Source organism: Mesoplodon mirus (assembly GCF_964341445.2).
Source record: "Mesoplodon mirus genome assembly, chromosome: 10".
NCBI classification, from domain to species: Eukaryota; Metazoa; Chordata; class Mammalia; order Artiodactyla; family Ziphiidae; genus Mesoplodon; species Mesoplodon mirus.
Genome location: NC_138986.1, coordinates 48,576,275 through 48,643,018, shown reverse-complemented (window position 1 = coordinate 48,643,018; position 66,744 = coordinate 48,576,275). Strand labels below are relative to the sequence as shown.

Below are 66,744 nucleotides of genomic sequence, written 5' to 3'. Positions count from 1 at the left end.
TAACACTTTTATACAAAAGAAAAAATACACACTTTCTTGTGTATGCATGACTTATCTGTAAAAGGACCACAAGAAACCGTTTGCTCAGGGAAGGAAAACTGTGCTTGAGAATCGGAGGTAGGAGGGAGAATTTGTACTGTATACCTTTCTGAATTCTGATCCATGAAATACTGCCTTTTCAAAAGGTAAGTAAATAAAATTTAAATGAAAAAAAATAGAAACTTGGCAAAAAAGGAAGGAGAAAGATAGATAGGACTGTAGCTACCATGGTCAAGGGAGGTTCAGAGTTTTGTTATTAGTTTGTGTTTAATAAGGGGAAGGAACTTTTCATATATTTTTATTGGAATATATTTGCTTTACAGTGTTGTGTTCGTTTCTGCTGTACAGCAAAGTGAATCAACTATATGTATACATATATCCCCTCTTTTTTGGATTTTCTTCCCATATAGGTCACCACAGAGCACTGAGGAGAGTTCCCTGTGCTATTCAGTCGGTTCTCATTAGTTAGCTATTTTATACATAGTTGTGTATATATGTCAATCCCAATCTCCCAATCCATACCACCCCCCCTTCCCCCCTTGGTATCCATACGTTTGTTCTCTACATCTGTGTCTCTATTTCCACTTTGCAAATAAGTTCATCTATACCATTTTTCTAGATTCCACATATAAGCGTTAATATACGATATTTGTTTTTCTCTTTCTGACTTACTTCACTCTGTATAACAGTCTCTAGGTCCATCCACCTCTCTGCAAATGGCACAATTTCATTCCTTTTTATGGCTGAGTAATATTCCATTGTATATATGTACCACATCTTCTTTATCCATTCCTCCGTTGTGGGCATTAAGGTTGCTTCCATGTCCTGGCTATTGTAAATAGCTGCAATGAACATTGTGGTGCATGCATCTTTTTGAATTATGGTTTTCTCCAGGTATATGCCCAGGAGTGGGATTGCTGGATCATATGGTAGTTCTATTTTTAGTTTTTTAAGGAATCTTCATACTGTTCTCCATAGTGGCTGTATCAATTTACATTCCCACCAACAGTGCAAGAGGGTTCCCTTTTCTCCACACCCTCTCCAGCATTTATTGTTTGTAGATTTTTTGATGATGGCCATTCTGACCAGTGTGAGGTGATACTCATTATAGGAACTTTTCATATATTGAAGGAAAAGAGCTGGTGGAAAAAGAAAAGGTGAAACCAATACTCTTCAGTACAGTGTTCAATAAATTACATGAGATATTGAACACTTTGTTAAAATAGGCTTTGCATTAGATGATTTTGCCCAACTCTAGGCAAGTGTAAGTGTTCTGAGCATACTTAAGGTAGGCCAGGCTAAGCTATGATGTTCAGTAGGATAGGTGTATTAAATGCATTTTCAACTTAACAATATTTTCCATTTAGCGATGGGCTTAACGGGATATAACCCCATCGTAAATCAAGGAAGATCCGTAATAACTTTTCATTTCTCTATGACGTGGGAAGCATGATCAAATGCAGAGAAAAAAAAAGCGGTGGGAGTAAGGGCAGGGGGCTTGAAGAAGGAATGATGATTTTGGCAAGTAAGCGGAGTGAGAATGAGAGCTAACATTTACTGAATCCTAGGCATTTTATATAAGCTAGCTAATATATAATCCTTACAACCACCATGGGAGGAAGGTATGCATTATCTCCATTTTACAGATAAAAATACTGAGGCTCCAGGAGGATAGTTTGTGTAGTCAGTCAATGATAGGATTTAATCCCCAGTCTCTAAGACAATAGAGAACAAAGACTGCACTGCCAAGTATCAGTGTCATTTATCAAGATCAAATTATCCCAATGAGACATTTATCCTCTTTGTTGCACTCTATTTTATATGTTAAAATTACCGCCTCTGCTTTTTTTCCCTTCATATTTGGTTGATATCAGTCACTAGTTCCCCCATCTCAGTGCATGGAAGAGTCATAGAGCTTATGAAATACAGAAAATTTATAGTTGCCACTACCACTGAGATGTTCATTGTCTCAGTATGTATAAGAGGCCTTCCTTGCCTTTGCTCTTTCCACTCAACCAGCAACAGTTCTCTGGCCAATCAGATTTTACATATAAATACCTGTTATGCTTCTGGGAGGCATATTCATTTTACTTAAACATTGATTTAAAGTCTGAGAACAAAGCTCCTTTTAATAAGGATGGTCTAAACTTAAAGGCTGTTGGGGAAACAGATTCTGGTCTCTTCAGTACAGAGTCAATGTCAGGGAATCTGAGGAAGAGGAATGGGAGGCAATGGGATTAAGAATCAGACCTCTCTCCCTACTGGATGAGGATGCAGGCCAGACTAAGGGAGGGATACCCACCTGCTGATGATGGGGTGTAGGAAGAGGTTGATGCCTATGTCAGTTTCCTAGTGCTGTTGTAACAAATTACCATAAACTGAGTGTCTTAAAATAAAAGAAATTTATTCTCTCACAGTTCTGGAGGCCAGAAGTCTGAAATCAAGATGTACAGAGGGTTGGTTTCTTCTAGGGGCCCAAAGGGAAAATCTGTTCCATGCCTCTCCATTAGATTCTGGTGGTTGCTGGTAAGCCTTGACATTCCTTGGCTTGTGGCAGCATAACTCCAATATCTGGCTCTATCTTCACATGGCCTTCTTTCATCTGTGTCTGTGTCCAAATCCCCCTCTTCCTAAAAGGACATCAGTCATATTGGATTTAGGCCCCAACCTAATCCAGTACGTCCTTGTTGTAACTTGTATGCATCTACAAAGACCTTATTTCCAAATAAGATCACACTCAGATTCCAGGTGGACATGAATTTGGGGGGGATGCTATTCAACCCAGGATAGTGCCTGAGCTTTGACTCTGTCTCTGAATGAGGGGCCATCCTGAAAAAGGGAAGAACATGGTCCTTGACTTAACTCATACCACATTCAGTGGAAGAGGGAATCTTTGGGATCCCCAGACTGGGCTTTCTTTTTTGTTTTGTTTTTTGTTTTTTTTAATAAATTTTATGCTACATATATTTTCTTTTTAAATAATTTGATTTTTTAAATTTATTTATTTAGGCTGCGTTGGGTCTTCATTGCTGCAGGCGGGCTTTCTCTAGTTGCATCGAGCGGGGGCTACTCTTTGTTGTGGTGCGCGAACTTCTCACTGCGGTGGCTTCTCTTGTTGTGGAGCACGGGCTCTAGGCGCGCGGGCTTCAGTAGTTGTGGCTCATGGGCTCTAGAGCTCAGGCTCAGTACTTGCGGCACACGAGCTTAGTTACTTTGCAACATGTGGGATCTCCCCGGACCAGGGCTCGAACCCGTGTCCCCTGCATTGGCAGGCGGATTCTTAACCACTGTGCCACCAGGGAAGTCCCTATCCTTTCATTCTTTAAACTTCTTAGCCCCACGACAGCATGAATTGTTCCCTGACACCAGAATGCAGCCTGCCCTAGGTGTTAAACAAAAAAACAAATAAATGATAACCACCCAGAAATTAATGAGGCCTAATCACATGCCAGTAAGGAATTTGAAAAGTTTGATCTAAACATTTAAAAAATGAGTTTAGGGCTTCCCTGGTGGCGCAGTGGTTGAGAGTCCACCTGCCGATGTAGGGGACACGGGTTCGTGTCCCGGTCCAGGAAGATCCCACATGCCGCGGAGCGGCTGGGCCCGTGAGCCATGGCCGCTGAGTCTGCGCGTCCGGAGCCTGTGCTCCGCAACGGGAAAGGCCACAACGGGAGAGGCCGCAACGGTGAGAGGCCCACGTACCACCAAAAAAAAAAAAAAGAGTTTATTTGACATAGGTAGAGAATAAAGTGATGGTTTCAACAGTTTGTTCAAGTCAAAAGGAAAGGTTGGATTTCCCTGGTGGTGCAGTGGTTAAGAATCCGCCTGCCAATGCAGGGGACACGGGTTCAAGCCCTGGTCCGGGAAGATCCCACGTGCCGTGGAACAACTAAACCCGTGCGCCACAACGACTGAGCCTGTGTTCTAGGGACCACGAGCCACAACTACTGAGCCCGCGTGCTGCAACTACTGAAGCCCTCGCACCTAGAGCCCGTGCTCCGCAACAAGAGAAGCCACTGCAATGAGAAGCCCCCGCACCACAACAAAGAGTAGCCCCCTCTCGACGCAACCAGAGAAAACCCGCGCGCAACAACGAAGAAGACCCAATGCAGCCAAAAATAAATAAATAAATAAATAAATATTTTAAAAAAGGAAAGGTCGGTGCGCCCAGCTTCCAATGGGTTAGTTGTGAGGAGAACTAAGCTGCAAATCTTGCATATCAGGTTCACTGCATATGTGATGGAATTAGTAAGCAAAGTCATGAATTTTTTAATGCTTATGCCCTTAGTCATGACCAGTTTATAAGCTATGCGGAAGTCAAATGTGAATATGGATAAAATTTCTCTTAACAGTCGTACTTAAGTCAAGGAAATTTATTGAAGAGATTTACTAAGTTGTTTCCTCATGGTTTAAGGCTCAACTCAGGATCATCTCTTTCAGGAAGTCTTCTCTTCCCTCCCCCAGACTAGGTGGGGTGCCCCTCATCTGTACTGGTAACATCCTGTGAGACCTCTCTGCACTTTGCTTATCTTATGCATATCATGTGTATCTGTCTTTCTTCCCAGATAGTCTATGACCTCCTCACTGAGCAAGGATTAGATTGGTTGCTTTCCACATTCTTATATTTGATCATTTTTTTTGTCTGGGTGTACAGTTTCAAGTTAAAAATGAATTTTTCTCAGAACCATGAAGGCATTACCCCCACTACTTTCTAACATTCAGTGGTTCAGATGTGTTATAAGACTGTTTTACCCCTTTTTAAGTGTCCTATTTTTCCATAGAAATGTTTAGCATATGTTCTGTAATCTTGAAGATATAATCTTTCACAGGGATGTGTCTGGGTGTGGGTATTTTTCATTCATTTTGCTCTGTCATTTCCTCTGGTATTTTCCTTCCTCTTCTCCAATGCTGTCACGTCACTACCCCTTTTTGCACCCTTTGGCTGCAAACTGAATCACTGTGCTGTACACCTGAAACTAAGACAATATTTAAATCAACTATACTTCAATTTAAAAAAATCAGGCAAGGGCTTCCCTGGTGGCGCAGTGGTTGAGAGTCCGCCTGCCGATGCGGGGGACATGGGTTCGTGCCCCGGTCCGGGAGGATCCCACATGCCCCGGAGCGGCTGGGCCCGTGAGCCATGGCCGCTGAGCCTGCGCGTCCGGAGCCTGTGCTCCGCAATGGGAGAGGCCACAATAGTGAGATGCCTGCGTACCGCAAAAAAAAAAAAAAAAAAAAATCAGGCAAGCTAGTGTCTTTGGCAGGTGATTAATATATGTAAGCAATGATACTAATCAGTCTTAACACTTCTGAAATGTTAACTCTTTATTAGTTGAACCTAAAATAAATCAGTAAGAGTATTGAAACATAATAAGGATGAAATCCAAAATTTGTTGAACAGGAACAATATCAATGGTATGTCATATGTGAAGATTATTGTGTGTGATCATTTGGTTTTATGATTATGATATGTTTTAGTAAATGCACTAGTTATATCCTTGCTGATGTATTTTTGCTAATCTTTCATAAAGTGAAAGTTTTGTTGTAATGATACATATCAGACTGTATTCAGTGTTACAGAATCAGTATTCTACAGAGAATGAAGAAATAAAGCACTAACTTAACTGGAAAAAGAAAAGAATCAGGCAAGTGTGCAAAGTTATATGTACAAAGATGAATGTGACTATGGTTTTTATGATAAAAGTTAGAAACAGTTTAATTAATGGTTAAATAAATAATAGCATATCCCTTCAGTGGATTACACTGCAGCCATTTAAAAGAGTGGTATAGGGCTTCCCTGGTGGCGCAGTGGTTGAGAATCTGCCTGCTAATGCAGGGGACATGGGTTCAAGCCCTGGTCTGGGAAGATACCACATGCCGCGGAGCAACTGGGCCCGTGAGCCACAACTACTGAGCCTGAGCGTCTGGAGCCTGTGCTCCTCAACAAGAGAGGCCGCGACAGTGAGAGGCCCGCGCACCACGATGAAGAGTGGCCCCTGCTCACCGCAACTAGAGAAATCCCTTGCACAGAAACAGTGACCCAACACAGCCAAAATTAAATAAATTAATTAATAAAATTTTTTTTAAAAGGATGGTATAGATCTAATTTGTATTAATAAAAAGGGATATCCATTTATAGTGTGGAGTAAACAACAAACAAACAAAAAACCTCACAATAGTTTATAGATTATGGATAATTTGCCATAATATTTTTCATATAGGGTATCTCCCAAACATTTCTGATCATGCATTTTTGTTTTAAACCGTTAGGAAATTCATAGGAATTCTATGCTAATATTTTCATTTTAAAATCATAATAAAACATAAGATATCAACTGGCTTAAGTTGGGAGGTTTTAAATATCTATATACACCTTCATTTATTTTACTGAGAGTGAACCTCGTGGGAAGAGCAAGTTAATAATATTTATAAGCTGATGAAGGGTTGGTCCCTATTGGTAGGTACAAAAGAATATTTTCTTCCAGTTGTCTACATGCCTTCTATAGAGATTAGTAGAATTCTGGCTGAAGTTTTAGCATCCCCGTCTGTAACTGATACATAAAATATTCCTCTGATTGTGTAAATTAAGTCTTCCAAGAATTAGAGATAATCCATTTCTAAAGAGCTTATTAAGAATTTTTTTCAGCCTCTGCTGGGTTTTAGTAATTAAGGAAGAAGAAAAAATTCAGTCTATATTCCATCTGTATTTAGTCTGCAAGTATAAAGAACCATAGATCCCTTAAAAGTCACATTTTCATTTTCTTAACAACTACTTTCTAATTGCACCCTTGAAATATATCCCATTAAATTGTTTGATGTTCCTTGGAAAAGGACCTATGTTATGTGATACATTCATTTTTGGACCTTAATACCAAGGAAATTGTCTCTGGAATAATTCCCTTATGTAATTTACTGAGTTTTCCTTTTTGACTTGGTGATTAGGAAGCTCAGTGTTAATATTGCAAACTCGCCTGTAGTAACTGCATTAGGCTATGTGGTAGGTGTTTTCCTATTCTACTTTCACTGATTCTAATTTGTTTTAATTTAAACTTTTCTGTATGTGTCTCATAAACTATTTCATTCTTTATGGAAACTTTTATAATTTATATCTTACCTATTCATGAACAACTGGTCATTATTTTAATACCTATCATTTCTCATGGATTTATAAAAATGGTGTCTCCTACACACTTGAGTGATACAGGGAAAAGTTATTTTATTCTCTCCAGGCAAGACATGAAAAAGGGGGCTTCCCTGGTGGCGCAGTGGTTGAGAGTCTGCCTGCCGATGCAGGGGACACGGGTTCGTGCCCCGGGCCGGGAAGATCCCACATGCCGCGGAGCGGCTGGGCCCGTGAGCCATGGCCACTGAGCCTGCGCGTCCGGAGCCTGTGCTCCGCAACGGGAGAGGCCACAACAGTGAGAGGCCCGCCTACCGCAAAAAAAAAAAAAAAAAAAAAAAAAAATCACTCACGTGCTGTCCAGACTTACCGAAGCTCAGGTTCTTTTATATATATATATATATATATATATTTTTTTTTTTTTTTTTTGGCTGTGTTGGGTCTTCATTGCTGTGCGCAGGCTTTCTCTAGTTGTGGCGAGCAGGGGCTACTCTTTGTTGGGGTGCACGTGCTTCTCTTTGCGGTGGCTTCTCTTGTTGCGGAGCATGGGCTCTAGGCACGTGGGTTTCAGTAGTTGTGGCACGTGGGCTCAGTAGTTGTGGCTCACGGGCTCTAGAGCGCAGGCTCAGTACTTGTGGTGCAGGGGCTTAGTTGCTCCACGGCATGTGCGATCTTCCTGGACCAGGGCTCGAACCCATGTCCCCTGCATTGGCAGGCGAATTCTTAACCGCTGCACCACCAGGGAAGTCCTGAAGCTCAGGTTCTTTATGTCTCAGCACAGAAGGAATTCAGTGAGAGGCAAAGTGACAGGCAAGTAGATTTATTAATATAGGACACTTGTGAGGGATACAAGCAGGCAGGCAAGGGGACTCTGCCCTGAGAACTAAGTGGGAAAGCAAGTTTATTCAGGGAGATACACACTCCATAGACAGAGTGTGGGTCATTTTTATGGGCTGGGTAATTTCATAGGCTAACAAGTGGGAGGATTATTCCAACTATTTTGGAGAAGGCACAGAGATTTCCAGGTATTGGGCCACCGCCCACTTTTTGGCCTTTTATGGTCGGCCTTGTAACTGTCCTGGCACCTGTGGGTGTGTCATTTAGCATGCTAATGTATTACAATGAGCATATAATGAGACTCAAGGTCTACTGAAAGTCGAACCTTCCGCCATCTTGGGCCGAATCAGTTCTAACCAGTTTATGTCTTATCCTCAATGACTGTGTCTTTCTTTTAAAGGTAGTGCCCTGCCCCCTTCCCTCCTGTTTCACAACTGTGTGCAGTGACTATATACAACTTAGAGAATCCTGAGGCTTTGCTTCCTGTGTATAACAGCCTTATGTGGGGTGGTATTATTCCCAAAGCAGACGATTCTTCAGATAACTAGAGGAAAAATCTAGTCAACTAAAAAAAACTCATTTCCTAATCATGTTGGTTAAGTATATTCTTTTCCAAGCCTGCCAGATTTCTGGATGAATCCAGCATTCATACAGATGATTCATGATACCCTAAGCTCCAATCTTTATTATCTTCCCTCCATTTCAGCCACCCTAGCAGTATGGGAGATTAGAGACACAGAATAACCCTCTCTCTCACTCACTCACACACACACACACACACACACACACACACACACACACACACACCTGCATAGAACATAAGAAACATCTGTTCAAATACATTACTGAGTTAGCAAAAAGTTAAGGAACACTCAGAGGCCAAAAGCCAAGTGAAAGCAGGAATTTGGAGAGGAAAACAAGCACAAAAGGAAGATTTTATGGGGGGTGGAGGATATCTTCTAAATTCTGGTGACCTTGAACTAGAGTTCTAATGGTCATGAAGGATATGGGAACAGGAAACAAGGCAAAGACCCCAGCCAAGGTAGGGAGTCTAATAGGAGATCCTCACAAACTAGGACACCTTACCTGTCTTGACCTTGGCTCTAGATAGAAGGGAAGGAAAAGCTACCCAAATAATTTGCAAATACAAGCAAAGATTCGTGGCCCAATTCAAACTACCTCTTGTTAGGAGATAATTCTTCATGACTCTGTCAAGTTTCTGCACATCTTGTGAGCAGAGGTACTGACTGTCTTTTCAACAGTTTATATAGTAAGCAGTCTTGGAGGATAATGATAGCACCTCCCTCTGGAGACAGATTTGCTTACAACCTTGGAAGAGAGCCATAATGTCTACCTCTGGGATAAAAGGCAGGCATGCTTACTGCCCATTATAAAATATCCATGTTCTGTAAGTTCTGTGTTCCTTTCCTGTAGTGAGACCTACTGCATGTATAGATGTCACCTAGCCTGCTTTGTGTGCCCTGTGGGAATTGGGACTTGGGGAACCAACACAAATGCTGACACTCTGTTATTGGTTTGAGTAATAACCTGCCCTTAGTCTCCGTCACAAGAGTAGCATGTCTTCTGCCAAAAATCCATGCAACTATGGCAGGCTAACTGTGGCAGGTAAAATCTCAGACCTTTCACAGTTCTTAATGTCTAGGTGGCCCCAAACACTTTATGCTGAAATTTTATTTTAAATTGGTCCTAGGTTGGTAGTACCCATAGACAGCTAGTATAAGCAAAAGAAAATCCTCTCTAGAAAACACCCTTCAACTCAGGCCTCAAACATTTCCCACAGATAATGTAAAGGAACCATGAGCTTTTAGTCAATTTATAAAACACACAAGAAAAAAAGATATTATGAATCAGAAGCAATTTCAGAAAAGCTTCAGATATTAGAATTATTATAGAATATAAAATAAATATGTTTAACATCTTTAAAGAAATAAAAGACAAGGTTGAAAATTTGAGTAAGAAACAAGAAGTTGTTAAAAAATGACCAGTCAATTTGCAAAGGAACCAAATAAGACCTCTAGAAATGAAATATATAATTGTTGAAGTGAAAATTTTAATGAACGGGTTAAACATCATTAGAAATGTAGCTGAAAAGAGAATTAGTACACTGGAAAATAGATCTAAAGAAATTACCCAGAATGTAATAGAGAGCAAATATGAAAGCAAGATTACAAGCCATGAAAGATAGAGTAAAAAGGTTGATATATGTTGAATCAGAGTTCCAAAGAAAAGAATGAAGAGGCAATATTAAAGTGATAATGGCTGAAAATTTTCCAGAATTGGTGAAAGAAACTGTTACTTTCCTACCACAATGTAACAAATTACCATAACTTAATGGCTTAAGACAACACAAATTTATTAGCTTACAATTCTGTACGTGAAAAGTCCAATTCAAGTCTCATTGGGCTAAAATCAAGATGTTGGCATGTCTGTGTTCCTTTTTGGAGTCTCTAGTAGAACATCTGTTTCCTTGACCTTTGCAGCTTCTAGAAGCTGCCTATATTCCTTGGTTCCTGGCCCTCTTCCTCCATCTTCAAAACCAGCAACAGCAGGTCAAGTTTTTCTCATATCACATCATTTCTGACCCTTCCTTTTCTGCCTCCCTTTTCCATAATGAAGGACCTTTGTGATTATATTGGGCCCACCTGGATAATGCAAGATCATCTCTCTATTTTAAAGTCATCTAATTAGCAATCTTATTTTCATCTGCAACCTTAATCCATCTTTGTCAGGTAACCTAACATATTCATAGGTTCTGAAGATTAGGACATGGACATCTTTGAGGGTTTATTAATCTGCCTACCATAGACATTAATCTACATGTCTAAGAATCCCAATAAATTTTAAGTAGAATAAAAAGAATCTATGCCTAGTCAAAATCCACACTTAGTCATGTCATAATGAAACTTCAGAATGCCAAAGACAAAGAATATACGAAAACATCCAGGGAGAAGAGAGATTTCCTACAAGTGGACAATAATTATACTAATAGTTGACCTAACGCAACAACTCAAGTCAAAGACAAAAGAATATCTTTATTCTTTTAAGAACAAATAATAGTCAACTTACACTTATTTACCCACAAATTGTATTTTAAGAACAAGTGATGGGGGGGATAAATTGGGAGATTGGGATTGACATATATACACCAATATGTATAAAGTAGATAAGTAATAAGAACCTGCTGTAGGGCTTCCCTGGTGGCACAGTGGTTGAGAGTCCGCCTGCCAGTGCAGGGGACGCGGGTTCATGCCCTGGTCCGGGAGGATCCCACATGCCGCGGAGCAGCTGGGCCCGTGAGCCATGGCCGCTGAGCCTGCGCATCCGGAGCCTGCGCACCCAGAGCCTGTGCTCTGCAACGGGAGAGGCCACAGCAGTGAGAGGCCCGCGTACTGCAAAAAAAAAAAAAAAAAAACCAAAAAACCCTGCTGTATAAAAAATAAATAAAATTCAAAAAACAAAAACCCTTTGGGTGACTTTGATTGTTTGCTGATTTTCAGAAGTGTTTTGTGTGCGTTTTATGGCGGAAAGAGAAGGAACTCTTAAATAAATCTAAAAAAAAAAAAGAACACGTGATAAACAATTTTGTAACCAAGTGTAAACTCAGCATTTTCCACTCAAAGACACTCAAGATCTTCTAAAGGGCACACTAGGCTGAAATTAAGCACACATGGATCTGAGATGCAAGAAAGAATGATGAAAAAAGAAATTGCAGAATATGCATTAGCCAGACTTTTACTACAATGTGCTGCATATTAAACCACACCATAAATTTACCAACAATAAGCATTTATTCTCATGCTTACTGGTCTGCAGGCCCACTATGGTATAGCTGATCTAGGTTGCCTCAGCTCTGCATCAAGCTTCAGGCTGCAGGTTGGGCTCAGGCTTGCTCTTCTTGTCTCATTCTGGGTGCAAGGGCTGAAGGGGAAGTAACTACTGTTGACGAGTGTGTGTATCTCCCACTAGATTTCAAGTACTTTGGGGAATGGCGAGGAGCATACTTTATTCACTATGGAATTCCTGGTAGCTTGTACTTTGCCTAATACCAAGAGGGAATACAAGAAGTTTTTGCTAAAGAGATGCATAAATCAACCATAATTGCCATTATGAATTGTAAGTATGTTACAGTTATGGATTGCATTCATAATTGCCAAAGAGCCCAGCAAGTGTTAGTACTTAGTACATGTCCAATAATATAGTTCAGCACTTTAAAGGAAAGAGAGAGGCACTTCCCTGGTGTTCCAGTGGCTAAGACTCTGCGCTCCCAATGCAGGGGGCCTGGGTTCGATCCCTAGTCAGGGAACTAGATCCCACGCACTGCAGCAAAAAAGATCCCACGTGCCGCAACTAAGACCCAGCGCAGCCAAATAAGTAAGTATTTAAAAAAAAAAAAAAAAGGAAGGAGAGAGGGAGAGAAGAAAGGAGGAAAAAAGAAAGGAGAGAATTTGATAGATTTTTAAAGTAAATGTATCTAAAATGACCTGTACTTACCTACTAAACCTTTCAATTCACTTGGCCTGTTGATAACAAAATAATTTTCTATTGTTAACATGGCCTTTTGAAGATAGGTCTCCAAAATACAGAGACAATTTTTAAGTTGAAGTATAGTTGATTTACAATGTTGTGTTAATTTCTGCATTACAGCAAAGTAATTCAGTTATACATATATATACATATTCTTTTCCATTATGGCTTATTACAGGATATTGAATATAGTTCCCTGTGCTATACAGTAGGTCTGTATCTGCTTTATATATAGCAGTTTATATCTGTTAATTCCGAACTCCTAATTTATCCCTCTTCCATCCCCTTTCCCCTTTGGCAACCGTAAGTTTATTTTCTATATCTTTGAGTCTGTTTCTGATTTGTAAATAAGTTCATTTATGTAATATTTTACATCCCACATGTAAGTGATATCATATGGCATTTGTCTTTCTCTTTCTGATTTACTTCACTTAGTATGACAATCTCTAGGTCCATTCATGTTGCTGCAAATGGCATTATTTCATACTTTTATATGGCTGAGTAGTATTCCATTGTGTATATATATCACATCTTTTTTTTTTTTAAACCACTTCATTCACTTTATTTTTCTCATATAAAACTATGTGGTGGCTACAGCTGGAGCCTGGGTCCTCTGCAGGGAAACTCTGGTGTGGGTTTTTACAAGATGGTCAGTGAATTCCTGATACGGAGACTTGGTGAACACCGTCGCTTTCCAGAGATCAGGAGTGAGATAATTGTAGGTCTCGGAATGGCATCAAAAGTGGCCTTGGGGGCTTCCCTGGTGGTTCAGTGGTTGGGAATCTGCCTGCCAATGCAGGGGACATGGGTTCGAGCCCTGGTCTGGGAAGATCTCACATGCCGTGGAGCAACTAGGCCCGTGTGCCACAACTACTGAGCCTGCACTCTAGAGCCCATGAGCCACAACTACTGAGCCCACATGCTACAACTGCTGGAGCCCTCGCACCTGGGGCCTGTGCTCTGCAGCAGGAGAAGCCACCACAATGAGAGGCCTGTGCACCACAATGAAGGGTGGCCCCCACTCGACACAACTAGAGAAGGCCCACACGCAGCAGCAAAGACCCAATGCAGCCAAAAATAAATAAATTAAGTAAATAAATTTTTTTTAATTAAAAAAAAAAGTGGCCTTGGTGAAGTTGCCTAGTGTGGTGGTGCAGCTCCTGGCAGAGGTATAGCAGTCATTAATTCTGGCCATCGTCAGTAGCTCCTTGGGCACAGGGACTGAGATGATGCCAGTGCCCCTGGGAGCAGGGATGAGGCACACCAGCACAGAGCCACAGTGGCCAGTCACCCTGCAAGGGACGGTATGGGGCTTGGCTGATCTTGTTCCCTCAGTAGCATCGCCACACATGGACGATGGAGAGCTTGGCCAGAATGATGGCCTCATGGGTGGCAGTGGCTACCTCCTTACAGCACTTGACACCCAAACCAACATGTCCATTATAATTCCCAATGGTGACAAATGCCTTGAATCTGGTCCACTAGCCAGCACGGGTGTGATTTTACACAGGCATAATCTTCAAAACCTTGTCCTTGAGGGATGCCCCCAAGAAAAAGTCAATGATCTCAGATTCCTTGATGGACAGAGAGAAGAGATAGATCTTCAGGGACTTGATCTTCATGTCCTTGACCAGGAAGCCCAGCTTGGTGATGGGGAGCCACTCCTTGTGGCTCCTTGTCCTCAGCCTTGCCTCCGTGAGCTCTGCTGTCTCTGCCCCCACCGAGATGCGGGCCACAACCCCGGGCCCGGGCCCAGTCCCTGCTACCAAAGCCTCTGCAGAAGACACTAGGGCCTCCCATTCCAGGGCCCTGGGGCCTCTGGGCCCTCCCGCAGCACTGCCGTCATCCACCACTTGGTGTTTTTACAGCAAAGAAGCTATACCACATCTTTATCCATTCATCTGTTGATGGACATTTAGGTTACTTCCATGTGTTAGCTATTGCAAATAGTGCTACTATGAACATTGGGGTGCATGTATCTTTTCAAATTAGAGTTTTCTCCAGATACATGCCCAGGGGTGGGATTGCATGGTCATATGGCAACTCTGTTTTTAGACTTTTAAGGAACTTCCATAATATTTTCCATAGTGGCTGCACCAATTTACATCCCCACCAACAGTTTAGGAGGGTTCCCTTTTCTCCACACCCTCTCCAGCATATTTTATTTGTAGACTTTTTTGTTGTTGTTGTTGTTCAGTACGCGGGCCTCTCACTGTTGTGGCCTCTCCCGTTGCAGAGCACAGGCTCCGGACACGCAGGCTCAGCAGCCATGGCTCACGGGCCCAGCCGCTCTGCGGCATGTGGGATCTTCCCGGACCAGGGAATGAACCCGTGTCCCCTGCATCGGCAGGCGGACTCTCAACCACTGCGCCACCAGGGAAGCCCTATTTGTAGACTTTTTAATGATGGCCATTCTGACCAGTGTGAGATGGTACCTCATTGTAGTTCTGATATGCATTTCTCTAATTATTAGTGATATTGAGCATCTTTTCATGTGCCTTGTGGCCATCTGTATGTCTTCTTTGGACAAATGTCTTTTTAGTTCTTCTGCCCATTTTTTGATTGGGTTGTTTTTTTGTTGCTGTTATTGAGTTGTATGATCTGTTTGTATATTTTGGAAATTAAACCCTTGTCAGTTGCATCATTTGCAAATATTTTCTCCTAGTCCGAAGGTTATCTTTTCATTTTTGTTTATGGTTTCCTTTGCTGTGCAAAAGCCTATAAGTTTGATTAGGTCCCAATTTGTTTATTTTTGCTTTCATTTCTGTTGCCTTGGGAGACTGACCTAAGAAAACATTGGTACAATTCATGTCAGAGAATGTTTTGCCTATGTCCTTTTCGAGGAGATTTATGGTGTCATGTCTTATACTTAAGTCTTTAAGCCATTTTGAGTTTATTTTTGTGTATGGTGTGAGGGTGTGTTCTAACTTCTTTGATTTACATCAGCTGTCCAGCTTTCCCAATACTACTTGCTGAAAAGACTGTCTTTTCTCCATTGTATATTCTTGCAGAGGTATTTTTTTAATTCATAAGTTATCTATCTGCTTTTATATTTGAACTTAAAATGTTTTTTAAAGTTTTATGAGAAGTTCTGAAATGAATTTTATAAATTTACATTGAAACATGACTATTTATATCTGAAAGTTCTTTTGAAATTAAAAGATTAGAAAACCTTATTTTAATTTTCTTTAATTAAAGGTTTTTTTAAACTTAGTTTAATATTTTTATAATATCTAGATTAAGGCTACTTGATTTCTAAAGGAATCACTGGGTCTGAAGGTTTTCCCTGTCTACTCCTGTTCCCCCTCCTTTTATCTTTCATAGACATTGCTCTCAATAAATCTATTGTGCTCCTAATTCCTTCTTGACATCTATTTCCTACAAGACCCAGTCTTCACAAACACTGACCATATATTCCTTTTTCAGTAAACAGACTCTCAAGAAGAGAATTTGGGGATTAGATTGCTTACCTAGCATAGCATAAATGAAGTGAAATTGGAACACTAGTAAAACATGCAGGGCTGCTTCATGGGCCTCTGGGCCTCACTCTCAGAAAGGCCTCATACTTAATTTTATCTTTGAACTTGTGTTTTGTAAGTGAAGTTCAACAGGACAATAAAGTAGTCCTTTGGGTAAGGGAGATACACGTGGGGAGAAAGGAGGCAGCACATGTAGACACAGGTTCAGACCTGTGGGCATAGCAGACAGCCTGGGTGTTGAGCAATTGGTCTGACAACCCAGCACACTTGCCTATGCCTGGGCCAGGGTCTGGGTCCAGACTGGTATTGGTGATGGTGGTAGCGGCAGCACAGAAAGCAGAGGTGGCACCCCCTTCTGCATATAAAAGCCTTTCATTTTGTACAGCTCTTCGGAGGGAGCTCCTTTCTATTTGCTAGATGGAATGCAGCCCAATTCATGAATCCTTGAATAAAGTCAGTTAGATCTTTAAATTTACTTAGTTGAATTTTGTTTTTTAACAATTCCAAGAGTTTACAAATAAAAACTGAATTTAAACATTGTCACATTTAACAGAAAAGAATACTGTTTTCATACAAAGCTTCAGGTGAACAAATTATTAAGAATGAAGACAATTTTAAATTAATTTTTCCTTTTAATTGAAGACAATTATAGAATGCATAGACAGCCATCTTGAATTTATACAAATCAGAAAACCACTTTCAATTTCTTTTTTTTGTGTGGTACGCGGGCCTCTCACTGCTGCGGCCTCTCCCATTGTGGAGCACAGGCTCCAGACACGCAGGCCCAGCAGCCATGGCTCATGGGCCCAGCCGCTCCGCTGCACGTGGGATCCTCCCGGACCGGGTCACGAACCCGCGTCCCCTGCATCGGCAGGCGGACTCCCAACCACTGCGACACCAGGGAAGCCCCACTTTCAATTTCTTATATGACTGTTACAATTACAGGAAATGTCAGAGGAAACATTAAAATTCCATTGCATAAATTTTCATTTACAATGAAATTCAGGCTTAAATGAAACTGATGTATATGCAGAGTTGTCTTTTTAGAAAAATTATTCCATCTGAATTATTAACTTTATACAAATTAAAAGATATATTTAAAAATAATTTATCAGAAACTTAGCCCAATGTTATCATAGTCTGTATAATGCCTTTTTTTCTATAATATACTCTTAACAGCTCCAGTAACAGTTGCATCAGCAGAAAAGTCCTTTTCAAATTTTAAAATTATCAAAAATTATTTGCCATCTGGCATTTACCAAGACCACCTGGTGTAGCTTTCAATTACACTGATTGAAAATGAAGTTGCTGAAAGTATCATGATGGCCTACCATAATGAATTTGCAGACAAGCAAGCCAGAAAAATCTTGTGATCAATCAAGATATCACATTTATAAAGTATTATTTATTAAACATTATGACACAAAAATCAGTTTTTAGTAAGTTTATGTTGTGACTCACCTCTGTATGTTTTATAAATAATAAAAAATTTTTAAAGGATAAAGTTTTATATTTTAGTACCTTTATTGTGCTTGTTTCCAGCTTTTTGAACAAGGGTTCTCATGTTTTCATTTTGTACTGGGCCAAGCAAATTATGTAGCTGGCGCTGAATCCATGGCATGTGTATCAGTCAGGGTTCTACCAGACAAACAGAACCCATCATATATATAACATATACATATATGTACTGTTTCTCTCATACATATATATATATATATATATATATATATATATATATGTATATTGCAAAGAACTGTTACCTTAAGCAATCTTGGAGGCTGGCTAGGCAAGACTGAAGTCTGTAGGGCAGGCCCTCAAGCTAGGAACTCAGGCAGAAACTGAAGCTACTGCCCATTAGATGGAATGTCTTCCTTAGGTGTTTTCTTAAGGCCATTGAATTGACTGGATGAGTAATCATCTAATTAATAACAATAATAGAGGATAATCTCCTTAAAGTCAAAGACAACAGAAATTAATCCCATCCCACCTACAAAATTCCTAATAGCAACATCTGGGTTAGTGTTTGATTGAATAACTAGGTGCTATAACCTAGCCAAATTAACACATAAAACTAAGCATTACAGGATGGGACAACGACATGATTCCTTAAAATGTAATCTGTTTGGGAGGAAGTGTCCAAAAAACGCAAGGCTTTGAGAATTCAAGTATGGCCTAGCCTAGTATAGTAATAAAGATGACCACAAGGTGAGATTTCTTTTAGTTGTACTGGAGAATAAAAAAATATTCAGGACTTCCCTGGTGGTGCAGTGGTTAAGAATGCAGGGGACACGGGTTCTATCCCTGGTCCAGGAAGATCCCATATGCCGCAGGGCAACTAAGCCCTGTGCCACAGCTACTGAGCCTGCGCTCTAGAGCCCGTGAGCCACAACTACTGAGCCCGCGTGCTGCAACCACTGAAGCCAATGTGCCTAGAGCCTGTGTTTTGCAACCAGAGAAGCCACCACAATAAGAAGGCCGAGCACCGCAATGAAGAGTAGGCCCTCTCGCCGCATCTAAAGAAAGCCCGCGTGCAGCAACGAAGACCCAACGCAGCAAAAAATAAAAAAGAATATTCAGTAAGAATATGAAAATGTCAGGGTGTTGAGCTCTGAGCTCAAGGAACAGGTAGAGAACCATAGAGAAATTCTATGATAATCTTAAAAGAATCGATCTCGCAACTGCCTGGCAGACAAGGCTCCAAATTTAATTTTGCAGATAGAATTACAACAGAATACACAACCTCACCAAGTCTTTTATGTTAAGGTTAGGATATTAGTTGGCAAAGATGGACATTCTTGAGACTTGAGTTGGGGATATTTGGATGGACTCAGACAAAACTGGGAATCTTGTACCTTCAAAATTTCCCTGCACCTGCCTTGCTGGTGAAGACAGAACCTCCTTCCCTGCCTGAGTTTAAGGATCTACCAAACCTTGCCTTAAGGCAGTAATCTTGCTCTAGGGCAGCCATCCCCAACCATTTTGGCACCAGGGACTGGTTTCGTGGAAGACAGTTTTTCCATGGACGGGGTCGGGGTGGGGGGGGTGGTTTCAGGATGATTCAAGTGCATTACATTTATTGAGCACTTTATTTCTATTATTATTACATTGTAATATATAATGAAACAATTATACAACTCACCATAATGCTGACAGGAGGCAGAGCTCAGAAGGTAATGAGAGCTATGGGGAGCAGCTGTAAATACAGATGAAGCTTTCATCGCTAGCCCGCCACTCACCTCCTGCTGTGCAGCCCAGTTCCTAACAGGCCACGGACTGCTACGGGTCGTGGCCCGCGGGTTGGGGCCCCCTGCTCTAGGGGATGCCTAATCTCCTGAAGACCCACCCCCACCTTCCTTTCGGCCTCCAGAAGCCAGTTAGCTCCCAGGATGCCCTAAGGGGGAAAGCGCACTGTTCCAAAGAGATATGCAAATGTGTGTTAATAGGAAACTGGGAAACTTGTGAGAAGGGATTCTGAGAGTTTTAGAGCAAGGAAGATGGAACATAACACCAAGTTGGGCAAAATTTATCAATATAAAGGTTCTGACTTGTGAGTCTGAATTCAACATTCAAACTGGAGCAGCTGAGACTAGTTTGCTTGATTAGCAACTAACAGCTTGCTTGATTAGTTGACTGAAACCTAGACTGAGCAGTGATTATTTGAAAAGAAGACATCTGGTTTAAGTTCTATTTGTGATTGATTTTTTAAATATTCAAAGTAGTTTTTGAAATGCAGAAGAAACATATGATTATTGTAAAACCATTTATCTAGTAAAAAGCTATATAATATAAAAATTAGTACCCAAACTGGAGATTTCATTCCCCAGAAGTAACCACTGTTAACTGTTTGCTGTGTATCTTCCAAATCTTTTTTTTAATGTGTATGTAAATATGTTTATTCTTTTTTTATATTGTATGTGAATATAAAGACATACTTTATAAGGACTGAGAGTAGGAATAAATCACATTACTACCAGGAATGCAGGAAAGAATGCAAGGAATGTTGAAACACCGCAACTCAGATAGGGACTTGAACCTGGTCTTTTAATTGAGATCACACACCTCATCTCAGGACTTAATGAAGCTCAGGTTCTTGATGTCCTGTCTCAGAGAGAATTCAGTGAGAGACAAAGTGATAGGTAAGAAGTTGGATTTATTTAGAGAGAAACACACTTCACAGAGTTTGGGCCATCTCAGAAGGAGAGAGGCCCTGAAATATGGTGTGGTTAGTTTTTATGGGCTGGGTAATTTCATAGGCTAATGAGTGGGAGGATTATTCCAACTATTGGGGGGAAGGGGCAGATATTTCCAGGAATTGGGCCACCACCCACTTTTTGGCCTTTTATGGTTAGCCTTGGAACTGTCATGGCGCTGGCGGGTGTGTCATTGACATGCTAATGTATTATAATGAGCATATGATGAGTCTCAGGGTGCACTGGAAGTCGAATATTCCGCCATCTTGGACCTAGTTCTAAGCAGTTTTTTTTTTTTGCGGTACGCGGGCCTCTCACTGTTGCGGCCTCTCCCGTTGCGGAGCACAGGCTCCGGATGCGCAGGCTCAGCGGCCATGGCTCACGGGCCCAGCCGCTCCGCGGCATGTGGGATCTTCCCGGACCAGGGCACGAACCAGTGTCCCCTGCATCGGCAGGCGGACTCTCAACCACTGCGCCACCAGGGAAGCCCTGTAACCAGTTTTTGTCATGTCTTATGGCTATGTCATTCTTTTTTTTTTTTTTTCTTTTTGCGGTATGCGGGCCTCTCACTGTTGTGGCCTCTCCCGTTGCGGAGCACAGGCTCCGGACGCGCAGGCCCAGCGGCCACGGCTCACGGGCCCAGCCGCTCCGCGGCATATGGGATCCTCCCAGACCGGGGCACGAACCCGTATCCCCTGCATCGGCAGGCGGACTCTCAACCACTGCGCCACCAGGGAGGCCCTATGTCATTCTTTTAAAGGTTGTGCCCTGCCCCTTTCCCTCCTGTTTCAGTGTCATCACTACAAGGACTCTACATCCTAAATTTTCTAAGCTGAAACTGATTTCAATATTCTACCCCCTTATTGGACTATCAATCAAATCAAATGTCTCAAGCTTAGATTTGGAGAATATGGTTATCATAATTAGGACTCAGAAACTAGATACATAATGATCTGACTATGCAGAGGGAGTAGATAAATGTGTATCAGATGAGTAATGTTAGGTAAGAAAAGGCAAGGCAATGAAATTACAGGCTCAAAGGAGTTTGTACTTGATTTATTTTTGATTTGGAGTTGGAACAGTTACAGATCTGACAAAGGATGTATCCTGCAAACAGTTATGAAATATTCCCTGTGTCCTGGCCCTCATATGATAAACAGATCCACCTCATGAAATCCTGCAAATTCAGCCTTCTAATTAGGGCTCAACTAATACATTGTGAAGTCTCTTTCTTTTTTTTTTTTTTTTGGCCACGGGATCTTATTTCCTCAACCAGGGATCAAACCCATGCCCCCTGCATTGGGAGAGCAGAGTCTTAACCACTGGACCACCAGGGAAAACTTCCCCACTGTGAAGTTTTGAGTAAATTTTTCACCTCTCTAAGCCTCAATTTCCTCCTTAATAAAAAAGGGCTAATAACACCTACCTCACAGGATTAATGGAAGGAGCAAATGAAAGGATATTTATATGAAGATGGATTTAAAACATAAATCATCATAGAAATAAAGGTCATTATTATCTCAATATTACTTTGTGTAATAATACCTTACAATGTGCAGGCACTCTTCTAAGGGCTTTACGTGTATTAACTATTTCTATTAATTAAAACAAGGTTTAATAAGATGCACAACAAATAATTATTCATTTTATATACTGTGAAGTCTTTAATTATTTCATTTAATCTTCAAAACGACTCTGTAGGAAGTTACTACTAACAATCTCCATTTTGCTGATGAGGAAGCTGAGGAATACAGAGCTTAAGTAACTCGCATGAGGTCATTTACCTGGAAAGTGGCAGTGCTGGGATTTGAATTCAAATGCTACAGTACCTATCATTTTGTGCGCAAATTATGTGAGCCAGAAATCTTGATAGTTTTTTTCTTTATTTTATATTGTGCTTAATTTTGTAATATTTCTCTTAAGTAATCTATTTGGAAGTATTAGGAAAACAAGCCCAAATTTCTTTTTCTTTTTTTTGGCCATGCCATGCAGGGATTTTAGTTCCCTGACCAGGAATCAAACCCAAGCCCTGGTAATGAGAGTGCAGAGTCCTAACCACTGGACTGCCAGGGAACTTCCCAAGCCCAAATTTATTTATTGGATGTCATAATACGAAGCTAAATTTCATCCTAAATTTTCATGCACAGCTATAATAAAACACGTTTTCTTCATTTCTGGTGAAAGACAGTGTTTTTCCAAGTTCCCCAAATGGTGAGGCATATCAAAGACATTATTAGCAACAGATTCCTGGGCCCCAGTCAAGACTCAATGAATCAGGATGTTCAGGGTAGAGACCTGATAATCTGCAAATATGACAAGTGGCCCAGATTCTAGGGATGTTTGGGAAACTAAAGTATAGAGGAAATGGGCTCCTGAATCCTAATCGCCCTTAGCTTTGCTTATGATTTTTTTGACTATCCCTTTCATAGAAATATGTAATCTTATCACTCCTTAGAAATTTAAAAAATTATTTCACGATTTTATTATGGTCTGTGATGAAGAGCTGATTTTAAATATAAAATACTTTAGAACTATTATTAAAAATAATGTCAGTTCATTTTAATATGTTGTTTAATAATATCGATCACACACATGTTTGTGTCTGAGGGAACCCAGTAAGCATTATCCCTCTTCCCCACCTGCGATCTCAACTAATTGAGAGATAAGACAGAGTAGGTATGTGAAGAACCAAGTTATCCTCTTTATTAATAATAAAAGCAGATATTAGAGAATATGGCTTACATCTGTGGGCATGAGGGCTTCCTAACTCTGAACTCCAATGTAGACATATTTGCCTGTCTTGTCACAGGTAATGCTGAAAAACCACAGGCTACACTTGAAGAGACCAGCCCCTTTCCCCATATGACATTAGTCAGGATACACCTAGAGGCTGCCAGCTCTCAGGAGAATGGAACTGAGTGGGATACACAAACCTGGTTTCTTCCCCCAAATTCATTAATCAAATTACTTACCTTAGCTAAGAGGCATAGGGGAAAGTAGATTGGATTGTTAGGCTAGCGAATCCCTCTTCACAGAAAAGAAAACATTTCCCATTTCACAAGAGAAATATGCTGTTTAATTTACTTTAAATTCATCGTGTTAAAAAAAAGCATAGTTTGTTGATTTTTAAAAATCTTTGGCATGTTCTTGTGTTTAAGACAAAATGCGTGGGCTTCCCCGGTGGTGCAGCGATTAGGAATCTGCCTGCCAATACAGGGGACACAGGTTCGATCCCTGGTGGGGGAAGATCCCACATGCCGTGGAGCAACTAAGCCCATGTGCCACAACTACTGAGCCTGCACTCTAGAGCCCGCAAGCCACAGCTACTGTGCCTGCGCACCACAACTACTGAGGCTGCATGTCTCAACTCCCTAAGCCCGCGTGCCTAGAGCCCATGCTCCGCAACAAGAGAAGCCACGACAATGAGAAGCCCGCGCACCGCAATGAAGAGTAGCCCCCACCCACCCACCGCAACCAGAGAAAGCCCACGTGTAGCAAAAAACACCCAACGCAGCCAAAAATAAATAAATAAAATAAATTTTTAAAAATGTTTTTTAAAAGACAAAATGTGTATAAAATGTAGGCTGAAACTAAACTTCATGTTATAGCTTCAAGGGCAAATAAATACAAACGAACATACTTGCTTTTATGTCCTGATATATGAATTCATGAATTTTGCCCTTAAAAAGTAATGTAGTTTATTTTTATAAATTTTGGTGCTTTGTTTCATAATGCTATAAGAGAAAAGGTTTTAGGCTGCTATTTTTAAGCACTTCTCTGTGATTAACACATTGTGGATACAGGTGGATTTTATTCTCAATAAATGAGAAGTCAAACTACATTTACTAAACTATAGGTCTCTAGTTCAACACTTTTAAGTGTTAGAAATATCTTGATGTACAGTATGAATTTTTTTTTTCTTTTTTAGCTGCATTGGGTCTTCGTTGCTGCACGCGGGCTTTCTCTAGTTGCAGAGAGCCCCCTCTTTGTTACGGTGCAGAGCTTCTCACTGCGGTGGCTTCTCTTGTTGCAGAGCACGGGCCCTAGAGCATGCGGGCTTCAGTAGTTGCTGCGCGTGGGCTCTAGGGTGCACTTGGGCTTCAGTAGCTGTGGTTCACAGGCTCTAGAGCACAGGCTCAGTAGTTGTGGAGCACAGGCTTAGTTGCTCCGTGGCATGTGGGTACTTCCCGGACCAGGGATCAAACCCATGTCCCCTGCATTGGCAGGTGGATTCTTAACCACTGCGCCACCAGGGAAGTCCCTACCATATGAAATTTTGATCAGGAAATGCAATGAAGCTCATGGGGAGTTGTATAGCATAGTGATTAATGGGGAGGGTTCTGGAGACAGACTGCTCAGATTTGATTCTGTAGTTCAAGCTGTATGACTTTGGGCAGCTTACTTAACCTTACTTTTACTATCTGTGAAGTGGTAATAATGAAAGTATCTACTTAGAATGTAAAGGAGATGAAGCATGCAGAATTAACATCTCTCCAACTTGTATAAATTAGGTGCTCAATATTAGCAGTGTTTATATATTTTAGGCATATTAAGTTTGCCAGAAAAAAAAGGAAAGTTATCCTAGACATAGAATAGGGGATGAATATGCAAAAGTAAATAACAAGCACAGGTCACTTTAGACAACAATATGTTTTTATTTAAAAATGTGTGTAAACTGGATTAAAGTCAAACCAAGAATTTTTTGTTTAAAAGGGAACTCTGGTAAATTCTTCTGTAACAATATATTTTCCAATGTGTATTATGTAGCTATTGATGTTTGGATTTCCTCTCCACCTTCCATAATAATTGGGAAATATCTGTTTTGTAACCCATAGCCATATCAAATAAAAGCATATATTCTAGCCTTATCTTAAAAATAAATAATAAATATTATTGCAACGATCATAAATATTTCAAGGAATTGCTGATTTTGATCTTTATGCTTTTTCATTTTGATAACAAACTTCTGATGGAAACCTCATGATATCAATATATGAGTCTCAGTTTTAGTACTTAAGATGTAACACTGCCGTAATAGGTACTCGATGGATAGCTGTTGAATGAATAAATGATTGAACTAATTCATAAGTTCATGAATACAAAAAGATGATACCTAACCCTAAAAGTGTCCGGGGCAAAACAAGACTAACAAGAAAAATAAGACTAACAAGAAAAATTCAAAGGTATAAGTAACCATATCATTCTTAAACTACCTGATCTTTTAGAACCAACAATTGAGGTTAGGAATTCTCTATTTTGCCTCTCTGTATCTATATAATATTGCAGCTCTTTTATTATATTGTGGAAAGATTGTGAACCAGCAGAAGGCTCAAGCTTGTGTCATCTGATAGGCCCACTACAGAACTGTACCCCGTGTGTTACTTAGCAACATTTCCCTGCCCCTCCTCTCTCATCTCCTGTTGGGAAACCTGCTCAGAGGCTGTGGAACTTGGCAGGGATGAAGGAAAATCCAATGACTGATATAGACGACTTTTGGTTTTTGGATGGTGTTTTTTCTTTTTTCTTTCTAGCTTTTTCCCTTTATTTAAGGATTAGAACATATATATCAGAGAGTTTACTGCACAGTGGAAAATGAGGAACAGGAACATGTTTGACTGGAATTGGGTTATTTAGTACCGGTGGTGCCACGCCTTAATTGCTAAAGACGTTGTTGTTGGGAAACGCTGACACTCCCCTTCTCACACTTCGGGTTACAGCCCTGTTGAGTTAAGCAATACCCTGCTTCACACTGGAGACTTGAATTGAAATAAGTGACAACTAAGTTTTTTGTTGTTTGTTTGTTTTAATTTTTGAATTTTATTTAATTTATTTTTTTATACAGCAGGTTCTTATTAGTCATCAATTTTATACATATCAGTGTATACATGTCAATCCCAATCGCCCAATTCAGCACACCACCATCCCCACACCCCTGTGGCTTTCCCCCTTGGTGTCCATATGTTTGTTCTCTACATCTGTGTCTCAACTTCTGCCCTGCAAACCGGTTCATCTGTACCATTTTTCTAGGTTCCACATACATGTGTTAATATACGATATTTGTTTTTCTCTTTCTGACTTACTTCACTCTGTATGACAGTCTCTAGATCCATCCACGTCTCAACAAAGACCCAATTTCGTTCCTTTTTATGGCTGAGTAATATTCCACTGTATATATATACTACATCTTCTTTATCCATTCGTCTGTTGATGGGCATTTAGGTTGCTTCCATGACGTGGCTATTGCAAATAGTGCTGCAATGAACACTGAGGTGCATGTGTCTTTTTGAATTATGGTTTTCTCTGGGTATATGCCCAGCAGTGGGATTGCTGGATCATATGGTAATTCTATTTTTAGTTTTTTAAGGAACCTCCATACTGTTCTCCATAGTGGCTGTATCAATTTACATTTCCCACCAACAGTGCAAGAGGGTTCCGTTTTCTCCACACCCTCTCCAGCATTTGTTGTTTGTAGATTTTCTGATGATGCCCATTCTAACTGGTGTGAGATGATACCTCATTGTAATTTTGATTTGCATTTCTCTAATAATTAGTGATGTTGAGCAGCTTTTCATGTGCTTCTTGGCCATCTGTATGTCTTCTTTGGAGAAATATCTATTTAGGTCTTCTGCCCATTTTTGGATTAGGTTGTTTGTTTCTTTAATATTGAGCTGCATGAGCTGTTTATATATTTTGGAGATTAATCCTTTGTCCGTTGATTCATTTGCAAATATTTTCTCCCATTCCGAGGGCTGTCTTTTCGTCTTGTTTATGGTTTCCTTTGCTGTGCAGAAGCTTTGAAGTTTCATTGGGTCCCATTTGTTTATTTTTGTTTTTACTTCCATTACTCTAGGAGGTGGATCAAAAAAGATCTTGCTGTGATTTATGTCAAAGAGTGTTCTTCCTATGTTTTCCTCTAAGAGCTTTATAGTGTCCGGTCTTACATTTAGGTCTCGAATCCATTTTGAGTTTATTTTTGTGTATGGTGTTAGGGAGTGTTCTAATTTCATCCTTTTACATGTAGCTGAGTGACAACTAACTTTTATGTAGGAAAATAAACGAGTACAAAGGAGAAAGGAATCACTCCTTTTTATGTAACTCCTTACACAGAAGTATAAATCTGAGTGGATAAAGTAAATATTCCTTGAGTGTAATTAGAATTCTGAGTGGATAAACTATATACAGTTGACCCTTGAACAACACAGGTTTGAACTGCACGGGTCCACTTATACATAGACTTTTTTCACTAAGTACACACTTCAGTACTATGTGATCTGCAGTTGACTGAATCTGTGGATGCAGAACTGGAGATATGGAGGGCCGGCTGCTAAAGGGTCAACCGTACATCAACACCCGCCTATTTGGACAAAGCTAGGCTAAATTTACTGCAAGAGAGTTTGGGGGTTTTGAGCATGAACCACCCATTCTCCTTGCTTGGCCCTGCAATAAAACATCCTCTGCTCCGAAAAATAGAATAGAATAGAATAGAATAGAAAGAATAGAATAACTGCAACACTTTGTTCACATAATTGCTTTCTTTAAAAAAAATTAAGCTTTAAAATATCCAGGGCCTCCCTGGTGGCGCAGTGGTTGAGAGTCCGCCTGCCGATGCAGGGGATACGGGTTCGTGCCCCGGTCTGGGAGGATCCCATATGCCGCGGAGCGGCTGGGCCCGTGAGCCATGGCCGCTAAGCCTGTGCGTCCGGAGCCTGTGCTCCGCAACGGGAGAGGCCACAACAGTGAGAGGCCCGCGTACTGCAAAAAAAATAAAATAAAATAAAATAAAATAAAATAAAATAAAATAAAATATCCAATGGAAAATTAAAGTAATAATTAGGTAAATTGAATATTGAATCATTATGTTGTACACTTGAAAATAATATAATATTGTGAATCAACTATATTTAAATTTTTAAAATTAGATAAATTCGGGACTCTGCTGGTAGTCCAGTGGTTAAGACTGCCCGTCCAATGCAAGGGGTGCGGGTTCCATCCCCGGTTGGGGAACTAAGATCCCATATGCCACATGGCATGGCCAAAAAATTAAAAAAATAAAATAAAAATAAAAAATAGATGAATTGATTACCTCCTTAAATATTGTTTTTGTTAGGAAAAGCTTATACCCTTTATTTATTTATTTATTTATTTATTTATTTATTTTTGGCTTCGTTGGGTCTTCTTTGCTGCGCGCAGGCTTTCTCTAGTTGTGGTGAGTGGGGGATACTCTTTGTTGCAGCACGTGGGCTTCTCATTGTCGTGGCTTCTCTCATCGTGGAGCACAGGCTCTAGGTGCGTGGGCTTCAGTAGTTGTGGCTTACGGGCTCAAGAGCGCAGGCTCAGTAGTTGTGGCGCATGGGCTTAGCTGCTCCACGGCATGTGGGATCTTCCCGGACCAGGGCTCGAACCCATGTTCCCTGCATTGGCAGGTGGATTCTTAACCACTGCACCACTAGGGAAGTCCCACTTATACTCTTTTTAAGGTTAAGTGAAAATAATGCTAGATATAAAGTAGATTGTAGAAATATCAAGGTGAATGGGAAAGTTTCACATTTCCTTTAGGTATGAAACTAAATAAACAGTATCGTGACTTCACTATTCAGAGTAGATAAGAATTGTCATATATAGTTAAACGTGTAAAATATTCTAATTTTTAATTAACTAAGGATAAAAGTAACTTATTTCCTTTCATCCAAAATTATGATGATTTTCATTTTTGGTCTTCCCTACTGTCATAAAAATTTAATGATTGTAAATAGTGTGACCAACTTATAAATAAACATATGGTTTTTAATTATCTCAGAATTTGAAAGTCATTTAAAGAGGAAGCTGCTTTAAAAGTGCATACTTTGTGCTATGACCTCATACAAAAGTCTACATAATTATCTGATGTTTACCCATACATACTTTACACACTTTACTACTCATAACAGTGGCATCTCCCCTACTTCAAATTTTTGTAATTCTTACACTCTGTGGAATAAAATCCATTAGTTGAGTTTATACTGAAATGTATAAATTCCTAGTTTCATGCATTTTATGTGTAGTCCTTTGAAGGGTCCTGATCTTATGCTTTCACATAGTACGAAGCACACAGGAGACAAAACAAAGTTTTGCTAAGCTGAGAACTACAGTTGTGGATTTTGAATGAGTAATACCAAACTGGTTCTGTAAAATTATGAAGGTTAGGTTTGTTCATGAATATCAGAGAATGTTCTCTCCACATTCTCTGAATACATGGCTGAAAATTGATAATTTCTCAGCAGAGGCTTTCTCAAATAGAGATATCAATACCACATAGTTTGTTAAAATAAAGTTTCAACAAGGAACCAAGAAGGAAACTGCATCCCCACCAAAAAAAAAAAAAATGTGATTTTATTTTTTTAATTTTTTGGCCACACCGTGAGGCTTGCAGGATCTTAGTTCCCTGACCAGGAGTCAAACTCATGCCCTCGGCAGTGAAAGAGCCGAGTCCTAACCACTGGACTGCCAGGGAATTCCCCCCCACAAAATGTAATTTTACATTTTTTAAAACAACAAAAAAGGGACTTCCCTGGTGGTCCAGTGGCTAAGACTCTGCACTCCCAATGAGGCGGGCCCAGGTTTGATCCCTGGTCAGGGAACTAGATCTCACATGCTGCAACTAAAAGTTGGCATGCCGCAACTAAAAGACCCCACATGCCACAACTAAGACCCAGCACAGCCAAATAAATAAATAAATAAATAAATAAATAAATAAATAAATTTAAAAAGTAATTACCTTGCCTGATGTGGAGCAGTGTTTTCAACGTCTGGTGGTGAGGAGCTGGGAGTATTTTTGTCCAGCAAAGCATTGTCAGTTCCATTAATTATGTCAATGTATAAAGGAGAGTTTTTAGACTTTAATTTACTGAGTGTCTTAAGGTTATAATTTTAAACAATAACTTTCTCTATTGTTTTAGAATCTGCTCTCTCTATCAGATAAAATCTATCTTGGTTGATAGTTTAATCAAATTCATTTTGCTTTTTGCAAAATTCCTTTTTTTTCCAGATTTTTAAGAATCCCGAGATCAAGGAAATAAATGAAAAATTTCTAAAAATGTTCATGTATACTTAAAATACTGTAACTATATGTATTAAATCTATAGAAAAACTGATGGTAGGGACCTGCAACTAAGATTTAATGGCTTTATTTTACAAACCATAATAAATTTAATAACTTTATTACAACATTTACTTATAAATTACAGTTTGACATAATTATAAATTAATAAATGGCATCAAATTATATGGATTATTAATCCAGTGGCTGATCATCTGGTTTCTTCTAGCATCTACCAGAACTACTGAAGAGCAGGTTGAGTCTTGAAGAAGGTGATCCTTTAAGAACCTATGAATATCTGTGACTAGAAGGATCCAGGCATCTCTTCTGTAGGACATTGCAAAGGAAATGTCTTCTCCTCTCCTATATTTCCCTGCCCCCAACCTACATAAAATACATTACAAGAGAGGTATGAAAATGTAGAAGTGTGGGGTTCCAAAAATGCACTTTATTTTTCATTTATTTATTTATTTATTTGGTTGCACAGGGTCTTAGTTGCAGCAGGTGGGCTCCTTAGTTGCGGCTCCAGGACTCCTTAGTTGTAGATTCAAACTCTTAGTTGCGGCATGCATGTGGGATCTAGTTCTCTGGCTAGGGGCTGAAACCGGCCCACTGCATTGGGAGCACAGAGTCTTATCCACTGCATCACCAGGGAAGTCCCGCAAAAATGCACTTTAAAAAAACTGTTGAGTCAAGCATTCTTTGGTTATAAGCAAAATGAAGCTATCCAAGTTAACTCAAGTAAAAAGCATGAGGTTAGAAATCCATAGGGAAATCTCATGGATCCCAAATACAAGTATAGGAATCATCAAAGCTATCAGACCACTGTTCTCTCAATCTTGCACTAGGGCTGTCTGATTTCTGCTTACTTTAGCACATCTATGTTATGGTTTATTTCTGAAGAACGGTTTTCTCGGTTTATTTGTACGCATACAGCAAAAAATGGCGCCTGTCCTGAGTCTACCTGACCTTACAGTTCTACAGCCTCTATGGAGTTACTGACTCAGTATCTAGGTCTCTGGTTAAATAATCAAACAGAAGAATCTGATTGCACTAGGTTTCTCCCCTGGTCCAATCAGCTGTGGGTCTGCAGACAAAATCTAATGCCAGTAGTGCTGCCTCTACCAGGAACTGTGGGTGGGGCAGATTCTCTGAGAAGGGCATGCGAGTGGGAATGAAACAATTACTATCTCAAGTTCCCAGATACAGGATATGTTGAAGTTGGACTTTCTCAGTTGGTTTCTCCCTCCCTCCCTCCCTCCCTCTCCCCCTCCCCCACTTCTTCCCCCTCTTCCTCCCTCCTTCCCTCCCTCTTCCTTCCTTCCTTCTTTCCTTCCTTTTTCTTTCTTTTCTTGCTTTCTTTTTTGTTGGAAGTTCAGGCTATGGAAGAAAGAAGCATATTCTCCTTAGAGAATATCAGCATATTCTCCTTATTTCAAAAAAAGGCAGGGTTTCGTTATGTGGCAGGTATACCTTAGTCTATTAAAAATGGGAGAGGACGGACTTCTCCAGCGGTCCAGTGGTTAAGATTCCGCGCTTCCACTTCAGGGGGCACGGGTTTGACCCCTGGTTGGGGAAATAAGATCCCACATGCCAGCGCTACGCGGCCAAAAAAAAGGGAGAGGGGTATACTAAGGCTACTGGTTTCCCAAGTAATTTTCTAGTGTCCAGGTTGAGAGGAAGCTTTGAGTAACCAACTAAAACCTGTTTCCAGATGCCAGAATAGTTTTTGTTCTAAAGCTCCAAATAAAGATATCCTAAGAGACTGGCATCTCCCTCGTGGTCCAGTGGTTAAGAATCCGTCTTGCAATGCAGAGGATGCCGGTTTGATCCCTGGTGGGGGAACTAAGATCCCACATACCGCGGGGGAACTAAGCCCGGGCGCCGCAACTACTGAGCCTACACGCCACAACTAGAGAGCCTCTGTGCCTCAACTAGAGAGCCCACATGCCACAAACTACAGTACAGAGCCCATGTGCTCTGGAACCTGTGGGCCACAACTAGGGAGAAGCCCACACACCGCAAGGAAAGATCCCATGTGCCACAATTAAGACCCGACACAGCCAAGAATAAATAAATAAATAAATAAATTAAAAAAAAAGACATCCTAAGAGAGATAACATACTGATACTGATAGTTTATTGATCCAATTATTCCTTTAATTAACTTTCTCAAACAAGAAGATTACAAGAGAATAAGCCACGAACAGAACTTAATTCTTTAATATTTTGGTTCCATTGCCCTAATTGTAATACCATTCTATGTGTGATGAAAACAGAAAAATCACATTTTACTTCTGATTTTTAATAGTTTGAGGGATCACTTCCTTTTATTAATTAATTGTTAATAGGTTATAATAAGTTGTAGTGACAATTTGCTTTTACTAGTGCTTTGCATAAAACATGATACATTCAGTTTAGCACAGTGCCTATCCAGAAACCAAGGTAGTAATGTACAGCATGGTGACTGTAGTTAATAACACTGTATTCCATATTTGAAAGTTGCTAAGAGAGTAGATCTTAAAAGTCCTGATCACAAGAAAAAGAAAAAGAAAAAAAAATTTTGTAACTATTTATGGTAGCAGATGGTAACTGGACTTATTGTGGTGATCATTTTGCAATGTATACTAATATCGAATCATTATACTGTACACCTGAAACTAATATAATGTTATATGTCAATTATACCTCAACAAAAAAATAAATAATTGACAAAGAAAGAAAGAAAGAAAGAAAGAAAGCCTAGGTATAGAGTTCTCAGGTAAAAATACTTTTTTCCTCAAAATTTTGAAGATATTGCTCCCTTGTCTTTAAGCTTCCAGTGCTGCTGCTGAAAAGTTCAGTGCTCTCTGATTCTTTATCCTTTGATTTTGACCTTTTTTATTCCCCCCACTAGGAAGCTTTCAAAATCTTTACCCAATGTGTTCTGAAATTTCACAGTTATATGCCTTGCTTTGGGTCTTTTTTTTTTTTTTTTTTCTTTCTTTCATTGTGTGGGGTACTGGGTGAGTCCTTTCAATCAATATCCTTCTGTTCTGAAATTTTTTATTATATTATTTTTTTGATAATTGCCTCCTCTCTCTTCTTTCTTTCTCTTATTATTTGGGTATGGGGACTCTTGGACTGATCAACTAATTTTCCTATCTTTTCTATCTTTCATCTCTGGCTTACTCTGCTTTCTCAGAGATTTCTTTAAATTTTATGTGCCACCTTTTTTTTTTTTAATCACTCTCAGCTATCCTATTTTTAATTTCCAAGTACTCTTTCTTGTTCTTTGAACATTTCTTGTTTATATATTTTATGTAGTATTCTATTTTTGTTTGTTTTGTTTAGTTTTTATGGATGGACTCTCTTATCCCTATGGAGTATAATTATGGTCTTTTTTTCTTAGAAATTTACTTCTACTTCCTATTATTTGTTTTTTCTGGCTTCCTTTTTTTCCTATTTACTTTGATCTCCCTTCAAACACTGAAGGCTTCCTTCAAGCTGATACTTGGCTATTAGTATTTAAGTGTGAAGCACAACAGAACAGATTGTAAGCTGTTGGATTCTGGACCTCACCATAGGAAGACCAGGTTGCATTTTTTAAAATTGAAATGAGCCTCAAATGTCAGTATGTAGATAGAGCTCTTTCATTTGGAGCTACTCAGTGTCTACAGAGTAGAAGCCTCCAAACTCTGGGATATAAACTTGACTCTGGTTTCTGATATTAAACATTAGCACTGGGGGGAGGGGGAGAATAGGGCTAATTTTCTCTAAGATTTATAAATTAAATACTCAAAAGAACTTACTTCCTGTAGTACTTGACTTAAAAATTTACCATAAGCAATAGACACAATAACTAAATTTCTCTAAATATTTGCCCTTAGAAAATGCGGACTTTTAAATTTCAATCTGACAGGATTTTTAAGATGGAGTGGACAGTGGGACCCAAAAGATTTAAAGCCTCTACTCTAAGAAAACTTTATATTTACCAGCGGCATTGGAAGACTAGAAGAGAACTGGGGATTTGGGGCTTTAAGCCACAGTTATAAAAGGCTTTTAGAAGCCGCAATCTAGAAATAACAATTGTGTGAACTTTCTGGAACCAGTACCTGAGACCCAGGTGGAAGAGCCCTGCCCTGGACCCCACATGTCACAAACATACCTAAAATGAACTTATTAAATAACACACAGGCACCTCTGATACTTGGAATCCAGTGCATATTGCTGGTACAATTGTGACTCATAAACATCCAATCCTGGAAATAACACCATTTAGTACCCAAGGAAATAATTCTCCACATCTTTAGCCCTATGTCTACAATACAAAAGGCAACTGAATACAAATACCATGGAATACGGTTTAGGGTGCAGTTGACATAGGAGAAAGAACTTGCTTTGGAATGTGGGGAGGATTTGAGTAGCAGAGACAGATAAAAGACAAAATAATTAACTTGTCAAATTCTTCCTCTCATTGTGAATGCAATAGCTTTTGGCCTAATGAAGTATCTTCCCTAGTGCCAAGTATCCATTTTCTTGCTTCTCTCAGGACACCAGAGATACTCACAAATTAAAGAAAATTTCAAACAGTTGAACATAGTGGCTGAGGAACATTTTACAATACTGAACACTTTTATATTATTTTTCAAATTGTGTGTATGTAGGTGTAGACATAGCATACATGAAGTGTGATACAAACTCTACATTAGCAAAATGGACGTGTTATACTAGAATTGCAGCTAGTTTGATTTTCATAAAAATATGTAATAAGCTTTCATTAAATTTTCAAAAATTAAATTTAAAAACTTTATAATTGTGAATCTGAGTTGTTAATATTAAATAAAATTCATATATTTATTGTTTTTAATTTTAATGGGTAATTATACATTTGGTAGGAAAATAGCTTTTTGAGTTATCTGAAAATAATTTTTTTATTAGTTTCTGCTTTATAACAAAGTGAATCAGTCATACATATACATCTGTTCCCACATCCCTTCCCTCTTGCGTCTCCCTCCCTCCCACCCTCCCTATCCCACCCCTCCAGGCGGTCACAAAGCACCAAGCTGATCTCCCTGTGCTATGCGGCTGCTTCCCACTAGCTATCTATTTTACGTTTGGTAGTGTATATATGTCAGTGCCACTCTCTCACATTGTCACAGCTTACCCTTCCCCCTCCCCATATCCTCAAGTCCATTCTCTAGTAGGTCTGTGTCTTTATTTCTGTTTTACCCCTAGGTTCTTCATGACATTTTTTTTTCTTAAATTCCATATATATGTGTTAGCATACAGTATTTGTCTTTCTCTTTCTGACTTACTTCACTCTGTATGACAGACTCTAGGTCTATCCACCTCATTACAAATAGCTCAGTTTCGTTTCTTTTTATGGCTGAGTAATATTCCATTGTATATATGTGCCACATCTTCTTTATCCATTCATCCGATGATGGACACTTAGGTTGTTTCCATCTCCGGGCTATTGTGAATAGAGCTGCAATGAACATTTTGGTACATGTCTCTTTTTGAATTATGGTTTTCTCAGGGTATATGCCTAGTAGTGGGATTGCTGGGTCATATGGTAGTCCTATTTTTAGTTTTTTAAGGAACCTCCATACTGTTCTCCATAGTGGCTGTATCAATTTACATTCCCAACAGCAGTGCAAGAGTGTTCCCTTTTCTCCACACCCTCTCCAGCATTTATTGTTTCTAGATTTTTTGGTGATGGCCATTCTGACTGGTGTGAGATGATATCTCATTGTAGTTTTGATTTGCATTTCTCTAATGATTAATGATGTTGAGCATTCTTTCATGTGTTTGTTGGCAGTCTGTATATCTTCTTTGGAGAAATGTCTATGAAAATAATTTTAATTTGTGATTTTTTTTTTACATTTACTTTAATTTATATTTTATACACATTCAAAATAATCACTTTTTTAATCCTTTGGATGACAGAATGAGTACAAGTTGAGATCATGACAGAAAAAGAAGATAGAAGAGTGGAGCTCAAAAACAGTAAAAAAAAAAAACTCTCAAAAGGAAAAATAAATTAAAAAACCTTCAAAGAGGCTACCTGCTCGAATATTTAAAAACTGAAACAATGAAAGTGTTCATGAACCACATGAAATTTGCAAACAGCACATTACAAATTCTTTGCTTACTGAATATTTAATTATTGATGAAAGTGACGAAGAAACTTATGTTAACATATTTTGTCAGGACACTGGTCAACTACACTGTTTATAAATGACTTTGTCCTTTTACATTAAGGTCATTGTATATCTGTTCTTATTTTTAACTTTACATCTACTGTTAAATATTTAATTCGGCTTAGGAAACACCATCATCACTAAATTTGTTATATTCTGAGTTTCTTATTCTCTCTTAGTAGTTTCACTTTCTTCTGTTACTTGTCTTTCCCCTGTGTCTGATAAGTTGAATACAATACAGAAGATGAAGGGGAGTCATTCCAAACAAAACTGCTTTTTGACTTTTTGGCATATCTCCTCTTATCCATGTTAGTCACACCCAAGAAGTCAAATAGCTTTGGGACAGATTATACCTGGGCACTTTTGTTTCACGACTTAATGTAAAACATCTCAGGCATTGCAATATTGTTTCTTTCTTTGGTACTTTTGCTTCTGTATTTTGTTGTAATAATACCATACCTTATCTACAGTTTCCAAATCACTTTTATTACTTGTAATGCCAGTGAAGCCTCACAACAGCCATGGGTGGTAGAACTCACATTTACATTAGAGAAAACCATGTTTTCAACACCATCAAAGTGACAGATTTGTGACAACCAGTGGTATACTGGTAAATGTTTAACAACTGTCTCTTGGAGGATATGGAGAGCCCTGCTTGTAGAGTTTACCAATTTCCTTGAAGTGACTACTCCCAGCATGGCCAATGTCAAGCTACCTATGTGATGTCAACTGGCTCCTAAAAGTTCTGAAAAGTTAACAAAGGGCTCTGCAAACAAGAGGAAGTGAGCTCCAGCACACCAACAGTCACTTTAAATTGAATCCAAAGTATATGAAACATATACATGCACATGTGCCTTGTTTTGAGATTAGGATTATCAAAATTAAAAAAAAAATTGGATATGCCAATGTAGTTGGTGGATTAAACCAACAATGAAGCTATTAAGTGGTAAATTATCAATATATGTGGTCTCAGTTACAAATGCTTTTGGAGTTCTCAGAGGGTAGCGAGTTGATGGACAGGTTCTAAACTGGCCTTCAATGACGTCCAACTCATGGTACTCATGCCCTTGTGGAATCCACTCCCTTCAGTGTGGGCAGAACTTGTTACTTTCTTCTAACCTCCTTAACCAACAGAATATGGCAAAGGTGATGGGATGCCATTTGTGTGATTATGTTATGTTAGACTGTAACTTTTGTCTTACTAGCAGACTCTGTTTCTGGCTTTGATGAAGCAAGCTGTTATGTTGTCAGCTGATCTATGGGGAGGCCCACATGGCAAGGAACTGAGGTCCTCAGTCCAACAGCTTGTAAGGAACTGAATTCTGCCAACAACTGTGTGAGCTTGGAAGCAGATCCTTTCCCATTAGAACTTGAGATGAGACTGCAGCATGGACCAATACCTTGAGTGCAGCCTTGTGAGATACCGTGAAGCAGAAGACCAGCTAAGCTATGTGCAAACTCCTGACCCCACAAATAACGAGATAATAAATGTGTGTTGTTTTAAGCCACTAAGTTTGTGTAATTTGTTATGCAGTGATAGATAACTAATATAGTCAGTGTGTATTGGAGTATTGTCCTAGAGACTGTTATGTGGGATTGTAGTATTAGAAATTTAAATTTTAAATGAGTTTTGATAGTGCAGGGATTGGAGGGGGCTTTGAGGGAACATTGGAAGATAAGCTTAGTTTGAAAGAGTAGGGTCTATTAAGAAGGCACTTAAAAATTCATTTATGGGAATTCCCTGGCAATCCAGTGGTTAGGACTCAGCGCTTTCACTGCTGGAGCCTGGGTTCAATCCCTGGTCAGGGAACTAAGAGCCCTCAAGCTGTGCAGCATGGCTGAAAACAAAAATTAAAAATACAAATAAATTTTTAAAAATTCATTTATTCAACTAATAATGATTTAATACCAACCTTATGCCAAATACTTTTGGAGGGCAATGTTATACAGTACTGAGAAAAGACAAACAAGATTTATGTAGCTTAAAATCTAATTGTGGGCAAGAGGGAGCTGGCAATCAACAAACAAGTAAATACAAGAGAACAAAAAGATTATGCAGAGAATTAAAGCAGAATGGTGTGTTAGGGAGTGACTAGCTGGCTACTGTAGATTAGGTGGTAAGAAAAGGTGTGGCAGGCCTGTAGATTGTCCCCTGCATCCATTTTCTCCCTCTTTCCTTCTAGTAACACAATCCCCCAAGTTTTGACCAGGCAACTTGCTACCCAGGTAGCAACCATATTTTCCAGCCTCCCTTGCAGCTAGGTGTGAACATGTGACTAAGTGAGCAAGACTGATGTTACAATTTCCAGATCTTGTTTTCATAAGGAACTTGTTTTTTCTGCACTTTCTATTTTTCCCCCTTTTCCAGGCTGAAATGTAGACAGGTGTGGAACAGCTTCAATCATGTGAACAAAGATTGAACCTTCTGAACCATCTAGAACAGGCTAGAAGGAACCTGGGTCTCTGAATGATTTCATGGAGCAGAGCTGCCCACTCACCCTTTACCAACTGCCTACCTCTGGACTGTTATGTGAGAGAAATAAACTTTAATATTTTTGAGTTACTATATTTGGGAACCTCTTCGTTATAGTACTGAGCCTATGCCCTGCTACTACAGGTGACCTCTCAGAAGAGGCAACATTTAAGCTAAGACCTAAGTGACAAGAATGAACACACCATACAAAGAAGAAGAGAAAGAGCATTTCAGACAAATGAAAAGGACCGAAACGGAGAAAGGTCGGTATGGCTGGGGCATAGGGAGTGAATGGCAGAGATAAGCTTGGAGAATTAGCCTGGGACCAGATCACATAGGGGTTTCAAGGTTAAGGTAGGGAATTTTTAGTTTAAATGTTATAGAAAACCATTCGAGAATTTTAAAATATTCAAATAAGAGAAGTGTCATAATTGGATTAAAAAAAAAAAATCACTCTGGGGCTTCCCTGGTGGCGCAGTGGTTGAGAGTCCGCCTGCCGATGCAGGGGACACGGGTTCGTGTCCCAGTCCGGGAAGATCCCACATGCCGCGGAGCGGCTGGGCCCGTGAGCCATGGCCGCCGAGCCTGCGCGTCCGGAGCCTGTGCTCCGCAACAGGAGAGGCCACAACAGTGAGAGGCCCACATACCGCAAAAAAAAAAAAAAAAAAAAAAAAAAAATCACTCTGGCTACTCAGTGGTAAGTCATCCGAGGGGACAAAGTGAAGGCACAGAGATTTTTTTAAAAATCTTTATTTGGCCATGTTGGGTCTTAGTTGTGGCACGTGGGATCTTTCATTGCGTTGTACGGGCTTCTCTCTAGTTGCAGCGCATGGGCTCCAGAGCGCACAGGCACAGTTGCCCCGCGGCATGTGGGAGGGATGTGAGTTCCCCAACCAGGGATTGAACCCTAGTCCTCTGCATTAGAAGGCGGATTTTTAACCACTGGACCGCCAGGGAAGTTCCAGATTGTTTAGAAAGCTAGTGCAGTAGTCCAGGGGAACAAATTTTAGTGCTCTGAACTAAGGTAGCAACGAAGATAGAGGATAAATCCTTGAAATGTTTTAGAAGTATCATCAAGAAGGCTAATGATAGATTGGATTGGTAGGAGGAGTGCAGGAAAGAGTGGAATGAAGGATGACTTTGGGCTTGAGCAACTGCTATTTAATGAGATAGTTGCTACGTGAAGGATGGACCATAAGGATGCAAGAGCAGAGCAGAAAGGTCAGCCAGGGAGCTTGAATTGAGGACAGCTGGATCTTTTGTTTTTGTTTTTGTGGGGAGGGGGCAAGTTTTGCTGTGAAAAGGAATAGCTCTCTTAGCCACTTTAGCTTCAATATGCTTATTAGACATTCAATCTGAAATGTCAGGTAGGCAAGTGTCCCAAAGGTCTGGAATTCAAAGGAGATGTCTGGGTTGGAGATACAGATTTGAAAGTCACTAGTATATGGATGTGTTATAAAGCCATGGACTGGATGAAGTAGGTCACTCAGGGAGAAAGTGCACATGGAGAAGAGGGCGGAGGAGAAGCCAAGGGCACTGCAGTGTTGGATAGAATATATAGATGTCAAAGGAAAACCAAAAAAGAGAGGTGTCACAAAAGCCTGGAGAATTGTTTCAAGAAGGAAGGTGTAGTTAATTGTGTCAACAGTTATTGAAAGACAGTTAAACGAGGACTGACATCATTCTTTGAACCACTGGCTTTGACAAGATGTGGGCCTTGAGAAATATCCATTTCAAGGGCAAAGAAGAGATGAGGAGGTGAAGACCAAAAGTATAGATATGTCTTTTAGGGAGTTTTGCTGTTGAAGGAGAGCAGAAAAATTGGGTGCTAGCTGAAGGCAGAAGTGGGGTCAAGTAAGGATTTTTTTTAATTTGGGTAAGATTTCAATAGGAAGGATTACTAAAGAGAATGAGGGGTGAGGGGTACAGTTAGAGGTGTCTTAAGAAGGTCTAGGGGATGGGAATCCTTTAAGTCCTTTAGGCAATCCTTTATGTGCAAAGCAAAAAATGTTCAATATGAATTTCTTTTTTAAACTAGTAAAGTGGGAAAAATCATCAGTGATAAAAATAGGGCAGATGATAAAGGAGTGACATATGTTTTGGACATATTAAGTTCAGTGAAATATTTAAATAAGATTAACTGACCAACTTAGTACAAGAGACTTTGAGCTTCAAGATAGTAATGATCCTTAAGAAAAATAATATATTTTACAAAGGATCAGTCCAGTTGGTAGACACCATTTAAATTATCCTAGGAACTTCCCTGGTGGTCCAGTGGAACTAAGATCCCACATGCTGCAAGGCATGGCCAAAAAAAAAAATTATCCTATATCAAATTAACAAGGACTTACCTTGCCAGGATTCTCGGCACTTTTATATTCACTTAAATTGCATTGGGAAAAAGCATAATAGTAACTGAAAAGCAACTAATTATAAGCAATTACAAGCCAAATTATGTTTATACCAAAATTAGTGTTTGAGGTGGTTTAGTAGACTGATTCTTCATTTCAATAAGCAACTATCAAATCATAGAATAGCTGTAAAACACATAAATACTTCTTTTATCTTTATTCCAAGTGTAAGCACTGCATTCTCTTTGAATTATTATAATAAAATAAGCAACATTCATTATCTTTTGTCCCAATCCCCAGTTTGAGTTGGATGCTTTTAAAAACAAGGCAAGAGTAGCATATGTACCTAGTGCACAACATAGCTTCTTTCAACAGGTTTGACGTAGAAATGCGAACAAACTCATGCTCCTGTAAAGACAACTACTACCCTGCAGGGAATCTAGAGTACAAACTCAAAGCACGTCTTCTTCATTAAGTTTTTGACGCTTACAACATTGTCTTATTTCACTTGTAGTTGAGGTTAAGTCTTTCTCTAAGGATGATAAGGAATGGTCTTTTGTCTTGTGACAGTGCTGATTTTTACGTCTGGTTGGGTTTTTTCTCCCATATTTCTGAGTAAAAGTCACAACTTTGTTACCACAATTTTGCCACCTCAGGTTAAACTGTTTGACTACGACTCGACAACTTTTACAGTTTATTTGATTACTGAAATTACAGATTCATGACTCTAAATCACGACTAGTGATAGCTCTGAATCCCTGTTACGCTCATTTCCCTGCAAACAATTTCAGATTATATTTATTTTTGGTTCTTTTTTATTGAATGGAGTCTTTAAATTCTATAGTGCTTCACAGTTTTCAAAAGTCTCACACAGATGATTTCATACAATCCCAAAATAACCCCCCTTTCCCCCCTACCCCTTTATGTCCCACTTTCAAGTTATACTTAATAAATCAGGTTCTAGAAACAGTTTTGCAGAATAAAGTCCCACCAGTTGACCTAATTGAGCGCGGAATCGCCAGTGCTTCACGGCAGCTACCGCGCTGGGCCAACTCGGAGGCTTGGCGAGCCACATGCTGGGAGGTAGGTAGAGCCGGAGCCCTTCGAGGCTGGGCGCCACGTTGCTTTTCCCTTTTTGAATAGGGAGACAACGCTTCTGGCTATTGTGTAAACCGGTCGAGAACTGCGTTCATTCGCACATCAGCTAAAGCGAGAGCAGAATTAAAGCGCCTTCTAATCCGACCCTTGGCAACATGTGCGTCACGGACCAATGTTGAGTTTTAATGCCTGGCTTCGTTCGCCTTGGGGAAGCTTACTTGAGAGAATGGCCGAGTACCTCGACAATCGCGACGAAGTGCACAGGATCAAAGCCCCCACGCCAGCCCAGCAGTGGCCACCGCCCCCACCGAACCCCGCCAACCCTCCAGAGGACCCACCCATATTCCCCGATAACCAGTTGTTTTACGCAGGGCTACACAGCCTTTCCTCACTCTGTCCCCGCTCTCCCACCCACTCCGCATTCGACCCCAGGTTTGTAGTCCCCAGCCGAACAACAGACCGCCGTCTCCCGCCCAGCTGCCAGCCCGAACCCGCACCGCAGCGAGGGAGCCAGCTCCCCGCGCTTCTTGCAGGCGGGCGGCCAGCCAGCCGCAACTGGGTGGTTGGTGATTGACAGGAGGCTGGAGCAATGAGCCGCAGGGGCGGGACTCTGCGTCACTTCCTGGCTTTTCGGGCAGATGGGGTATATAATTTCGGTGCTCACGCAGCGGCCTCGCTCCCACAGTATGGCCGGCGACATTAGCTAGCGCTCGCTCTACTCTCTCTAACGGGGAAACAGCGGACTACAAGAGACTGAGCTGTATCTGCCTCTATTTCCAACAGACTCACGTTCAACTTTCGCTCACACACACACACAAAAAAAGAAGCCGGGAAAATTTTATTAACCCTTTTTTAAAAAAGTTAATATAAAATTATAGCAAAAAAGGAACCTGAACTTTAGTAACACAGCTGGAACAATCCGCAGCGGCGGCGGCGGCGGCGGGAGAAGAGATTTAATTTAGTTGATTTTCTGTGGTTGTTGGTTGTTCGCTAGTCTCACGGTGATGGAAGCTGCACATTTTTTCGAAGGGACCGAGAAGCTGCTGGAGGTTTGGTTCTCCAGGCAGCAACCCGACGCAAACCAAGGATCTGGGGATCTTCGCACCATCCCAAGGTGGGTGCTCGGGGCTCTCGCCCACAGTCGGGTCTGGGGGCTGTCGCCGCCAGGGAGGCACCAGCCCCAGGCTGGGGGGCGGGGGGCTGGATTCCCGCAGCCTTCAGGTGAGGGCAGGTTCGCGGGCGGGGGTCGTTTGGGCGGCCGTGGAGGGCGGCCCCGGCGCTGGCGGGAGCGGCCAGGTCCACGCGCGGCCCGAGCCGGCTTCTCCCGCCACCGTTGCAGGGCCGGGCGCTGCCCGGGGGGAGGGGAGAAGGCCGGCGCCGCCGCGTGCTCAGGTAACGTCCCCCGCGCGGCGTGCGGGGCAGCGGGCGGCGCCGCTCGGGGTGGTTCGGCGGCCCTCGCCTCCCAACTTACCTCCCCCTCCGCGGGAGTTGGCGGTTCGGGGCCCCGGGTGAGGTGCCCGGGGGTGGGGGCTGCGCGGGCTCCCTCCCAGCAGGTGTGGCTCGGCGGGCTTAGTCAGGCGCTAATTCGGGCGTGTCTGCCTCGGGAATGGAGGTGGGAGGGAGCGGGACCGGAGTCCGACTCGTTCTCTCCGCGTGCTGCGGGAGGAGGGGGCCGGGCCGAGGGGCTGACGAGCAGGCCTCCCGCCCGCGGTCGGCGCTGGCAGCATGTGGCGCCCGGGCGGCGGGGATTGGGCGGGAGCAGCTGTGTCGCAGTGGCTGGGCCCCACCGCCGCCCTAACGTGCTCTGCACCAAAGCCTTTTCGGGGCGGCCCGGAGAGCCCACCGAGGCTTGCTCCCGACTCTCTTGACCTTGGGTTGTGTAACCTGTTACCGAGTCGGCGGGGTCCGGGCGAGGTGCGGGGTAGAGTGAGGCTTGCCTATATTCACGGGCTAGAGGCCCGTCCGAGCTCGGACATAATACCTTTAATGCCTAATCCAGCAAAGGAATCTGGGGCCCCAGCCTCCCACCCCGGGCAGTCACGCGAGAGAGCTGGGCGATCGCGCAGAAAAGGAGAGGTCTTGTAGTGGCCTTGATCCAATCGCAGACGAGGGCGCAGGCGACCCCTGGGGTGGCTGGGCCGGCTCCCCCCGGCTGGGCTCGCTAAGCACCCCTCGGCTTTCTAGGCTTCTCCGCGCACAAGTGCAGCTAGCTAGAGTGGCCGTGCGGCGGCGGCGGAGCCGGCGCGGCCGCTTCATTGAGAGGCGACGACCAATGAGCTCGTTGGCCCTACCGGGAGCCTGGCCCCGGGGTGTGGGCCAATGGGCGTTTCAGGAATGTTGGCTGCGCTCGCCGCCTTCTCTGACAAAAAGCAACTGGAGAAGGGAATCCAGGCGGACACGTGCTGCCGGGACTTTAAGGCGATGTATGTTGAAGGAATCTCCTGTAGAAGAGCATCGCGTTAGCTAAAGTGTGACCGGTTTCATTTTTCAAGCTTTGTGCGACACTTAAAAATGTCTTAATATAGCCCTTTACTCTAAGCACTTTATGTTTATAGGAAGCAGTTACTTACAAAATATGGGGAAGCTTAGTATTTCCTCCATTTCACAGATGGGAAAGCTCCCTGGTGTTGGTAATACGCCTTTGGTAAAACGATTGTGATGGGATTATCTAGAAAATGTTGTCAGGAAGAACTAATGAGTAAGAACAGTTTTATAAAATGAATAACAAAATTTTCTGCTCTGGCTCTTTAAATGGGTTGAAGCTTTATTTGTAAGCACACGTTCTTAATAAAGGGAAGGGAGTGTTTCTTCCCCGAGTTCTTGGGCAAAAATGCCAGAATTTAAGCTTGGGCTTTTTTGGTTAAGAGTTCCCTGAATCAAGGAGGAGAAAGGCTTATAAATGGGCAACTTGCTTTCTTTAAATGTTTGAGAACCGCTTTTGTACTTTAATCAGCTGAAATTGTTTTACTGCTTCAGTGTGGATCTTAAAATGATGGCAAAAGTTATACCTTCAAGGACAGGATGTTCAGTTTTGTTGAATTCGTGATTTAGTGCCATACGTTTTGTAGACACTTAAAATTTGTTAGGTCACTGTTAGAGTTTAGCACATTAATGCTGTTGAAACATCTATTGGATTTAACAGAGATGTCCGTTGGTAACCTTCGAGGAACATTTTTCAGTGACCTCTCAGGCAGAGATCAACTGGTTAGGTTATTTATTCGGAGGTTTAAAAAAAAGTACCTGAAAAACAATACATGCTTGATACATCACCTAAAATCAATGGCCTGGCCAGAGAAAATCACTGGCTTCTGGTCTCCGAGGAGGTGAGGTGCAGGCCCTAGAGACCACAGAAGAGTTATCCGTCATCCAGAAGAGTAATGCATAATAAGATGGTTCGTGCATGACCTATGGCATGTCTAGATTTGAATTCAAATATCATCTAATAGCTAGCTGTTTGATATTTCCATGTCTCTAAAATGGAGAAAATAATGGTACCTACCTCATAGGGTAATTGTGAGGATTAAGTGGCTTAATACATACATAGTACTTAAAAACTGACTGACAAATAGTAACCATAAGTGTTAACATCTTTATATTTGATTCTTTACCCTTAAGGACAGAATCTTTTTTTCTTTTCTTAAAGCAAGCCAGGCTGGAGGAGAAAGTATATCAGATACTTAACATTAAAGGGTGCTGTACCAAGTTGATGTATTTTTATTCAAGTAGAGGAGATGGTGAGTTTTGGATTGCTTAATGAAGTTAAACCTTAATTCTTCCATGGAATAATCAGTCTTTAGTAGCTTTGTTCTTGTTTTAATGATATAAAAGTTTGGAAGCTAGAAAATCCTTCCTTGTCCTTACCTCACATCTCCAACCTCAGTAATACTGCCGAAATGCAAATAGACAAAAGTCATAGTCAAAAGACATTAACTAACAGACTGGAATACAGTTAACAACTTAACTACACTGTTTATAAAACATAAAACTTAAGGTTATGGAAAGGGTTAAGATGTCCTAAGAGGGCATCACTATTGATTAAAAGATAACAAGGATATTATGGGAAAATTCCTAGAAAAATACTTTTCCACACTGATGCAAGAAGAAACAGAAAATCTTAATAGTCCTATAACCATTGCATGAATTGAATTAATCATTAATCATCCCATGAATATAAATCTAGGCCCAGATGGTTATACTGGAGTGTTCTAACATTCAAGAAAGAAATAATTCCAACCTTCTTCATACATTCTAATAGTTAACAGAAAGGGAATACACATCACAGTTCCTTTTGGGGTTTGTATAATTTTGATATCAGACCCCTGACAAGCTGTGAAGGAATCAGAATTTTCATGCACTGCAGATGGGAATGGAAAACAGTATATCCACTTTGGAAAATGGTTTGGCAGTTTCTTAATAAGTTAATACATCTGTCGTATGATCCAACCAGTCTAGTCCACTCATGTATCTGCCCAAGTGAACAGGAAATGTGTCCATACAAAGACTTTTACATGAATGTATTCATAACAGCTTTATTTTTCAATAGCCCCCAAACTGAAAACAGGTCTCTATTAACAAGCAAATAGATAAACAAATTATGATTATTCATACGATAGAATACTCCTCAGTAATAAAAAAAAAAGAGATGAACTGTTATTGATACATGCAACAAATAATTGTGCTGGAGAAAAAATAATAAGCCTCACAAGAAGTACTATACTGTAAGATTTCATGTCTGTAAAACCAGAAAATTCATAAGAATCTCACAGGCAGATCAGTGGTTGCCTGAGGATGGAGTTAAGGGGGAAGGGTAGATTATGGAGAGGCATGAGGGACCTTTTAGGGGTGGTGCATGCGGTCAGTGTTTTGTGATAGTTTTCCAGGTATACGTGTATGTCAAGAATCTTGTGGATTTAATGTAAATGAAAAGATTCAAATGAATTTGAAGTTTAGAGTACTATATGTCCCCAAATTCTTTGTACAGTAACAACGATGAATATGAATTTGGAGAATTTGAAAAGCTGCTGAAATAGTTTTATAGAAAAGATTCTGCTATAATCAGGTATAAGGATCCAAAAAAAATACTTAATTGGAAGCCGTGTGGGGTTTGAAGAATTTGTGACATGAAAATTATTCCACAGACATGAACCAAGAGAAAAAAAGCCCATAGGGCCATTTTGAAGGAAATATTCCAGCAGAGCTGGAGAAAGTGGTAATCTGCCAAAATAAAACAATATGATATGAAAAATCTGACTAATAGTAAAACAGCATATCTTCTGAATACAGATATTTTGGGTTTTTTGAGCTTTTTATTGAAGCATAACACAAAAGTTAAGAGAATCATGGGCTTCTCTGGTGGTCCAGTGGGTAAGAGTCCGTGCTCCCAATGCAGAGGGCCCAAGTTCAGTCCCTGGTTGGGGAACTGCAGCAAAAATATCCCGCACGCTGAAACGAAGATGCCAGGTGCCGCAACTGAGAGCCGGCACAGCCTAAATAAATAAATACTCATAAGTACATCTCTGATTTTCACAAATTTATCACATTCATGTAAACAGCGCTCAAATCTAAGGAATGTAACTAGCCAGAAATCCCCCTGTACCTCCTTCCAATTATAACCTATTCCCCTCTCCACCTAAGGGAACCACTATCCTGATTTCTGACACACCATAGATTAGTTTTCCCCATTTTATATGTAACATGGAGTCATTTAGTATGCATTATGCCTCCTTTGTTCAGCATTATGTTTGAGGTTTTTTAGTTCATACTCAATGTTGTATTTTGTGTCCATATGCCACAGTTTATCAAATCTATTGTTAATACGGGTATTTGAGTGATTTCCAGTTTGCTAATACAAATATATGGCTGTGAACACTAGTGTAAGTGTCTTTTAGTGAGCAATATGTATGCTTTCCTGTTAAATACACACATACCTAGGAATGGAATTGCTAAGTCATAGGGTGTGCATGTAGTCAGCATAAGAATGCTGGTTGCTCCATATCTTCATCCAACACTTGTATTGTCTTTTTAATTTTAGTTATTATTGTGGGTATATAGTGGTCTATGTGTTTCCCTTCAGAGTAATGGAGTTGAGCATCCTTTCATATCTTTATTCACCATTTGGCTATCTTTTGTGAAATGCTTGTTCAAGTCAGCCTGTTTTTCTTTTGGGATCATTTTTCAGTTTGCAGGAGTTCTTTATATATTATGGATGAATTATCTGTCCAGTATGTGTATTACAAATATTTTATACCCTCTGGTTTCCTTTTTCATTTTATTAATGATAGCTTTAGAAACAAAAGTTCATAATTTTAATGTAGTCCCATTTATCAGTGTTTTCACCTTTAATGGTTAGTGGTTTTGTATCCTATTTAAGGTATCTTTGCTCATCCTGAGGTAACGAAGATGTTATTTTTTCCCTCTAAACTTTGTTTTACTTTTCATATTTAGATCTGCAATCCATCTGGAATTGATATTTTAATATGGTATGAGGGAATAGAAAGCACATGAAGCAAAGTTGGCCCATCTTTCCAAGCTTTAACTCCAAGTCAAGCTGGAACCCACTCTCTTTCTTTTTTGGGGGGTGGCAGCACTGCGCAGCTTGTGGGATCTTAGTTCCCCATCCAGGGATGGAACCCGTGCCATTGGCAGTGAGAGTGCGTAGTCCTAACCACTGGACGGCCAGGGAGTTAATTCCCTGGAACCCACTTTCTGTTAAACATTTCCCACTCTCCTGTAGGCCGTTTAGTAGAATTGTAGCATTTACCTTCAGTGTAATCTGAACAAATGACATAATACTGAGAATCTTTTTTTTTTTTTTAACTAATTTCTCAAGGGAGACAAAAGGGGCACATTATATAGATTTTGTTTTATTTTTTTCTGGTATGGCTTGGGTTAAATAATACTGGTTAACAATATGTTGGAGAAAAGCAGTAGTCCAGACATCCAAATGAATAAGGAACAGATGATGTCTTCTAAAACTGACTTATTTCACACAGTAATTAAAGTTGAAATATAAAAAGAGGGAGTAGTATATTAGGTTTAACCTGCAGTTTTCCCTACTGAATTTTTGAGATTTCAAATGATATTGAATAGAAATAGACCATTTATGTCTATTTCCATAATGTCTTAGAATTGCCAGACTAAAATCTTGGACCAAACAAAAGCCTTTTTATAAGAAATGGCAGCTATGGGGAGGAAGTATGTTAGAAAATAAGAAATTTTGGTGAGGAAAGATAGTTTGATCTGATCTTTCAGGACTCTAAAATTGGCTTTCCTTTTTGCTTTAGAATTCATCTCAGACCTGAGCTATATATTCTTAGTAATGAGGTAGGTTCACATGGGAAATTGTAGTGGATGGAGGTGAAGAGAATAAATATTTTACTAATTGTGGGAAGGTTAGAGGTGTTAATAGTTGTGGGAAGGTTAGATGAAAACTACCATCTATAATTTTAATATTGGAAAAGACATTTAGGACTAGTGGCATGTTCTGCTATTCATTCTTTCCTTCACTCAAATTTGTAAGCTAAAATAAAATCTTCAGTAAAGGACTGGGGGCAGTTGCAAAAATAGTAAACTACACCTCAGCATTAACTTTCCCAGAACTCATGCCTTACTTGACTAAATGACTGCACCATATTGCAATATCAATAATTTACATTTAAGGAATTTACAACCCATTGCCAAAAAACCTTTTAGCGTACATGTTTCAGAGTGAAAAGCTTCTTACTGAATTAAGCTGCTTATCACACTCCTCACAGCAGTTTCAGAAAAGTTTGAACTGCTGTCTTTAAACCCCCTTTCTTTGAGAGGCACACACTGAAAGTAACAATCAAATGAATGTAGCAGTAATTATACTCATTTAGTTTTTAGGTAAAGTTTGAGGTGGAGACATTAGTACTCTGATGATAATTAACAGTGCATTCTGGGTTGATTTCTTTGAACAAAAGATAACAACTTATTTCTCTGGACAATCTGAATTAAATGCTGGTCAGCCTAGGCTTTGCTAAAGAATAATCTCATGTTCTGGGACGGGTTTGACTCAGACTACCATTGCTAGGACTACTGCCTTGGATGTGGTGTTGAGGCCTGAAAGCAATGTGATAAGGAGAGTCTCTGAAACAGGTAAGTCAAGCTATTAGCTAAGGTCACAGTTCAGGGAAGCTTCAAATAGTTCAGTTGGGTGGCTTTTGGGGTAAATTACCTGATAGCCCTGAAACCAGTGATTTTTGCTTAAAGGAAGAAATCCACTAGAGGAATCTAATCACATGGAGGCCTTTTAAGTAAATGCAGGTTTCCAGGCACCATCTGCAGAGTATCTGACCTACAGTATCTGAGGGTAGAATCTAAGTGATAAGAGTGAAACTCTGCTCTAAAGGGTTTCTTCCACCTGCTTGCAGCATTCTGTTCCCTCCATCATTTACTTCTTTTACTTGATTTTTTAAAAAGTCTAACAAAGTGTACAATTAAGCAGTATTCAGTGTGTTTACATTGTTGTGCAACAGATCTGTAGAACTTTTCCATTTTGCAAAACAAACTACCCATTAAACACTAATTTCCCCTCCCTTCTTCCCCCAGCCCTTAGCAATCACCTTTCTTTGATTTTGACTACTTTAGATGCTTCATATGAATGTATTGATTACCTCATTTAAGTGGAAACCTACAGTATTCATCCTTTTGCGACTGGCGTATTTCACTTAGCATAAAATTCTTAGATTCATCCATGTTGAAGCATGTGATAGGATTTCCTTTAAGACCACATAATCCATTTTATATATTATACCACATTGTCTTTATCCATTAATCCCTTGATGGACATTTGGGTTGCCTCCTTCTCTTGACAGTTGTGAGTAACAGTGAACATGGATGTGCAAGTGTTTCTTCCAGATCCTGTTTTGTATTATTTGTATATATACCCAGAAGTAGAATTGCTGGATCATGTGGTAAATTCTATTTTTAAATTTTTGAGGAATGTCCATACTGTTTTCCATAATGGCTGCACCATTTAACATTTTCACCAATAGTGCATAAGTGTTAAAATTTCTCCACATTCTTGCCAACACTTGTTATTTTATTTTTCCTTTTAAATAGCAGACATTCTGATGGGTGTGAGGTGGTATCAAGAATGTGATTGGCGTTTCTCTCATGAATAGTGATGTTGAGCATCTTTTTACATGCTTGTGGGCCATTTGTGTATCTTTGTTTTTGGAGAATTGTCTAAGTCTTTGCCTACTTTTAAATTGGGTTATTTGTTTTTGTTGTTGGAGTTCTTTATTTATTCTGGATATTAATCTCTTGTAAGGTGTATGGTTTGCAAATATTTTTCCAATTCTGCCTTTTCACTCTGAGTGTTTTCCTATGATACATAAAAGTTAAGTTTTATGTAGCTCCATAGAAGGCTTTGCCAAATCCAATGCCCTAAAGTTTTTCCCTATGTTTTCTTATAGGTGTTTTGTGTCTTAATTTAGGTGTTTAACATTTTTTAAATATATATATATTTATTTATTTATTTATTTGGCTGTGCTGGGTCTTAGTTGCGGCACGGGGGATCTTCGTTGCTGTATGTCGGATCTTTAGTTGCAGCAGCATGCGAACTCTTAGTTGTGGCATGTGGGATCTAGTTCCCTGACCTGGGATCGAACCCCCAGGCCCCCTGCATTGGGAGCGAGGAGTCTTAGCCACTGGACCACCAGGGAAGTCTGTTAATTTAGGTGTTTAAATCCATTTTGAGTTATATGGTGTAAAGTAAGTATCTAATTTCATTCTTTTGTGTGCAGATCCAGTTTTCTCAACACCATTTGCTCAAGAGACTCTCTTCCCAATTAGTCTTGCACTTTTGTTAAAGGTCATTTGACCTGAGGTGTTTACTTCTTAAATTTTTACATTAAAGAGTGTAGCCAGGGGAATTCCCTAGCGGTCCAGTAGTTGGGACTAGACGCTTTCACTGCGGTTGCCCAGTTCAGTCCCTGGTCGGGGAACTAAGATTCCACAAGCCGTGTGGTGTGGCCAAAAAAAAAAAAAAGTACTCAGTTAGCCATTACAAGTATTATTGAATCAGATGACACAGAAGTCTCTTGTCATTTTAATTGCCTCTTTTCCCATGTTAACACCCCAGTTTGTTCTATTTTTATTAGACCACAGACTCTTTAAGAAAATTTATAATATAAAATATGGCATGCCATTAATGTTTTACTTTTCTGGCATAGTGACTAAGATCATTCAATACATGTACTGTCATTTGTAAAGAGCATACTATTTGGGATATTTATCATGATCTGGGTGTGGCTAGGATCCAAAAAAAGCTTTATTTACAAAAGGAGGCTTATTTTCCCCTCAGAAATGTGATATTAATAATTTGCTGAAATTCTCAGCTGTTTGGTTTTCTCCTTCCTCTTTGTGTTCATGTATGGCATTGTATTAACTTCTTCAATTCTGTATCTCTGTTGCATCTTTCCTGCCCTTTGATATATTAGTTTTTTGAGCCAACAGTTCTCCTAAGATTGTGTTTTTGTAATCACTTGGTTGATAGACTGTTCAACTGTGTTTGGCTTAGGGTGTTTTAAAGCAATTCCTTTCATACTGTGACTTTGAAAAATCCTACTTGAAGGTTTCTATTAGGTGAGGAAGAGTTTGGTTGTAGAATTTATTAACAGTGATGAATGAGTGCAAGAGCATCCTTGTTCCATCAAGATGGAATAAGCACACTCTATTCTCACTAAATGCAACTTAAAAACCTGGACAGAATGCATGGAGCAGCTATCTGAGAACTCTGAAAAGTAAATGTTAGGTGAATTGGAGAAGGAAGCCAAAACTCAAAATATCACTGAAATAGCCGTGAGTTTGTTTCTTTTTTTCTCTGGTATCTCCTGGGGTGGTCTCAAAAGCTGCCAGAAACCTGGAACTGCACACAAACTGAGCTGAGAGAGGACTTTTTCTGGAATGCAAAGAAGGAAGGGAAGGGGGCCCCTTTGGGTTAGAGAGAGTGGGGAAAATCCCTTTTTTATTTTCGTATTGCTTTGCTTTTTTTCTATTCTTTCCTGCCACGGCTCAGGCAGTCCTGTAGCAGACTGCTGTAGAGTGGGGAAACTAAAGCCTTGGCTTTCTAGCCAGAGGACCAAGAAGCAGGCCATCTTCACTACCACCCCAGCACCCCCCCCCCGCAACACCCCCCCAACCCCTTGAGCCAGAAGTTGCTGTGGAGAGTATGGAGAGAAAGAGGTGAAGAAGGTGATCCCTTAATGATTTATATGAACACTCCTTAGCTGCTCATGTGTGGATCTGACCCTAAACAGTGTATCAAAGGCTTTGAAAACTGACAGATTGGCCACTGGGTGGCACATATGCAGGCCAGCTCAGAATTCCATAGCAATGGCTTTAATAACTCTGAAGTCGTAACATAACCCATAGAAGTTGGATAAGAACAAGACTGAACTTAACCATTTCAACTGTCTGCTAGCACTTTTCTTTTCTTTTTTTTGGCTGCGTTGGGTCCTCGTTGTGGTGCACGGGCTTCTCATTGGTGGCTTCTCTTGTTACAGAGCACAGACTAGGCGCATGGGCTTCAGTGGTTGTGGCTCGCGGGCTCTAGAGCGTAGGCTCAGTAGTTGTGGTTCATGGGCTTAGATGCTTCATGGCATGCAGGATCTTCCCAGACCAGGGATCAAACCCATGTCCCCTGCATTGGCAGGCGGATTCTTAACCACTGCACCACCAGGGAAGTCCCCTAACACAGTTCTTTAAAATCTGCATGCTCCATAGGATTTAAAGGAGATGTAAAATCATATAGTGTGATGTCCAGGATGCGATCATAAATTACTCGACATACAAATAAATGACCAGGAAATTCTTTCAAAGGAAGACAATCAATAGACTCCAGCCTCTAGGTGATGCAGATCAAAATTTAAAAGCATCTATCATAACCACTCTATAAGAAGTAAGGAGAACACTTAGAAGTCTTAGCAGAGAAATAGAAGATGGAACTAAAAAATAACTACTGGAATAAAAAGTTTACTGAGTGGGCTTTATTTAGTAGAATGGAGATGACAGAAGAGTGAGTGAACTTGAAAACAGATCAGTAGGAATTGCCCAGTGTGAACAACAGAGAAAATATTGAGACTGAAAATGAACAGATCCTGGTGGGACAAACCAAAAGTTTTAACATTTTGTGTCAGATTCACAGAAAGAGGAGTGTGATGCAGAAAAAATAATTGAGCAGATAGTCCACCTCTAGGTTCATTATAATGAATGGGTTCTATAACAGCTAAGATACTGGACAGTGAAATGACTAAGCTTCATTTATGCAGGTTAAGATAGCATTTCAAGTGGGAGATATATCTGTAGCTCATTAACAGAATAATTCTGTTAAATGAATCTTTTATTTTTTCTTTTTAAGAACTCACCCTCTAAATACCTGAATTGTTATGGTGACAAATTTAAAAAACTGAATGGGATCATGTAGCAGTTTAGATTTTTTAAATTTAAGGCTCTTGGATTTTTTAGCAAGTTTGTAAGATCTAATCAAAATTATTGCCAGATGCAACAAATATTTTAGGGCCTGCTGTGAACTGGCCTAGGCACTGAGGATGGAAACAGTAAAACATTCAATCCCTAACTACGTGGAATGATTCTGGTGGGATTAACATGAATACCAAAATAGCCATACAACTAAGGCACTTAGGTAAGCCTTCTGAGTTTTAAAACATTTTAATGGCAGATTTGATCTGGTGGGGGTAGTGGGGTGGCTTGAGCTGGAGGAAGGGAGGTGGGGACAGAGGTTCTAGGTAGAGTGAAATCCATTCAGCAGTATCCAGAACAGTCAAAGTTTGCACCTGTTGTTTCAGCATAATTATAAGGTTCTTGTTCACTCTCAGGTGGCTTGATTTGGGTGAATTAGTTATCTATATATCTGTCAATGTACACTTTATTTGCTTTAATTATTCTTCTCATTGTGTCTTTTGTGTGTGTGTGTGTGTGTGGCTGCCTTGGGTCTTTGTTGCTGCCCGCGGGCTTTCTGTAATTGCAGTGAGCCGCGGGTTTACTCTTCATTGCAGTGCGCAGGCTTCTCATTGTTGCAGAGCACAGGCTCTAGGCACAAGGGCTTCAGTAGTTGTGGCGCACAGGCTTAGTTGCTCTGCGGCATGTGGGATCTTACCAGACCAGGGCTCAAACCCGTGTCCCCTGCATTGGCAGGCAGATTCTTAACCACTGCGCCACCAGGGAAGTCCCTCATTGTGTCTTTATCATATAATGTGTCAGATGAGAAGGGGGGGATCCCTGGAGATCTGAAGATTAGATAATAGTTTACTCTTTGGAGAGAGTAAAACAGGATCTTTCTGAAGTAAGGGAAGCAGGTACAGTTGAGGGGTAAAATCACTAAACTGAAAACAGAATAAAAAGTTTATACTGAGTGTGAGATCCCTAGCCCTTTATCAGCTCTTTTACCTACCAGAAATCTTAATATGTTCCAGGCAAGAGAACCGAATATTTGGGTAATCTGACCTACCCAGGAAAGAACAACAGCAAAAAAACACGGAGTTCCCCAGTGAAACAGCCTAGATAGAGAGAGGTCCACTAAACAAGCATAGAACTTCTGACTAGCTAAGTCTTAGCACCCTATTCTTGGCCAAGAACCACTTAAAAGAAACGTTGAAAGAGGAGACATTTGGGGGAACATCTGAGGATAAATTTGGATAAGTGTGTAGAAAACAGAAGCAAATGAAAAAGCAAGACAGCTTCTAAGTCCAGAAAAAAAAGCTATACAAGAGAGGAAGAGTTCTTGTTATACTATATCTCGCTCAGCCACAGAACACGTTTAAGTCTTAACATCCTATAGTTAACACTGCTGTATGATATGTGAAGAAAATGTTAAGAGAATAAACCCTGAGTTCTCAACACACCGAAAAATTTTTTTTCTTTTAATGCCTTTTTTAAAAAAATTGTATTTATGTGAGGTAATGAAAGCTAACTAAACTTATTGCAGTAGTCATTTTGCAGTACACATAAGTGAAATCACTATGATGATGGGCACCTGAAACTGTATGTCAACTATATCTGAATAAAACTGGGGGAGGGTAGTTAACTTTAATCACCCCTTTTCAGTTCTATTCACTATTTATGTTATGTCCTGTGGATAGAAGAGAATATTTGCAGGAGTGCTTAATTCTAGTGGGAAGTCAGTAGGTAATGACATTAGCCAGTAGCATTATTGGAAGATCTGAATTAGATCTCTAAAGAGATCCCTGTGCTCCAGAATTTTACTTAATGCTTCTAATGTTTATAGTGGGTATTTTTATTATTTACGTTCATATTCAGTATTTGAATTCTTATTATCTAGTAGGTAAATTTTGTATGCATTATGTAATTTATTCTTATCAGTCATGTGAGGTAGGTTTTATTAAACCAAGCCCAGGGGTAATTGTAAGAAATGTCACAAAGCAGAAAAGCAATAGCTTCAATAAGAGCCTCATGTTTTCCTTTAGTTCTGGTTATTCCTTTTTGCATGAAGGCATATTCTTTGTAGAATTGAAATATTGTGGGTTCTGGAATATTTGCACATTTAGTGACCTTGAATCTTAGAAATACGAAACTGAAAGCTACTACTTCAGTACCTAAGACAATCTATAAATTTGTATTAACTCAGAACTGGGTCTTAATTGCAACTGTTTTTCCTTCCCTAAACAACAGATTGAACCATTTTTAAAATTTGAAACAAACTGCAAAAACATGGCCAAGTCTAATATGTATTTTCTTCTTTAGATAAACAATCATTAGCACCTTTTAAAAAGAGTAATTGTTAGCTCTTTTTAAAAGTTGCTTTGTCAAAAAAAAAGTTGCTTGATAAAGTTATGGGCAAATAGGCTTTATAATTAATCATTAGCGAGGCTAAATCATTTAAGTTTTCAGATGGGTCTGAGTAGTGTTCCATTTAATCTACCAGTGGGAGGGATTACTACTGCCTTGGGACTGGTCATCCAATAGCCCATTGGGCCAATAACATTTTCTTTTAGAAAAGTGATGAAACAGGCACGGGATGCTAGCAGGAGTGGTTGGTGGTATGTTTGCCTTTGCTACAGAAGGAGAAGCACACCTATGTCTGCTGGCTGTGCTGTCGAGGAGCTCTCTCACAAGGTCTTAACTGGAAAAGAAAAGTTTAATGTGCCATTTTCTTGGGTGTGCAAGAGTGAGTTGCCAAATACTAAGAGGCTTAAAACATATTTCTAGCCTTTAATCTGGCCATTTTAAGCTGTCCTGTGGGAATATTTTATGTTAACCTTCTCTTTATAGTGGTCACACTGAAGAGGAAGCACTACCTTAGGTCTCAGTTGGGTAGATTAAGACTAGCCCATGACTTCCTTTTTGCTGTCTACTGCCTCACTGCCTTTCAACTTTGTTGAAATGGGCATTTTGTCATCACATTAGATAGAGTGTAACAGTATTCCCAAGATCTTACGGGTATGCTTGTACTATTGAATTGTCAGCCAAAGGCATTTTGGGGGTTTTTTTGACAATGCTTCTAGACCTTTAAACAGCACTGGGCATTGTGATTAGCTGCCAATTTGATAGAAGAAAATAGTAGCAAAACTGTGTGAGAGTACCAGCTTACTTTTGCTGTCAAACGTTTAAATCTCTTTGCCAATCTAATTGGTGAAGGAAATGTTGCTTTTTAATTGTAATTCATATAGTAAGGTTAAAAATCAGAATTTGAGGGACTTCCCTGGCAGCCCAGTGGTTAAGAATCTGCACTTCCAGTGCAGGGCGGGGCGCAGGTTTGACCCCTGGTCGGAGAACTAAGATCCCATGTGCTGTGCGGTGCACCGCCCCGCCCCGCCCCCCCAAAAATCAGAATTTGATAGGGGAAAAAAGTATCTCATTTTAACTTGTATTTCTTTAATCACTTAGTGAAAGGTAATGTTTTCCCTTGGTTTATTGGCCTTTGGTATTTCCTCTGTACATGGCCTATTTACATTATTTTGTCCATTTGTCCCTCCCCCCCATTTGTCTTTTTCTTAATAAATTGCAAATATGTAGTATAATTTTCTGGGTTTTGGTTTGCTTTTTTGTTTTTTACACACTATAGCAAAATGTATCCATCTTTTTTTTTTTTTTTTTTGCTGTACGCGGGCCTCTCACTGTTGTGGCCTCTCCCGTTGCGGAGCACAGGCTCCGGACGCGCAGGCTCAGCGGCCATGGCTCACGGGCCCAGCCGCTCTGCGGCATGTGGGATCTTCCCAGACCGGGGCACGAACCCGTGTCCCCTGCATCGGCAGGCGGACTCTCAACCACTGCGCCACCAGGGAAGCCCCTGTATCCATCTTATTTGGTGGGTATGTCAATATATATTTTTTATTTTTTTATTATTATTACATTTTTTTTTGCGGTACACGGGCCTCTGTTGTGGCCTCTCCTGTCGCGGAGCACAGGCTCCGGACGCACAGGCTCAGCGGCCATGGCTCACGGGCCCAGCCGCTCCATGGCATGTGGGATCTTCCCGGACCGGGGCACGAACCCGTGTCCCCTGCATCGGCTAGCGGACTCTCAACCACTGCGCCACCAGGGAAGCCCCAATATAAATTATTTTGAAACAAAACTAAATGTTGGTATTCATAAGAGAAGCTGGAACAATAATGTGACAACAAATATAAAATGTGATCTTAAATCATTGGAAACCTTTGAGACCTTTGTAATTTTTATGAGAGTACTGTTATGAATTAATCATCCTCTTTTTGGTTAAATAATAGATCCGAGTGGGACATACTTTTGAAGGATGTGCAATGTTCAATCATAAGTGTGACAAAAACTGACAAGCAGGAAGCTTATGTACTCAGGTAAGTCCTGTAAAGCAAGTGTTGGTTAACCAATTTCAGTCTGAATCATACTTTACATGGAATAGCAAATCATTTTTCTGGATCTTAGTTCTATAATTGTTTTCATCTTATTTTTTAAAATATGGTGTAAAATAAAATGTTTACTTCCAATGTCCCTAGGCAGTAGGTTTTTGAAGTCTTACCTAATAGCTCTTCAAGATGGTTGCCATCTTTACTACCTCCTTGAGGTTAGCAGGAAATGTCTGTGAAGGAGGGGAGGATAGACTGGCACTGTTCCCTTGACCACAGTCCCTGATACAGGTCTTCCTTTTTAGTATATGCCTCTCTCAGAACTTCAGGTAAAGTGAAAATTAGCTTCATCATACAAATAGGATTGCTGTATGTAAGAGAAGAAAGCCGTGCAACCTTTTTATAGGTACAAAGATACTATATTGAATTCTTATAATAATATTATAATGGGCCTTGGGGCTATTGTATTGAACATGGTGCCTGCTTTTTACAAAGCTTGTGCTTGGCATATACAGATGTTTATCAAATGATTATTATGTGCCAGATCCTAGGGATATAATGGTGAGTAAAAACAAACATTCCTTTCCTCATAGAGCTTATTATCTAATGAAAAGTAATGAGATAGTTACAGAAGTACACAAGAGTGAGCAGGTCAAGATGAGGTAAAGTATGAATTTAGTGTCCTAGGTTAGGTTAGGTTAGGTTAGGTGAGGAGGAAAGTTGACTACTAAAAGAGAGTTTGTGTAAGAGAGTTAATATGCTTTATACCTAATTTAAGTTCTGTTTCTGTGGGGTCCTAGAACCCTACACTGATTTTTATATAATAAAAGAGGAAGAATACTACAGTACATTATTTGCCTCCTTGAGATCTTAACATTTAAAATTATTAGCCAAAAATTTACATTGTAAATGACAGTGCAACAGTAGATTAAGCATCTCAGTAGTACATAAACATTGTTATAATATTGTGACTTTTTTTTAAACTGCAGTGAGAGTAGCATGTTTGTCTCCAAGAGACGTTTCATTTTGAAGACATGTGGTACCACCCTCTTGCTGAAAGCACTGGTTCCCCTGTTGAAACTTGCTAGGGATTACAGTGGGTTTGACTCAATTCAAGTAAGTAATCAAAAAATATTTATCCTTTTGTGGGGTGGGGCATAAATATTAGGGTCCGGTGATGTGCCTGGTAAATAAATTTGTATACTTGTTCAGTTTTAATGGGTAAAGACGTTCACAACATGGGGAGAAAGAGTGCCTGTTGCTCATTAATAGCAAAAAATATGGAGGAACCAGAGAATGAGTTGGGATAAAACTCAAATGGGAGAAAAGAAAACCAGACACTTTCAGTAGTTAATTCCTTAATATTATTACTATGAATGGTAGAGAAACTAAGAAAAAGAAAAGCAAGAAAAATCATCCAGTCTTCATAATAAAGAATTGATTATGTTAAAGAGCAATAGTCAGTTAATTCTTGAATGCTATCAGAATTTATACTTAGGGTATAATTGTTCTGATAAGCAAATGTTGAATTTTAATAATTTACTTAACTATGGCAAAGGATAGCTGTCATTAGGACCTAAAACAGTTTTTGTTAATTATTGACCCTTTTAAGAAGATCTAAATTTAGCAATATGTTCTTAATTTTTGGATCACTGGCTCTTTTGAAACTAAACATACACATGTTCTGCCACGAAATTTTTGCTTACATGCCTGTTATAAAGCTCAGATTAGGGACTCCCTGGTGGCGCAGTGGTTAAGAATCCACTTGCCAATGCAGGGGACACAGGTTCGAGCCCTGGTCCAGGAGGATCCCACACGCCATGGAGCAGCTAAGCCCGTGCGCCACAACTACTGAGCCTGCGCTCTAGAGCCCATGCTCCGCAACAAGAGAAGCCACCGTGATGAGAAGCCTGCGCACCGCAATGAAGAGTAGCCCCTGCTTGCCACAACTAGAGAAAGCCCACGCACAGCAACGAAGACCCAACACAGCCAAAAAACTAAATAAAACAAATTGATTTTTTTTTTTTTTTTTTTTTTTTTTTTTGCGGTACGCGGGCCTCTCACTCTTGTGGCCTCTCCTGTTGCAGAGCACAGGCTCTGGGCGCGCAGGCTCAGCGGCCATGGCTCACGGGCCCAGCCCCTCCACAGCATGTGGGATCTTCCCAGACCGGGGCACGAACCCGTGTCCCCTGCATCGGCAGGTGGACTCTCAACCACTGCGCCACCAGGGAAGCCCAAAATAAATTAATTTTTAAAAAAAAATGAAAACTCCTGCTCTAGGGAATTCCCTTGACGTCAGGTGGTTAGGACTCCATGCTCGCACTGCCAAGGTTCCAGGTTCAATTCCCTGGTCGGGGAACTAAGATCCCAGATGCCACGTGATATGGCACAGAAAAAAAACAAAGAAAAAGAAACTTCTGCTCTAGAAATAAATATTGTACCTTGTCTCTACAGTTGTGATGACCCATCGTTAGTAGTTGGGCATTTTTTAGTTTCTAGAAATTCAGTGAAACAATCTACATGGTTAATGTTCTATTTAGATTCTATTCACAGCTGAAAAACAAAGTTGCTCTGTATAACACTAACCCATGGGTATTGGTCTGAAACCTTGCTCTTTGACACAGTGGCCTTTGCTTTTGTTTGTCGGCCAGCAAAGTACTACACATCTATTAAGTATATTAAAGGAAAAACACTATATTAGGTGTCATTGGGGAAAATATTTGTGGAGATAGTTTTGATTTTGATATGTATATGTAGAAAATAGTTGATTGGTTTAGGAAAGGTGATAGAGTTCAGTGTATGAAGTTATCTCTCTGTCTTTTTATAGAGCTTCTTTTATTCTCGTAAGAATTTCATGAAGCCTTCTCACCAAGGGTACCCACACCGGAATTTCCAGGAAGAAATAGAGTTTCTTAATGCAATTTTCCCAAGTAAGTTTAAATAGAATTGAATCCTGCTTTCTTAAAGTTAGAAGATATATTCTCTCAAATACGTGTGTGTGTGTGTGTGTGTGTGTGCGCGCGCGTGTGCGCCTATGTATCAAGTGCAGCACATTATATAGTTAAGATAACTATATCATTGTAGCTGATTACAATTTTGGGGGTATGTTGTGTAAGTGTTGTTGAAATGATGGGGGAAGAATCAAGGAATTGATCACCTGCCAGAGGGAGAGCTCATCTTCATCTAGGCAGTTGCTCTCATTTATATCTAACTTAGTGGTTATGAAGGCTGTAATCCCTTCATCCAGAAAAATGCCCAGTCACCTCATAAACCCATGCTAAGACACTGGTCCATGTTAAGAAACTCTGAGCATTCTATATAGGAATTGACCTAGCTTAAAAATGGTCAACTTAGTGAGAGCATAGTGTCACTTCAACTAAATTGGCAAGATTTTTTCCATCCATTTGCTAAGCTTTTATTTATAGACCTTCCTTTTTGAGCTTCAAGGACAAGGAAGTAAAGTTTATCTAATCTAACACCCTCATATCCTAAAGGAGGCTGAAAACCTAGATGATTTTAGTAACATGGCACAAAGTTGTTCACAGGAATGATTTAAAAAGAAAATCAGATTTCTATCCTACTGTTCTTATCTCATCTACTAATATGAAATTGTACTAGTTATATAAATAAGAGTGCTGAGTATAATTTAGTTTAAATATCTACCAACTATTAATTTACTGTGTTTAATGAGGCTTTGAAACACTATGGACAGGAGGACGTATTACATAAAATAACTTTTTACTTGCGAGAGTAGATAAATGGGTGGCCAAATTCCATTTCCTAATGGAGTTTTAGGGGAGAGTAAACCATAGTTTTCTCAGCACCATTTAGACTGACTCACTAGCTGAAGTGCATCTCTAAATGACAGCCAGTAAAGTTTTTTCTCAAAAGGTGAGGGGGATCCTGCTTACTTGCTATCGAATGGATCTATTAAATTTATTTTACGTTCTCCTTCAACAGATGGAGCAGCATATTGTATGGGACGCATGAATTCTGATTGTTGGTATGTTGGACCCAATTTGATGGAAGTTTTGTTCTACATAAGATTTACTTTGAACTTGGAGTTGTCATTTTTAGAAACTATTTTGTACTTTTATATAGGTACTTGTATACTTTGGATTTCCCAGAGAGTCGGGTAATCAATCAGCCAGATCAAACCCTGGAAATTCTGATGAGTGAGCTTGACCCAGCAGTTATGGACCAGTTCTACATGAAAGATGGTGTTACTGCAAAGGATGTCACTCGTGTAAGCATTTTCAGTAATAATTCTGTATTCTGCTTGGTGACTAAATATTTTAACTCATTCTCCATTTATTTTTCAGATTTGTTTTTAATTCAGTCTTTGGGCTTTTTTCTAGGAGAGTGGAATTTGTGACCTGATACCAGGTTCTGTCATTGATGCCACACTGTTCAATCCTTGTGGGTATTCAATGAATGGAATGAAATCGGATGTAAGTAAGAATATCTTGCTTAATAATTGAAATATTTTGAAATAATTTGAAATATTTGAAATAATTGAAATATTTAAAGCCCTTTCCATTATTAATACAAAACTATTTCTCGAAGGGAACTTATTGGACTATTCACATCACTCCAGAACCAGAATTTTCTTATGTTAGCTTTGAAACAAACTTAAGTCAGACCTCCTATGATGACCTGATCAGGAAAGTTGTGGAAGTCTTCAAGCCAGGAAAATTTGTGACCACCCTGTTTGTAAATCAGGTAATGTATTTTATTATCGACAATAAAATCTTACAGAAAATAAAGATAGTGAGGCATGTCATAAAATGTATTCTGAGATGGCACGTAATCAGTCATATATTCAGAGGTACTACTAATTGAGGTGTTTGGTAGATGAGAAGCTTTATGTGTTTCATTAGACTTCTGTTGGTCCTTGTTTTTATATCTAACCCAGTTCATGGGCTCCTCTTGTCCTATTTTCCCTGTTGATAGACCTTGGGGTGGGGGGTACCGGGGGACATAAGGTACCCCACTTCCTCCCACCCCTAAGAAGTCAGCTAAAATATTTCAGTGCCACAGTTTGACTAAAATAGTAGTCTTAAATATTTATTGCATGACTGATTTGTTTGAAAATACTTCTGCAGATTGGAAGCACTCATGGTTAATTTAATTTTTTTTAATTTTTTTCCCCAGAGTTCTAAATGTCGCACAGTGCTTTCTTCACCCCAGAAGATTGAAGGTTTTAAACGTCTTGATTGCCAGAGCGCTATGTTCAATGATTACAATTTTGTTTTTACCAGTTTTGCTAAGAAGCAGCAACAACAGCAGAGTTGATTAAGAAAAATGAAGAAAAAACGCAAAAAGAGAACACACATAGAAGAAGGTGGTGGCTGCTTTTTAGATATTGATACCAAGGGCCCTGCTTTCCATAACCACCACCTTGTAGTTGCAGAAAGCCCTAGATGTAATGATAGTGTAATCATTTTGAATTGTATGCATTATTATATCAAGGAGTTAGATATCTTGCATGAATGCTCTCTTCTGTGTTTAGGTATCCTATGCCACTCTTGCTGTGAAATTGAAGTGCATGTAGAAAAAACCTTTTACTGTATGAAACTTTACAACACTTGTGAAAACAACTCAATTCGGTTTATGCACAGTGTAATATTTCTCCAGGTATCATCCAAAATTCCCCACAGACAAGGCTTTCGTCCTCATTAGGTGTTGGCCTCAGCCTAGCCATCTGGGACTGTTCTATTAAATTGCTACCAGGATTTTGCATCCAGTTACCTCCACTTTCTAGAACATATTCTCTACTAATGTTATTGAAACCAATTTCTACTTCATACAGATGTTTTTGCAGCACCAATCAAAGTTCTTCTTCCACGAGTCGAGTCCTCTACGAAAATGACTGCAGTTATCCATTTTGTGTATTACTATCTCACTGCTTCCTATACTAGTGTGACTTTGATTCATTCCTCACCATGGTGTCTCCCTCCCAACCACACCCCCTCCATAAAGCAATACACTGTTACACTGTGGGTTTACACTAACCTTATTACCCCAGAGGGGGAACGGGGTTGGGGGTGGACCCTGGGCTTAATTTTCTTTTAAGGTCAAGGGAGTTTGGCATTTTTCGTTACCATGAGCTCTTTTGGAATAAGCTGGTGTTGATTAGCGAAGAAGGTGTAGGTTGATACTAGGGAATATTGGCAGAACTGTATGGAAACTGTATGCCATTCTGTGCCCCCCATTAAATGAGATTAGCTTCTCATGGGTACCATGTCTTTATTAACTTGCTAAGTAGTAGTATAAAAAAATAATCACTAAGTTTGTTAGCAAGGAGATTTAAGATAAAGGTTGTGTTGGATTCAACAAGTTAAGTCAGCTCAGATGATTCACCTCAACTTTTACTTTCATAGCCATTTCCACTAATTTCTATTAATGATATGCCATAAACTTTCGTTCAAAGCAGAATCGATGTCTTTGCCATCTTTGTGACTTAAAAAGTTCTGTGACTTTGTGATGCATGTGATAGTGTTCTGACGGTTCCTCTCACTGGTATTTTCTTTCTCCATATGGAGTAACATCAAGTGATGAACAAGGACTGTTCAGGTTATTCAGACATACTACATAGTGAAGCAGAGTGCTATCCATAAAACATAACATACAAAATTCCAAAATGGTCAATGGGAAATGACTAGAAATACAGGCTTAAAAGAGTTGGCATCTTTTCGCTGTATTTGCTAATACGGACATTTATTTAAGCAGCTGAGAAAACAGCAAAGTTGACTCAATTTTGTATTTTTTCTTGTCCTCAAACAATTTTTGATTCTTTCTGGATTGATGCAGTGATGTTTTTGTTCCTTCCGTATTTATAAATGAAACACTTTTTTTTAGTGTTTCTAAACATAAATTCTACTTGGTTTGAAATCAAGTGGTTGGAACACTTTTGACTTTTAAACATGTTGATTCAGAGCTTCATTGAAGAAGCTTTCAATCAATGGATCAGTCCGATTCTGTAATTAGTGCACAGTACCTAATGTTTTGGTGCTATTATGAGGACCAATGCTCAAAGTGGATTTTGTTCTTGAACAGTGTCCCAGTAGATTTGATGAACATTTATTGGCTTGAGGTCTGATCCCTGCCCCAGCCCAATAGATTTAAGATTTCTATTTAATGTTGAGAAACTCCACAAATTTGTATGGAACAAAGCCTAGAAAAATAAAAACTATAGATTGAATAGTAATCTAAATTAATCCTAGTGTGTATGATAGAGGAGGGAAAATTTTGGTGCCATAATTTCTCTCTTCATGGTGTTGAACTTAAATCAGTTGAAATGTATTTCTGTACCACAATTTAAGCTTCAATAAAGGTTTGCCTAATTCATTGTCTAGTGACATTCAGAAAGTTTTCTGTTGATGTATTTTTTAAAATTGTATACATGACCAAATACTAGACATCTAAAGTTTTTATAATTAATTGAGTAAATCAATATTTAATGATCATTTTTTAAGATTTATGGGAGTTGTCATAAAGATAAGATCTCTAAGCTTCTGGGAGAAC

General features: G+C 39.9%; 1 protein-coding gene and 1 pseudogene across 2 annotated transcripts; one reads left to right on the top strand and one right to left on the bottom strand.

The window, feature by feature from the left end:
- Positions 1-13,097: 13,097 nt before the first annotated feature.
- LOC309811184 (small ribosomal subunit protein uS5-like) lies at positions 13,098-42,368 on the bottom strand (annotated as a pseudogene). The gene is made up of 6 exons: positions 42,285-42,368; positions 41,294-41,368; positions 19,370-19,411; positions 16,292-16,433; positions 13,668-14,393; positions 13,098-13,288 (listed from the first exon to the last, which is right to left on the bottom strand). The product of its transcript is annotated as a small ribosomal subunit protein uS5-like (transcript).
- Positions 42,369-43,079: 711 nt separating this feature from the next.
- On the top strand, positions 43,080-66,371 carry AMD1 (adenosylmethionine decarboxylase 1). The gene is made up of 9 exons (XM_082634128.1): positions 43,080-43,505; positions 59,122-59,208; positions 60,207-60,333; positions 62,045-62,147; positions 63,178-63,220; positions 63,319-63,463; positions 63,576-63,668; positions 63,784-63,939; positions 64,372-66,371. The coding sequence occupies exons 1-9, from the start codon at positions 43,396-43,398 to the stop codon at positions 64,510-64,512; spliced, it is 1,005 nt and encodes a 334-aa protein (XP_082490254.1). The 5' UTR covers positions 43,080-43,395; the 3' UTR covers positions 64,513-66,371.
- Positions 66,372-66,744: the final 373 nt, after the last annotated feature.

What these genes read in the sequence shown, in the direction of transcription:
- AMD1 (XM_082634128.1), top strand. Translation starts at nt 43,396, where the DNA reads ATGGAAGCTGCACATTTTTTCGAAGGGACCGAGAAGCTGCTGGAGGTT. An exon ending in GTGGGTTTGACTCAATTCAA is followed by an intron (nt 60,334 to 62,044) that starts GTAAGTAATCAA and finishes GTCTTTTTATAG; the next exon opens with AGCTTCTTTTATTCTCGTAA. An exon ending in CGCATGAATTCTGATTGTTG is followed by an intron (nt 63,221 to 63,318) that starts GTATGTTGGACC and finishes ACTTTTATATAG; the next exon opens with GTACTTGTATACTTTGGATT.